The 72,089-nt window shown below is 38.0% G+C and overlaps 1 protein-coding gene across 6 annotated transcripts; it reads left to right on the top strand.

The window, feature by feature from the left end:
- Window positions 1-32,091: 32,091 nt before the first annotated feature.
- Window positions 32,092-68,114, top strand: RAB18 (RAB18, member RAS oncogene family). 6 transcript variants are annotated; one of them, XM_011949224.1, is made up of 8 exons: window positions 32,161-32,424; window positions 37,928-37,983; window positions 54,808-54,869; window positions 59,485-59,571; window positions 60,468-60,540; window positions 61,704-61,822; window positions 61,897-61,963; window positions 65,824-68,111. In XM_011949224.1, exons 1-8 carry the CDS (start codon window positions 32,357-32,359, stop codon window positions 65,997-65,999), a joined length of 708 nt encoding a protein of 235 aa, XP_011804614.1. In that variant the 5' UTR covers window positions 32,161-32,356; the 3' UTR covers window positions 66,000-68,111. The 6 variants fall into 6 exon arrangements, with proteins under 6 accessions (XP_011804616.1, XP_011804614.1, XP_011804618.1 ...); XM_011949226.1 differs by lacking the exon at window positions 59,485-59,571 and having other exon boundaries at window positions 32,092-32,424; window positions 65,824-68,114; XM_011949225.1 differs by lacking the exon at window positions 59,485-59,571 and having other exon boundaries at window positions 32,243-32,424; window positions 60,468-60,546.
- The last annotated feature ends 3,975 nt before the right edge of the window (window positions 68,115-72,089 follow it).

The following is a 72,089-nucleotide window of genomic DNA, read 5'->3' as shown; positions in this document are numbered from 1 at the left end:
TTTATGTAAACTAGGAAAAAAAAAAACCCTTCTCTTTCAGCACCGTGGGTGATACCAGAATATAATGAGCTATAAATACTCAGAGATGTTGTTAATATTTAGTAAAGTCATATTGAATGTCTGAAATTTCTCCTGTTATTTGGCCAAAGGAACAATAAAATAATTGCCTATGATGTCAGCGGGCATATTGTGAATTTGAAAGCTTGTGAGCTGGGTTCCCCTGTGGCTCTGAATGTCTGCACAAGGATCAGAATCCAAACTATGCATTACATCATCTTCCAAATGGCAGTGAAATGAAGACTCTTTTCATGTTTCTCTGGAGATAGAAGCAAGAAACTAATTACATTCTTCTTACAGAAAAAAAGAAAGCAGGAAAAGCGAAAATTAAAATTTCCAAGAATCTGGATCTCCTTCACTGAAGCTAATTTCTTAATATCCAATGATCTTGTTTACTGTCACTGGGTATACAGGTCTCTATCTTGAAAATGTACTTGGCAAAATTGTGAAAGCAATAAAAACCACCATTTGGGGACAGAAACCACATTTTGTAATTTCATTTATTGCTAATTTATTTGAAATGAAATTGCAGCTCGGTGTCATATGGACACCAATGAGATTAAAAGCATGCTCAAGTTGTGCCTATTTGAGTCAACATTTTGGGTTATTTCAAGGATCTCTTCATAAATATAAATACTGTGTAAGTAGCCATGCATTAGTGAAGTCTCCATAATATTTTTTACATCCATAATTTGATTTTTGATGGATTTCTTTTTGTGGATTTATGACATGTGTTCTCAAAGCAAAGCTTTGTATATTTGTTGAGGAACATTAGAAAAACACACAAAGCCTGCTCCAAAGAGGCCTCCCAAAGGTGCCTGGTCTGATAAAATCACCTTGAGTGGTTATGGGATCTGAAAAAGACATTGGGAGTGACAATTCCCAGGGATTTCGTTCTTCCTCTGCTGCTTTTTTTTTTTTTTTTTTTTTTGAGATGAAGTCTTGCTCTGTCACCCAAGCTAGAGTACAGTGATATGTTCTTGGCTCACTGCAACCTCTGCCTCCCGGGTTCAAGCAATTCTCCTGCAGCCTCCTGAGTAACTTGTACTACAGGTGTCCGCCACCACGCCTGGCTAATTTTTGTATTTTTAGTAGAGATGGAGTTTCACCATGTTGCCCAGGCTGGTCTCCAACTCCTGACCTCAAGTGATCTGCCTGCCTTGGCCTCCCACAGTGCTGGGATTACAAACATGAGCCACTGTGCCTGGCCAGTTCGCTGCTTCTTTTTTTGTGATCTTTTCACAATCATGAGAGAAGTTTAAAAACATGATTTTCCTGACTCAAGCTGGCAATGAAATCCTGCTGGCAAAAGAAAAATAGGTCTTAATGGAGTTACATGAGTCATATACAGACACACAGACGTGCGCACACACGTCTGATAAAAATGGCTGACATATGTTTAGCATTTACTTTGCTCTCTTTATTTTTAGCATTTAATCCTACAAATGGCTCTATGATATAGGCATTACTATTAGCCCCATTTTGCAGATGAGGAAATGGGCCTTAGAGATTAAGTAACTTGTCCCAATCTATCCAGCCACTAAGTGGGGCAGGTGGAAACTCTGTCGTAGTTCTCCCAATAGTCACATCTATAAAACCTCCCAAGAGCAGCCAACATAGTCTCCCAGGCTTCTGGGTTCATGAGTCAACCCAGAAAGGTGTACAACACCAACACCTCCTCTTCATCAACTTTAGGAGACCTACCACCGTGCTAGGCCCTTGGGTAGAGAATAATTAATATCTGTTCTTAATAAGCAGTATCCCAGAGGCTTTAGAGTTAAAGATAATTAAAGCTAGAAAGACTCAGCCAACTAACACCATTTACTTACTTGGCAAAATCTAGTCGATGGGAAAAAGGAAAGAACAATAATTGTCTAATAAAACTACTCTTCCTTTTACTGAAAATTAATTTGGAAAATGATTGAACCTACATTTGAAAGGGCTCTCTAGAATCAACAACAGATCAATTCTGGTTTCTTTTTGTTTTAAGTACATTCTTGAACCCGAGTCTATGTTTTAACATTTTACATATTGTCAAGTTTCATCATAGCAAAATCTGGCTTGCTTTCAGGTCTTAAGCTTCTCCAGTAGGAAAAGTGTTGTCTTGAAAGCATTTCTAGCTAAAAGACTTCAGCAAGCTTTGGCAACAGTTTGGAATCATGAGCAACCTTGTTCTTTCTCAAACTGTTCCAATCAAAAGTCATTTCTGCTACTCCTTGCCAAATGGCTGGGCTACTCTAAACGCTGCTGCCTCCCAGAATTCATCTCCAGTCAAATTTGCCTTGTCACCTCTCCCGATTAATCTCGGTTCTCTACACCTGAGAAGGGGACAGATCCAGAGGCTGGTAATATGCTTAGGCAGTATTTTCCCTTTGGACTGCCAGCCTGAGGCAGGCCCAGGTGGGTGGTGATTCAAGTTGAAACTCACTTTGGCTTGGTCCAAGCTTTTGGTTTTGATTTGTAGGAAAACTTCTTTGTAATGCGTGCCAGGGAAATGCAATTAAAAAATAATAATAATAACAATATGCGGGGAATTGTCGTATAGAAGTAAGATTGCTTTGTGGTCCTTTGGCTGGGATGTTTCAAACGCTATTATAAGGGAAATAATGTAAAGTTTAGGAACATTACATCCAAGGCTTTGCTAACACATACCCTTCTTAAGAAGGCCGGGAATTAAGCAGGCCTTTTAAAGAACTTTGAGGCCATCCTTGGGCTTCGCAAGAAGTAAGTCCATTTGCTGCTGCTACTGTTGTTTTCTCTCAGGTCATGAAAGGACTGGAAAATGACGAATCACAAACCAAGAAGAATCTTCTGATTGTTGTCTTCATCATCTGCCATGAGACTATGTGACTATATAGTATTCTTAAAAATTATCAGCCGGGTGCGGTGGTTCAAGCCTATAATCCTAGCACTTTGGGAGGCCGAGATGGGTGGATTGCCTGAGCTCAGGAGTTTGAGACCAGCCTGGGCAACATGGTGAAACCCCGTATCTACTAAAATTAAAAAAAAAAAAAAATTAGCCAGGCATGGTGGTGTGCACCTATAATCCCAGTTACTTGGGAAGCTGACACAGGAAAATCACTTGAACCTGGAAGGCAGAGGATGCAGTGAGCCGAGATTGTGCCATTGCACTCCAGCCTGGGTGACAGGATGAGACTGTCTGTAAAAAAAAGAAAAAAAAAAAAAATCTACAAAAGAAGATTCCGTGAATTTCAAGATTGATTTATATTTTACCTTTTTTTTGTCTTTTTTTTGAGATGGGGTCTTGCTCTGTCACCCAGGCTGGAGTGCAGTGTCATGATCACAGCTCATTGCAGCCTCGACCTCCTGGGATCAATCAATCCTTCCACCACAGCCTCCTGAGAAGCTGGGATCACAGGTGCATGCCACCACGCCTGACTAATTTTTGTATTTTTTTTAGATACAAGGTTTCGCCATGTTGCCCAGGCTGGGTTGGTCTCAAACTCTTGGGCTCAAGCAGTCCTCTTGCCTTGGCCTCCCAAAGTGCTGGGATTACAGGTGTGAGCCACTACAGCTGGTTGATTTTTAGGTGAATTTTTACATGAAACAATATGTGCCCAAATTGATATTGGGATCACTTTATTTCTCTTTTCAACTCTTATGACCAGTTTTTATCTATGGAACGAGGTGGGTAGTTGTAAAAAATTATTAAACTAACCATCACAAAAATTTTTTAAACAGAAGTTATTGAAATGATTGCTTCAACTCTCTACTTATTAATATAATGCAGACATACCATTTGTAGCGCAATGACATATACTCCAGTTCTTGTTTCTCTAGTTAATTTTTTATAATTAATATTTTAAAGTCTATCTAAGGCTTATAAGTCCTGAGAATGTGCATGATGAGAATCTGCTTGAATTAAACTAAAATTTATTATAAAGCAGGTATACAAGTTAAAATTTATTGTTAATAAGTTAAAATAATACTTTAGGTAGAATTATTTGGTGGGTATATGGATGTTCCCTGTGAAATTCTTCCCATTTCCCTGTCTACATGAAAATTTAAATAATAAAAACTTGTGAAGAAAACCAGGCTAGATGTGCCTGATGGGACCTCTCCAACTTTCGCATTAGCTTACCCAAGAAGATACACAAAAGGGCAAAAACTGGAAACTAAGGGAGAGAAAATTCTGCAAAATTGAAGAGAGTTCCCACATTTTCCACTATGCTATAATTGGAAGGGGGGAAAGGGACATGTTCTGGGACTATATGTGCTGTGAACTATAAACTAGAGCAGCAGGAATAACAGGGATAAAGAAAGAAAAAGGCCTTGACTCACCTCAGCTGGCTGCACAGAACAAGGAGCTCTCTTGACCTATAGCCTCAAAGAGGCATTTGGCCATCTCCTTGCCATATATGGGTCTGTTATAAGCTGGCCAGAGTCATGGCCCCTCTCCACTGATCCAACCCTGGCCTTTCCATAACTGCTCTTCTCTGTGTCTATTCCAATTCTAAAACTCCTGATATGCCCAGGTGCAGTGGCTCACGCCTGTAATCCCAGCACTTTGGGAGGCTGAAGGGGGCAGATCACTTGAGGTCAGGAGTTCAAGAACAGCCTGGCCATGTGTGAAACCCCATCTCTACTAAAAGTACAAGAATTAGCTGGACGTCGTGGCACATACTTATAATCTCAGCTACTTGGAAGGCTGAGGCAGGAGAATTGCTTGAAACGAGGAGACAGAGGTTGCAGTGAGCTGAGATCACACCACTGCGCTCCAGCCTGGGTGACAGAGTGAGACTCTGTCTCAAAAAAAAGAAAAAAGAAAAAGAAAGAAATTTCTCAACCATTATTTCTTCCGATTTTTCCCATGTTCCACTCTCTCTCTTTTCCTCCTGGAACTCTAATGACATGTACAATGTTAGGCCACTATTGTTATTGTCCCACAGAACTCAGACTGTTTTTTTAAACCTTCTTTCCCCACCTCCACTCCTGTTTAGGTTAATCTGGATAATTTCAATTGACTTGTCTGCAAGCTCACCAGCTTTTTTTTCTTCTGTTATGTCCAGTCTGCTAAGACCACTGAATGATTCGCATGTCTGTTGCTGTACTTATTATTTCTACATTTTAATTTTTTTATCATTTCCAGCTCTCTTTGGATATTACTCACCTGTTTTATGTCTGTTGTCCATTTTTACTAACTAGATCCTTTAATACATTTATTATAGTTATTTTAAAGTCCCTGTCTGATAAACTCAGTATCTGAGCCATCTCTAGGTTTGCTTTTACAGACTGTTTCTGTTCAACCATAGGCCACATTTCATTACTTTTTACCTTGAAATTAATAATTTCTAAATACATCATAAAATAAGTGAAAACATAGACTAAGTATTGGAGAAGACATCTTCAACTGTATAACCAACAGAGGAGTGGTATTCAGAACATTTAGAGAACATCTATGATGGAAAAAACATAGAGAATGCTAAAAATGGGCAAAAGACCCTGAACAGGCACTTGTCCCAAAAGGGGAAATCTAAATGACCACTAGACATGAAAGGGACTCATTAGCGATCTCATCAGTGATCAGAGAAATGCAAATTAAAATCACTATGAGATACTCCTACAATATCATCATATAGGTGACTTTTGAATTTCACTGCTTATTAGTTTGGCATCTTTTAAATATCTAGACATTTGGTATGTGGAGCTCCACTTGTTGAAAATGGTAGCAGAGATTGACCATCAAAGAGATTTTGATAAATAATTTTGTATTGACAGAAAAGTTGTAAGAATGCTACCTTTCTTTAAACTATTTGATTACAAAAAATTTAATATCTCACCATATCAAGAGTTGGCCAGAATGTGGAACTGCAAGAACTCACATGTAAAATGGATAAGAGTTTAAATTGGTACAATTACTTTGGGAGATGGTTTAACACTGTATGGTAATGTTCAAGATATGCCTACTCTATGACTCAGAAGCTTCCCTCCAAGGTATACCCTAGATACATGTACAAGCATGTTCACAGTAGTGTTGATAAAATTGCCCCAAACTGGAAACAACCCACATGGTATATCAGCAGAAAGGACAACTTGTGGTATTTTTATAAAGTAGAATCTAATACAGCAATGAACTTGGATGAATTAAATTTGCACACAATATGGATGCATCTTATTAAAAATTTTAGAAAACAGCTGGGCGTGGTGGCTCACGCCTGTAATCCCAGCACTTTGGGAGGCCAAGGTGGGCAGATCATAAGGTCAGGAGATCGAGACCAGCTTGACCAATGTGGTGAAACCCCCTCTCTACTAAAAATACAAAAATTAGCTGGGTGTGGTGGTGCACACCTGTAGTTCCAGCTACTCAGGAGGTTAAGGCAGGAGAATCGCTTGAACCCGGGAGGCGGAAGTTGCAGTGAGCCAAGATCGTGCCACTGCACTGCAGTGTGGTGACAGAGTGAGACTCTATCTCAAAAAAAAATTTTTAGAAAACAAAGTACATATGGTAAAACTATACTTTTAAAAATAAAAGCAGGAAATGATTAGTGTAAGTTGGGATAGCAGTGATCTTGAATGGGTAGATGAGTTGGGAGTAGGAAGGACTACACTGATCAGTTGCTGCAGTGCTAGAAAATTTCCAGTTTGTGACCTACATGGTGGTTGCACCAGTGTATGTTTCTTCAACTAATTGTTGAACTATACATGTACATTTTTGTCCCGACCCGCAGGACGGTCGAACGGGCCCTGGAAGGGGGAGTGGGAATGGAGGAGACAAGAAAACACGAGAAATGGAGACAAGACAAATAGCCTGATCAAGTCTCGTTTAATAATGGTGGTGCGATGCCTTATATAGGCTGGCAGGGGAAGAGGTTGGGCCAGGGCGGTGACGGGGGCCGGTCTTCTCAAATTACAATTGCGCATGCGCCATGGGTTTGTAATTTTCCCGGGCCCCGGATCGCACCTGAGCCATAGGCTGCATATCTTTTTGGGCGCGAAAAGGTCGGCGCGCCTGGGAAAGGTTTGGGCGTGCGCAGGAAAGGTTTAGGTGCGCGCGGGAACAGTTTATAATGAAGAACCCGGAAATGTGCCATTTTGTCTCCGCTTTGCGGAGATCAAGCAACAGAGGTCAGCTAACTCCGGGCCTTATGGCTCCGGACACATTTTATATGTGAATAATATTTGACAATAAAAAATGTATGTTTGTGCGTGATTGAGAGAGACTGATTTTTGGTTTGGCATATGTGGTCTCAGTAAACTTGTTCACTGAAGCAGGAATTGCTAACAACAATAAAGTTTTTACTGCTTAAAGAAAAGGAAGTAGGACTACAGGCACACACCACCACGACCAGCTAATTTTTGTATTTTTAGTAGAGATGGGGTTTCACCATGTTGGCCAGGATGGTCTCGATTTATCGACCTCATGATCCACCCGCCTTGGCCTCCCAAAGTGCTGGGATTACAGCTTGGGAGGCTGAGGCAGGAGAATTGCTTGAACCCAGAAGGCGAAGGTTGCAGTGAGCCAAGATCGTGCCACTGCACCACAGTCTGGGCGACAGAGTGAGACTCCGCCTCAAAAAAAAAGAAAAGAAATTGAAGATGAGAAACTCAACATTCAGTTACAAGAAGAGAAGTCATGATGGTATAGTTCAAAGGTAGACAAGGATTGACATAACAAAGGGGTGGTGAGCTCAAGCACTGTCTGTCTCCTCCAGTGACATCCTCACCCTTCTTTATCTGTGCTGAATTTTCCTACGTTCATAGTGACTTCAAAATATAATTAAAAAGTTTTCTCCTAGAGGTAGAAGATACCAGAACAGAATATTTCTGTTTTCGCAGCTGAAGCCTCCCTCGTTATGGAGAAGTGAATGAATCACATCTGCTCACTCATAGTTTTACTCTGCCTTTGAAGTTATGAATTTTCAAAGTACAGTAGCAAAAAGGAGTAACAGCATAATTTTGGATTATGGTTACAGAAGTTAGAAGGTATGTATTCTGAATTCAGGGCCCACACACTGCTACAGAAATACTACATTCTTGGTTTTGTTCTTCACAGTTCTAGAAACAAGCTACAATTTTGTAGCTATATATAAAAATTTCTAAGTTTTAATAATATTAAGAGCTGGGTGTGAAATTTTTAACTCCTCCAAGAATAAAAAGTAATAATAAAATTATCTCCCTACATACACACACCTAAAACCCTCATTAAAACTTCCTATAACTGGAACAGGATGGCTGTACCTTCTCAGAAAGGAAAAAAAAAATCCTTATGTTCTGTATGAACACAATTACAGTGAGTATTCAAATAAGAGGAAGTTAAGGGAACTGAAAGATCCTTCCAAGGAAGAATGAATAGCTAAGAGAGTTAATGAAGGGAATAAGTACATTCATTCAGGTCGTGACATTGCTAATTTGGAACAAGCCGTCTTCAAATGTTTTAAGTAATAATCCTGAAGAAAAGCACATTAAGTCACAGTAATATGGTTTAAATTACAGTAATAGGTGAAATTAGGCAAGAACAAATAATGGCTAATTTTGAAAAATCTGTCCAGGATGATTAATTACGTTATGAAAATGAGTTTTTAGGAAATGAATGATTTCCCATAGGCATTTTTGCAGGGCAGATACTTTCTGATTTGGAGAATACCACCAGGCTATGTCAAGGATTTCTGCACCTTTTCTGGAGTCTGCAGGCCAGGTTACAACGGGTCAGTGTCTCAGGTTTCTTTTGCACTCCTACAACAGAGAAAAGGGAAGTAAATGCAGACAACTGGAAGGAAAGGAGCACAGACTTTATTTTTGTGTACTCTAAGTGTAAAGAACTCTTAGGAGTTGGAAGGTGTATTAGTCAGGGTTCTCTAAGGGGACAGAACTAATAGGATATATGTATGTATAAAAGGGAGTTTATACAGGAGAGTTGACTCACATGATCACAAGGTAAAGTCCCACGATAGGCCGTCTGTAAGTTGAAGAGCAAGGAAGCCAGTGGTGGATCAGTCCACGTCCCAAAACCTCAAAAGTAGAGAAGCAGACAGTGCAGCCTTCAGTCTGTAGCCAAAACCCCAAGAGCCCCTGGCAAACCACTGGTGTAAGTCCAAGAGTCCGAAAGCTGAAGAACTTGGAGTCTGGTGTTTGAGGGCAGGAAGCATCCAGCATAGGAGAAAGATGAAGGCCAGAAGGCTCAGCAAGAAGTCTGCTCCTCCATCTTCTGTCTGCCTACTTTATTCTAGCCATGCTGGCAGCTGATTAGATGGTGCCCACCCAGATTGAGGGTAGGTTTGCGTCTCCTAGTCCTCTGACTCAAATGTTAGTCTCCTTTGGCAACACCCTCACAGATACACTGAGGAACAATACTTGTTATCATTCGTTCCAAACAAGTTGACACTCAATATTTCACAGATACACTGAGGAACGATACTTGGTATCATTCGTTCCAAACAAGTTGACACTCAATATTAACCATTACAGAAAGCTTGGATCCTAGATGCTTTTTTTTTTGAGACAGAGTCTTGTTCTATTGCCCAACCTGGAGAGCAGTGGTGCAATCATATAGCTCATGGCAGCCTCGAACTCTAGGGCTCAAGCCACATTTCCATCTCGGCCTCTGAGTAGCTGGAACCAGCTAATTAATTTTTTTTTTTTTTTTTTTTAAAGACAGGGTCTTGCTATGTTGCTCAGGCTGGTCTTGAACTCCTGGGCTCAAGTGATCCTCCCACCTCGGCCTCCCAAAGAGCTGAGATTACAGGTATGAGCCACTGTACGTGGCTCTCTAGATACTTAATAGTTGCAGGATTTAAGATAAAACATTTAACCTTTATAGGGTTTTTTTTTCTTTTAATCTGTAAAGTAGGGTTAAAGATACTTATTTTATTTACATCATTGGGTTGTTGGAAAGATCAAATAAGTTATATTTTGAGCTGGATGTGTTGTCTCATGTCTATAATCCCAGCACTTTGGGAGGCTGAGGCAAGGGGATCACCTGAGGTCAGGCGTTCAAGAGCGATCAGCCTGGGCAACGTGGTGAAACCCTGCCTCTACTAAAAATAGAAAAATTAGCCGTTTTGGTGGTGCATGCCTGTAGTCCCAGCTACTAGGGAGGCTGAGGCAGGAGAATTGCTGGAACACGGGAGGCAGAGGTTGCACTGAGCCTAGAACATGTCATTACACTCCAGTCTGGGCCACGGAGTGAGACTCTGTCTCAAAAATAAAAACAAACAAACAAAAAAAGTAATGTGTTGTGAAAATACAAACTAAATTATAGAATAATTATTACTGCATTCTAGAACAACTCCACTGCATGTTGCACACAGCTTTCCCAGCATCCTTTGCCCCTGACCCAGCTCTGACTTCGTTGTAGGACCTCTGGATGCTCTCATGGAGCCAGGGATAAGACGTCAGCAGTAGTAGCAGGGACGGTGGGAGAGGAAGAAGCTGAACAGCACAATATCAATAGCTCCATTTTCCCAGGTTACTAGCTCCACCCTCTGTTAGATTCATAGCTGGGAAGAACATTTACTTAGCAATAACAGAAGTGTTTCTGAACAGTCTTTTCACTAGCTGTGAATTATCTCATTCTGATTTCTAAAATTAAGATTCAGGATTGCTATGAAGTCAGGTTCTTACTCTGAAGCAATCATCTTCGCTACCGGAAAGAGCTCCATCCTCATTGTTGAATCATGAAATGAGCTGAGTATCATGGAATTTGATTTACTAAGTATTGCTTGAGACAGGCAGGACTGTACAGGTTTTTTAAAGTGGTGACACTGTACCAAATGCACCTTTTAATGGGATGTGGAGGAGAGTGTCTAGTGAGAGAGTTCTCTAGACTTTTCTGGGGCAGAACACAAGCTTTGCATTGATATTACAGGCTCATGGTTTATATGCCTGAACGTCTTAAGAACAAGGTCACCTTAGAAGTGAATTTTCTCATTCCTTTTGAGGGTTCACAGGCTAAGAAGGGGATACTTTAAGGTTAAAAGATGTTGATGTGTGTGTGGGCACTCAATACAATTGACATGAAGACAAACCGGACTAACTGGCTTTGCCACCAAAACTGTTTTTCAACAGTGGAGACATTCACATTTTGAGCTGGATAATTCTTTGTTGTGGGAGCCTGTCCTATGCATTGTAAGATATTTAACAGCGTCTCTGGCCTGTCCTCCTTAAATACCAGTAGCATTCCCCAAGCTGTGATGATCGAAAATGTCCCCAGACATTGCCAAATGACCCTCGGGAGGCCAAATTGCTCCCAGTTGAAAATCACTGTATTAAAATCATTCATTGAATTTATGGTATGAAAATACTCTACTTCTTGAAATTAATTGTTAGGAAGGAATATCTTTGCAAATAATCAGTCAACAAATTTTAGTTATCACTAGTTTTTTAAACAATTATTGTATGGTACTTTGTAATTTATAAAATATTTCTATATACCATATTATGGATGAGCAAAAAGGAAAGGAGTTAATATTTATTGAGTATTTACTATATGCTATCTGGTAAGGGATTTGCTTCAAACACATCCTTTCATTTAGGTCTCACAGAATCTCTGCGTGAGTTATTTTCTCCCATTTTATACAAGAGAAAACAAGCTTAGAAATGTTAAGCAACTGGCTGAGCACGGTGGCTCACGCCTGTCATCCCAACACATTGGGAGGCCGAGGTGGACTGATCACTTGAGGTCAGGAGTTCAAGACTAGCCTGGTCAACATGGCGAAACCCTGTCTCTACTAAAAATATTTTAAAAATTAGCCAGATATGGTGGTGGGTACCTGTAATCCCAGCTACTCGGGAGGTTGAGGCAGGAGAATCGCTTTGACCTGGGAGGTAGAGGTTTCAATGAGCCAAGATCGAGCCACTGCACTCCAGTCTGGGCAAGAGAGCGAGACTCCATCTCAAATAATAATAATAATAATAATAATAATAAAAAAAGAAATGTTAAGTAGCTTTCCCGAAGAATACAACTTATCATCTGACTTCAAGTTTTACCACTCTTTAACCCACATCGCAGCTGGGGCAAGTAGCAATTATGATCTGTGTGTCAGAATTAGCTATATCAGAAGGGCCAAGGTCCTTTTTTCATGGGGGTGTCACATATTTTCATTTTACAATTTAAAGGTCTGGCCCCAAATCAGTAAGTTTCAGGCATGTATCATCGTTAAAAGAAAATTGAGCTAAAATAACCAAATTAACTCAGTCTCTTTGGCTCACTAAGCTACAGTATCCTTCCATCTGTCTGGTTTGTACCTAGGAATATTATAAAGCATGTGGGGCTGGGCACAGTGGCTCATGCTTGTAATCCCAGCACTTTGGGAGGCTGAGGTGAGTGGATCACCTGAGGTCAGGAGTTCGAGACCTGCCTGGGCAACACAGTGAAACCCTGTCTGTACTAAAAATGCAAAAATTAGCCTGGTGTGGTGATGTCCTCCTATAATCCCAGCTACTCGGGGGGCTGAGGCAGGAGTATCGCTTGAACCCGGGAGGCAGAGGCTTCAGTGAGCCAAGATCACACCACTGCACTCCAGCCTAGGAGACAGAGTGAGATCCTGTCTCTAAATAAACAAATAAATAAAACAAAACAGGTGGGTAGCAGGGTGGCTAAAGTAGCAGATGTTACCAAGGGTCTGAATCAATGGATGGGGTTTTCATTGCAGCCACATAAACAAATTTGAAATTAAATAATAGATTTCTCTTTTCTTAAGAGTTCTTTAACCATCGCATCTTCAGAATGCATTCCCAGTCTGTATGGGCATCTTTTCCCAAGCTGCAATCTGCCATCACACAGCCTAAGCAATCCTCTCTCTCAGGTATCCCCCCTTATTCCCTGATTCCCCAGGTCCCTTCACCTTTAGCTCTCCCCTAAATTAGAATCTATTTAATAACAGGACAGAGCAATGGGCTCTCTGCTTCTTCCTCGTGTTGAGGTCTGTTCACCTTCTGCATGTTTGAAAACACATTCATCACTTTGCTAAACAAAAGACCACCTGTTCACCCCTGGGTAGCACTGAAGAACCGGCAAACACTTTGCAATTTCTGTCTTTCTTCTGTAACCCTTTCCCTGTGTAACTCCTCCCAAGCTCTGTAAGTGGAAGAATTCAGCGTGGACATTTTTTTCCCATTGATAAGAATTATCTAGCATACTCCATATGCATGCTGAAAGGAAGCAGTGGTTAGTCAGTTTCTAATATTTGCTATATACTGTACTGAAGTGTAAAATACACATTGAAAAGTACACAGTTCGTAAGTGTACATACCTATTTTTATAAACTGAACATACCCGTGTCACCAGCATCCAGAACAAGAAACAGAACAGTACAAGCATTCCAGAGCCCTCTGTTCCCTCTACCCATCAGTATAATATTTTCTAATGAAAAAGAGTTTGTATATGCCAGCCTTTGCTCTCTAAACAAGAGCTTCACAATGAGGGACTGGTTTTATTACTGTGTTGTATCCAATCAGAAGTGCCTACGTGAGGCACAATTGCTTATATTAGTTTGTATACAAGTCATTGAAAATGCAGTGATTGTGCTAATCTTGTGGTGTAAGTTTCACAAGGGAAAGAGAGAAACTTCGCAGGTCCTTGTCCTGGGGTTCCTTAGAGTCCATCAGTCATTCTTAGGTAGGGTTCTCTCCTTATCACCTGAGAACTCCTGATTTTCCTTGGGTTCCATGGATATGATTTATTCTAGTAAGTGATGACAGCTCTGCCAGCAGAGCTCACACTAACTGCATGTGATACTTATTGCTCCCAGAATCACCAACACCACCATTTTATACTGCAGTTGTTCCTGTACATATGGGACCCAAAGTCGTGGAATTCTCTACCCAATGGATCTCATCTCTGGCAGCGTGTTGGAATTATCTGAATAATTTTTTTAAAGCTCATGCCCCACCCTAACCTAAGGCATGGGACTTTCTTGAGGGATGGCATCCAACATCAATAGCTTTAACTTCCAGGTGTTTCTAAAGTGTGACTCAGGTTGAAAGGCAGTGCAACTTCTCACCTTCTCCGTGAAGCTGCCTTCTATCTCAATGTTAGACATATCAGCAACTCTGAGAGAACTACATTCTCAAGATCATCAAATTTAGCTCAAGCTTGATTCTCTACCTCTTAAACATTGGATAGGGCACCATTTTATTTTTTTCACATTAAGAGACTATCCTTAAGTTGTTAGAAACTGGCAGAACCCTTCTATTATATTCCAGTTTACTTCTGTTGAGCACTGGGCAGGAATGATCAGGTCACCTTGGATGGAGATCTGATCATTAGAATCCACTCCCAGTCTTCTCCAGCACTAAATTGTGCCTTTTTTGGGTCGCCTTTGGTAGAAGAAAAAATATATTTTCTGATAAACCTCTTACCTTTAAGCCCTGGCTTTGAACCCAGGTTCTCAAGTCAGCCCTTCATAGTACAACCCCTGGGGGAAATCACTGTCATTGATGTAACTATTATCGATGGGACTGGCTAAATTAATGATAATGATAATAACCATTATTTATTGAAGATGTGCTAGTTTCCAGACATTATGTATTCACTGTGTTAAATAATGCAATGCAATCAACCCTTAAAGGTAGGTATAATTCATTCCGTTTTACACGTGAAGAAATCGAGGCTCAAAAACTGGAATGACTTGCCTCAAGATCATACAGACAGCAAATGACTGAATGAAGCTTTGAAATTAAGTCTGTCCAATTAGATGCTGCTATGTTTAATAAACAAAGCTGATATTTCATGTCTCGCGTCTAAGGCAAAACCATTAACTCTTCTTAAGCGTTTGGTGCTCTTATCTCAACCCTGGATTCCCCAAGTCTTCCCCAGTTACAACAAAGCTGAGGGCTGTCCTCCTCCTTCAAAGTCTCATATGAAAGTAGCAGTGGCTCACGACTGTAATCCCAGCACTTTGGGAGGCTGAGGCAGGCGGATCTCGAGGTCAGGAGTTTGAGACAAGCCTGATCAACATGGCGAAACATCGTCTCTACTAAAAATACAAAAATTAGCCAGATGTGGTGGCACGTGCCTGTAATCCCAACTACTCAGGAGGCTGAGGCAGGAGAATCGCTTGAACCTGGGAGGTGGAGGTTGCAGTGAGCCAAGATCGTGCCACTGCACTCCAGCCTGGGTGACAGAGTGAGACTCTGTCTCCAAAAAAAAAAAGGTAGTTATCTATTGTTCTTCACCCAGGGCCCTGTCTTCTTTTAGGAGATAGCTGCCTGGCTCCTAAATAGCAACAGTTCTATGCTATGTGCAAAATTTGATGAGTTCATCTTTGGTTCTTCCTGGATCATACCTTCACCCTATGAGAGTTTTCCAAATACAGTGCCTCAGCCAGGATTGACTCTAATGTCAAGGATTTTAGGCTCCTTGAAGGGAGAGTAATATTGGGAGTTTTTAGGGATTTTCTGAATGGGCCGGTCAGCACTCTTTGGTTGGCAAGTAAGGGGAACCCAAATGTAATCTGGCTTAAAAGATAAGAGAGTATACTGTCAAAACATTGGAAATGTAGGGGAGGAAGAAAACCTTAATTTTCTTTATCTTCCTACATTCTCTAACTGGGGACCTGTGAATTAGACTGATGAAAGACAGATGACCAAGAGGAAAACATAGTTTATTACCATATGCGGCATGCAAACATGCAAGAGAAACCCAGTGATAAGTAATTCAAAGGGGTGGTTAGAATCTGGGGTTATATAACATCTTAACAAAGGGCAATAAATTTATGGAGAAAACAAAGGAAGAGGCTTTAGGCTTTCAAGGTCTGAAAATTATGGAAAGGTAAATATATGGGGGAAGCAAATGGAACAGGATTTGTTTGTGAAGGTCCGTCTTGACACCCATTTTTGATCTTCATGGCGATAAAACTTCTCTAGGAAAGGGAACTAATGGCAATCTTCATTTCTGAAAAGCTTCTGCTTTTAGCTCTGGGAAGGATTCTTTCTGCATCTGTTGCATCTCAAATACTTTCAGCTCAAAATAATCCATATGCCAAAGTGATATATTTTGGGGTTACATATTTTGATCACCTACAGAAACACCAGAGAGTGAAAGAACTGATGAATACATAGCTTTATGGAATACAGAATACAGCACTTTATTTTTATTATTTTTATTTTTGTATTTTTAAATTTCCCATAGGTTATTGGGGAACAAGTGGTGTTTGGTTACATGAGTAAGTTCTTTAGTGGTGATTTGTGAGATTTTGGTGCGCTCATCACCTGAGCAGTATACGTTGCACCCTACTTGTAGTCTTGCAGTCTTTGATTCCTCAACCCCTTCCCACTCTTTCTCCCTGAGTCCCCAAAGTCATTCTTAAGGCTTTACACCCTCATAGCTTAGCTCCCACTTATGAGTGAGAACATACGATGTTTGATTTTCCATTCCTGAGTTACTCCACTTGGAATAATGGTTTCCAATCTTATCCAGGTCACTGTGAATGCCATTAATTCATTCATTTTTATGACTGAGTAGTATTCCATCATATATATATATTCCATATATATATATATATATGCCACAGTTTTCTTATCCAGTAGTTGATTGATGGGCACTTGGGTTGGTTCCACATTTTTGCAATTGCAAATTGTCCTGCTATAAACATGTGTGTGCAAGTATCTTTTTCATATAATTTCTTTTCCTCTAGGTGGATACCCAGTAGTGAAATTGCTGGATCAAATGGTAGTTCTACTTTTAGTTCTTTAAGGAATCTCCACACTGATTTCCATAGTGGTTGTACTAGTTTACATTCCCACCAGCAGTGTAGAAGTGTTCCCTGTTCACCGCATCCATGCCAACATCTACTATTTTTTTAAATTTTTTTTTATTACGGCCATAGAATACAGCACTTTAAATGAACTACAGCTACATCTCTCAACATAGTTAAACCCCCAAAACATAGTTAAACCCCCTGGATGAAAAGGGCAAATTGCAGAAGTATTTGTATAATTTGATAAAACAATAAAATATTAAATTCTGTTAAGTTTGAGGATGCATAAATAAGTAGGTAAAAAATAACATCCTGTATAGGCATGACAAACACTGAATTTATGACAATAATTATTGTATTAGTCCGTTTTCACACTGAAGACATACCCAAGACTGAGAAGAAAAAGAGGTTTACTTGGACTTACAGCTCCACATGGCTGGGGAGACCTCAGAATCATGGCGAGAGGCTGCCATCGTGACAGCAAGAGAAAATGAGGGATAAGCAAAAGTGGAAACCCCTGATAAACCCGTCAGATCTTGTGAGACTTATTCACTGTTATGAGAATAACATGGGAAAGACCTGACCCCATGATTCAATTACCTCCCCCTGGGTCCCTCCCATGACACTTTGGAATTCTGGGAGATACAATTCAAGTTGAGATTTGAATGGGGACACAGCCAAACCATATCAATTTTCATATCATATCATATTTTCCTCTGGGTGAGAGGAAAATAATAGATTGTATCAGGGAGGAGCACACAGGGAGGTCTTGAAATTGTCTTTTATGTTTAGTGCTTCATGTTAATAACATAATGTTTGATGCTTAATACATTTGGTAAAACTGGTTATTCATATTATTCTCTATAGACGTATATGTTTAAAATATTTCATAATTTTCTTTAAAAAGGGAATCCATTGGCTCCTGTCACAGAAAGATCTATGAGTATCTGGCTGTGAGTCTGACTCAATCCAGAGGATCCAGTGGTGGTACCAGGAGCTGTCTCCAGCTTTTGGAGTTACTTTCTTTTCTCTGGGTGCTATTCTTTTTTAGGTTTTTCATTCTCAGTAGCTAGAGGGCTCCTAATACCTCTGGGCCCTATCTTAACCTGTTGGCATCTCTTGCAAAATGGACTTCTCTTTTCTCAAAGTTTCTGCAAGAGTCCTAGAATTTCACCCCATTGAGTAATGTACCCATCCTTGAATTACATCATTTTCATGCGTGGACTGAGCTGATAAGCTGGACCTTTTTAATGGGCACCCTCTGGAATTGGTGAGATAGGAGATCAGCTTCTTTCAAAGGACATTAAGCGAGAGGTTTCTCAAGGAAAATACGAGTGTGTTAACTGAACCAGGAGAAACAGATCTGGGGTAATAAGAAACAGTAGATATCTAGTCTTCCATAAAGAATTGCGTGTACACTATATCAATGATTATCTTAGAACAGTGCCTGCTGTGCTCTCCCATATCTAAGTGAGAGTAAGTTAAAGGGAAACATGAATTGTTGTTACTTGGGAATATGCCTACATATGCAAACTCATAAATGAAATGTCAGAAAATGTAATTGAACAGTATATAAAGGAATAACTTACCAAGATGAATCAAGATGAATCTTAGGATAAAATAATACAACAAAATCCATTACAAGATCCAACATAATACATTGCATTAATAAGTTATGAGATATGACAAACCATAGGTGAAGCTCTACAGATATTCCCATTAAAATTAGAAATAAGAAAAAAAGTGATGCATGTTATTGTCACTATTATTTTATTTTTTCTAAAATGGTATTCAGTGCATTAAAATAAAAAGCAGATATAAAACGTATAGTAAATAGAAAGTGGGAGAATTGTCCTATCAACAAAAGATCAAAACTAACAGACATGGACAGATTCAGTTCACTTTATCAGCAAGGAGAACCTAATCTAAAAGACAAACACACAAGCATGCTTTGGAACAGTAGCAGTGGGAGCATTAGACACAGAGCCAGGTTGTTCTAAGAATTATCCCAAAACTAGAGAAAAAGAACAGGACACAGCCCCCAGGCAATGGGGCTGGCAGGAATGAGGCCGGAAGCAGATTCTAGCCAGCTGGCCTGATTCATAGATCAGATTCCAGCCAGCTGGCACTGTCAGTAGAGAAGCTCTGACTCTCCAAGTGCTGTAGGTAGGAGAGTTAGGTAGGGGCCTAGACTTTCCATGGTGTGTATTTGCCAACACCTACTGGTGCACTGGAGCTATAGGCATACTTGCCAAGAGTACTCTCACATGAGAACAGCAGGGCAGGAGATTTTGATATGGTGCTGGGCTGGCTCATTGTTCGTTTGGTGGAGGGAGAGGCCGTCTATTTCTAAATGGATACTCCTTTGACAATATAATTGGGTTGATGGCAGAGAGCAGAAGACCACAGTGTTACAGCCTTCTTTGTACCTGTATTTATTGGGTACTGAGTTCTTGTCCCATGTCCAAGAAGAATGAGGCTACTTGGACAATCGAAGGGTGAGGAGGGTGGAGAAGAATTTTATTGAACAATGAAACAGCTCTCAGCAGATGGGGGATGTGAGGGTGATCCTTCACCTGAAGTTTGGCGGTCTCTCAGTGTGACTGGATCTGGGGCTTTTATGGGCTCAGAATGGGGAATGCGTGCTGATTGGTTTGTGAGTATGCAAAAAATAAGGCTAAAACAAAGGCACCACTCAAAAGTGGGCACAACAGTTCAGAAAACCAATTAGGAAAGGGTTGGTATATGTAAAATAGGTGAAGGATGGGAATCAATCAGAGGAAAGCATGCCAAATGGGAAGAGAGGTTCCCAGTCTGGTGCAAGGATTTACACAGGACTGTCTTTGACTTGAAGGTAGGGTTTCACTTGGACCCGCCTCTGTCTGCCATGGATTTGTCTGCCTCCTGCCTCTATCATGACCATGGACATGGGCTCAGTTATGAACATTCATGGCATGGCAAGGGTAACTATCCTGGACTAATTACCAAGATCACAAAATTGGGTCTGATCCTATTCAGCATACCAAAGATGACTGCTCTTATGCCAAATTGGCCATTGGGTAGTGCATACATTGAATAGATCCAATAGCCGTGCAAAATTGTTGGAAATTGAAGAAGGTAGGTTGAAATTTGTTTCCTGACTGAACCCAATCAGGTAGGCTCCTTGCTTAAACAAAATGTAAACATTCTACATAGGATTTAAATAAGATTCAAAGTTTCATAATATAACATGTAAACTGTTCAGAATATAATCCAAAATTATTCAGTTTACAAAGAATCAGTGACAACTCAAAAAGACAATAAGCAGATTCCAGTACTGAGATGATGCAGATTTTGAAATATCAAAGAACAAAAGTAGGACAAGTTTAAATATTTCAATTAGCTTCATTGCAATTATAAAATAGGGCAAAACTTCATTCCATAAAACAGAATAAATGCTCTGATGAGCTGAGCAGAAGAGGTTGACTTTATAGACAGAGAAGAGCTGCAGAAAGCAGAAACAAAGAACACAAAGCGTATTAGTCATTTCAAAGCTATTTTTTTCTTGTAAGGCTGGGACAGGGAGAAAGAACAATAGAAAAATAACTGGTTAGTTAATATCAGTTTACTTCAGGCTACTTTGTGTGTTTTAAATTTTTTATTGATATATAATATTCACATGTATTTATTGGGTATATGTAATATTTTGTTACATGCATAGAATGTGTGATAATTGAATCAGGATATTTCAGGTGTCCATCACTTTGAATAATTATCATTTCTATATTTTGAGAACATTTCAAATTGTCTCTTCTAGCTATTTTGAAATATATGATATGTTGTTAACTATACTCACCCTACTCCACTATCAATCATTAGACCTTATTCCTTCTATTTAAATGTATGTTTGTTCCATTAACCAATCTGTGTTCATTCCCTTACTCCCAGCACATAGCCTTCCCTGCCTCTGGTATCTATCATTCTACTCTCCCTCCTTGGGATCAACTTTGTTAGCTCCCACATATGGGTGAGAACATTTGATATTTGTCTTTCTGTGCCTGGTGTATTTCACTTGACATGATGAGCTCCAGTTCCATCCATGCTGCTGAAAATGACAGGATTTCATTCTTTTTATAGCTGGTAGTATTCTATTGTGTACATGTACCATGTTTCTTTATTCATTTATCTGTCAATGGACACTTAATTTGATTCTGTATCTTTGCTATTGTGAATAGTGCTGCAGTAAATACAAGAGTGAAAGCATCCCTTTGATATACTGATTTCTTTTCCTTTGAATAAATACCCAGTAGTGGGATTTCAGGAGCATAAAGAAGTTCGATTTTTAGTTTTTCCACTCAAAAACTCTGATATCTGACAAAAAAAATTCACTAAAGGTACAGGTTAAAAAATCAACATATACAAATCAGTAGCATTTCTACACACCAATTATGAACTAAGAAAGCAATCAAGAAAACAATCTCATTTCCAATAGCTACAGAATAAAACAAAACAAAATAAAATAAAATACTTAGGAATAAATTTAACCAAGGAAGTGAAAGAGCTCTAAAGACAAACTGCAAAACACTGATGAGAGAAATTTGAGAGGACACAGACAAGACATCCCATGCTCATGGGATCCATCTTGAGTTGATTTTTGTATATGGTGAGAGATGGGTCCAGTTTCATTCCTCTGCATATGGATATACAATTTTCCTAGCACCATTTACTGAAGAGGATGTCTTTTCCATAATGTATGTTTATTTTATTTTATTTTATTTATTTTATTTGATTTTATTTTATTCTGTAGCAATCTACAGATTCAATGCATTCCCTATCAAAATACCAATATCATTTTTCACAGAAATAAAAAAAATCTTAAAGTTCATGTCAAGCCAAAAAAGAGCCTGAATAATCAAAACTTTCTTGAGCAAAAAGAACAAAGCTAAAAGCACACTACCTGACTTCAAAATATATTATAAGGTTATAGTAACCAAAACAGCATGGTATTAGTATAAAAACAGACAGTTAGACCAATGGAACAAAATGGAGAACCCAGAAATAAATCCATGTATTTACAGCCAAACTGAATTTTAACATAAGTGCCAAGAACACACATTTATTGAAAAGACACCATTTTCAATAAATAGTGTTAGGAAAATTGTATATCCATAGCAGAGGAATGAAACTGGACCCATCTCTCACTATATACATAAATCAACTCAAGATGAATTAAAGACTAATGCAAGACCCAAAACTATGAAGCTACTAGAAGAAAACATGGGAGAAATAATGCAGGACACTGGTGTAGGGAAAGATATTATGGCTAAGACCTCAAAAGCACAGGCAAAAAACCAAAAATAAACAAATAGGATGATATTAAACTGAAAAGTTTCTGCACAGCAAAGGAAACAATCAACAGAGCGAAGAGACAACCTGTTGAACGAAAGAAAATATTCACAAACTACTCATCCCATGAGGGACTAATACCCAGAATGTACAAGGAACTCAGATAACTCAATAGTAAAAAATCAAATAAGCAAGTGAGAAAAAGACATGAATGGTATTTCTCAAAAGCAGGCATACAAATGACCAACAGGTACATGAAAAAATGGTCAACATCACAAATCATTAGGGAAATGTAAAGCAAGACCACAATGAGATATTATCTTACCCCGGTTAAATGGCTATTATTAAGACACACACACACACACAAAACAAAAGAAAACAAAACAAACAAACAAAAAACCAGCGACAACAAAACCCAGATGCTGGCAAGGATGTGGAGGAAAGGGAAACTAGCAAGGATGTGGTGAAGAAAAGGGAACTCTTATAGTTGGTGGGAACATAAATTAGCACAGCCACTTTATGGACACAGATATTGTCCACGAAAACACTATCGAGATTTCTTAGGCTACTTCTTTTGTGTAAGGATTTAAGCAGAGGAAACTTCATTATCATATGGATTGAAGGTTGGACTGAAGGTTGCTGTTATGTCTCTCGCGATTTCTCTGAAGGTCAGGTAACAACTTAGTTTGAGTTTGGTGACATGAAACTGTAGCATGGATGACTCCATTTTGATTTTTAGTCTGGTCTTTTGGGGCCTAGAGCAAGAGCTTAGTTCAAAAAAGTGACCTCCTACAGTTTTTATTTAACAGAAATTATTGCTAGGCATGGTGGCAGATGCCTGTAGTCTCAGCTACCCCGGAGGCTGAGGCAGGAGGATTGCTTGGACCCAGGAGTTTGAGGCTGTAGTGTGTGATAATCATGCCTGTGAATAGCTACTGCATTCCAGCCATAAAAACTGAATAGAAATTTAGAACTGAAAAACACAGTAATTGAAACTAAAAAAACCAAAACCAAAACCAAAAACAACTCACTGTATGGGCTTAATGGCAAAATAGAGATGTCAGAGGAAAGACCCAGTATATGTGAACAAAGTTCAGTAGAAATGACCTAATCTGAGTAACAGAGAAAAAGATATGAAAACACCCACATGGACTCAGGGACCTGTGGGACAATAACAAAAGACTTAACCTTTATGTCACCGGAAAGAGAGAAGAAAAAGTGGTGCCAAAATAACTATTTAAAAAATTGGCTAAAAATCCTGAAATCTGGCAGACAACATAAACCTACGGATTTAAGAAAATCAGCAAAGCTTGAATAGGCTAAAACCAAGGAAACCCATTCCAAGACACATATAACCATGAACTAAAGACAAATAAAAAGTCTTGAAAGCCATCAGACACAAATAGCTCATTACTTATATAGAGAGAATGATGCAAATGACTGTGGAGTTCTCCTCGGAAACCACAGGGGCCAGAAAAAAGTGAGACAGTTTTCAAGTGATGAAAGAAATAACTGTTAATTCGTAATTGTATGTCTGGTAAAAAATAATATGTTTAAGGAATAAAAGTGGAAGAAGACATTCTTAGATTAAGTATACTTGGAAAACTATTAATTAAGGACAACCAACAGAAATGATAGGTATATAGGCATATATAATGGGCTATTATTTTTTCTTTAGTTCTTTAAATATGTTTGAAAGCAAAAATTTAAATAATGTTGAAACTGCCTTTGCAAAATTATGACTGAGACAGTGAAACAGAGCTAATCTAACCTACTCTATCTTGGTTCTAACCTTTAAACTGTCCTTGTTACTTTCTGGGCATAGGCTGAACTAACTTTGGGGGATCTTAGTTTACAGTTTATAGTTTAAAACAAAGTCGATAACAGCCCTTTCCCAAAACAAACTTTCTTCTTGCCTAGGGACTACAATTAACCTTTGTAGGACTAACCAATTAACCACAAGATTAGAAATTATGGTTTAGGAGTCATGCAGCTGGAGGCTTCAAGACTCTGACCCTCCCTAAACTGCTGCTAAGATCAGTGCTTGAGATATTTTGCAGACCCTGCACTTGTTGGATCAGCTGGTACCACCCAGATTGATACACCAATCAGCACTCCTGGCTCACTGGCTTCCCCCCACCCACTAAGTTGTCCTTAAAAACTCTGATCCCTGAGTGCTGCTTGGGAAGACTGATTTGATTAATAATAAAACTCTGGTCTCCTGCACAGCTGGCTCTGTGTGAATTACTCTTTCTCTCTTGCAATTCCCCTGTCTTGATAAATTGGATCTGTCTAGGCAGCGGGCAAGGTGAACCCACTGGGTGGTTACAATGTCTGGTGAGGATTTCAATGAATGTAGATGTAATGTACAAGACAGCCATAACAGAAGAGGGGGAAGTTACAGGAATCTATGAAATAAATGAAAATATATCATATTTAAATTTGTAGGATGCAGCTAAATCTGTGCTTAGTGGAAATTTTCTGCCATTAAATACTTTGTTAGAAGAAGGATCTCAAATCAATAACCAAACTTCCTTATGTAAAACTGGAGAAACAAGAACAAAAATCAAGCAGTAAGAAGGAAATAAGAAAGATAAGAATATCAATGAAATTGAAAACAGAAAAATGAGAAAAGTCAATAAAACTAAAAGTTGGTTCTTTGAAAAGATCAATAAATTGGATAAATCTCTAGCAAGAGTGACACACACAAAAAGTGTAAAGTCCAAATTACCAATATCAGGAAAGAAATAGGGGAAATCACTACATACCCTGCATACTTTAAAAAGATAATAAACAACTTCCCTCATATAAATTTGACAGCTTAGTTGAACCAGAGTAATTTCTAAAAAACGCAAACTCCCCAAACTGACCAAAATAAAATAGATAATTTAATAGTCCTGTGACTATTGTAAATCATTAATTCTCCATTGAAAATTTTCTGAAAAAGAAATCTCCAGGCTCAAATAGTTTTGCTGGTAAATTCTACCAAACATATAAATAATATATGGAACAAAGAAATAAAACCAATTCCATGCAACTTCTAAATAAATTAAATCAATAACAAATAACCTTGCAAAAAATAAAGCACCAGACCCAGATGCTTTCACTGGTAAATTTTACAAACACTTAAGGAAGAGTTAAGTTTGAATTTAGGTCAATTTTCCAAAATCTCTTTTAGAAAATAGTGAAGAAAAGACTTCCCAACCAATTTTATGAGGTCAGCATAAAATACCAAAATTAGACAATAGACAGTAGGCCCGGAGCAGTGACTCACCCCTGTAATCCCAGCACTTTGGGAGGCTGAGGTAAGTGGACCACAAGGTCAGGAGATCAAGACCATCGTGGCTAACACGATGAAACCCCGTCTCTACTAAAAATACAAAAAAAGAAAAAAAAAAATTAGCCAGGCGTGGTGGTGGGTGCCTGCAGTCCCAGCTACTCAGGAAGCTGAGGTGGGAGAATGGCGTGAACCCAGGAGTCAGAGCTTGCAGTGAGCCGAGATGGTGCCACTGCACTCCAGCTTGGGCAATAGAGTGAGACTCTGTCTCAAAAAAAAAAAAAAAAAAAAAATCCTTCCCCATCAGAGTGTTATATTTGTTATAATTTATGGAGCTACATTGACACATCATTATCACCCAAAGACCACAGTATATATTAGGGCTTACTCTTGCTGTTGTACATTTTATGGGTTGGAATAAATGTATATGGTATGTATCCACTATTATAGTATCATGGAAAGTAGACCTAAAAAAATCCTTTATTCTGTGCCTATTCATCCCTTCCTCCCTACTAACTTCTACCAACCACTGATCTTTTTACTGTGTCTATAGCTGTATCTTTTCCAGAATGTAATATAGTTGGGATTATATAATACGCAGACTTTTCAGATTGGCTTCTTTCACTGAGTAACATGCATTTAAGTTTCCTCCATGTCTTTTCATGACTTGTTAGTTCATTTCTTTTCCATGCTGAATAATATTCCATTCTCTGGCTCAAACACAGTTAATGTATCCATTTTCCTACTGAAGGATATCTTGGTTGCTTCCAAGTTTTGGCAATTGTGAATAAAACTGCTACAAACATATGAGGGCAGGTTTTTGTGTGGACATAAATTTTTAACTTCTTTGGGTAAATACCAAGGAGCACATTTGCTGAATTTGCATGGTAAGAGTCTGTATATGTAGTAGTATAAGGAACCATCAAACTGACTTCCAAAGTTGCTGTGCCATTTTACATTTCCACCAGCAATGAATCAGAGTTCCTGTTGCTCCATATCCTACTCAGCATGTGGCGTTGTTAGTGTTCTGGATGTTGGCCATCCTAATAGGTGTGTAGTGGTATCTCATTGTTTTCTTAATTTTTATTTCCCCGATGACATATGCTTTAGAGCATCTTTTCATAAACGTATTTGCCATCTGTGCATCTTTTTTGGTGAGGTATCTCGTAAGACTTTGGTCCAGTTTTTGGTTAGATTGTTAGTTTTCATATTATTGAGTTTTAAGGTTTCTTTGTACATTTTGGATAGCAGTCTTTTGGCAGAGGCATCTTTTACAAATATTTTCTCCCAGTCTGTAGCTTGTCTTCTGATTCTTTTAACATTGTCTTTCTCAGAGAAAAATTTTAAAGTTTTAATTATGTCCAGCTTATCGGTTTCTTTCACGGATCATGAAACGTCTTCAGTGTTGTATCTAAAAAGTCATTGCCATACTCAAGGTTATCTAGATTTTCCCCTATGATATCTTCTAGGAGCTTTATAGTTCTGTGTCACACATTAGGTCCGTAATCCATTTTGAGTTAGTTTTTGTGAAAAGTGTAAGGTCTGTTTCTAGATGCGTTTTTTCACATGTGACTCTCCAGTTTTTCCAGCACCATTTGTTGAGAAGATTATTTCCTATCCATTGTATCGCCTTTGCCCCCTTGTCAAATATCAGTTGACTATTTATGTGGATCCCAGGCTTTTATCATATCGACTCTGCCATCTTTTCCTCCTGCTTATGCTATCATGGGTTGATGTCTCTTGCCCACAAAGCCTTTTAAAGTTGCATAATCATAGCTGGGCATGGTGGCATGCACCTATAGTCCCAGCTCCTGGGGAGGCTAAGGCGGGAGGATCCTTTGAGCCTAGGAATTCGAGGTTGCAGTGCTTTATGATCATACCTGTGAAGAGCCACTGCACCCCAGCCTGGGAACATAGCGAGAAACTGCCTCTTCAAAACGTTTCATCAGCCAGGCACGGTGGCTCATGCCTGTAATCCCAGCACTTTGGGAGGATGAGGCGGGCAGATCATGAGGTCAGGAGATCGAGACCATCCTGGCTAACATGATGAAACCCCGTCTCTACTAAAAATACAAAAAATTAGCTGGGCATGGTAGTGGACACCCGTAGTCCCAGCTACTCGGGAGGCTGAGGCAGGGGAATGGCGTGAACCTGGGAGGCGGAGCTTGCAGTAAGCTGAGATCGCGCCACTGCATTCCAGCCTGGGTGACGGAGCGAGACTGTCTCAAAAAAAAAAAAAAAGTTTCATCATCATTGTTGACGGTAACTTTCCTGAAAACACTGTTTGTGCCGAAGATGCTGTCTCTTAATTCTTCCAAGGAAGTGAGCTTTGGGTGCTTAGGTCAATGAGTAAATGAATAGAATGGTTAGTCAGGGTCCCAGCATGAAACAAAATCTAACTCAGATGTCTCAAGAGAGTATAGAGTAAAACCAAAAGACTGTTTACAGCAGCATGGTCAGGTTAGGGCCACCAGGAAGAGAGGAACCCAGAAATTAACTTCGGTAGGTAGCCTTTTCCACCCTAGATCTGAGGAAGCAAAGGCAGAAAATAGTGTTACCATAGCCCACTGAGTGCTGGGGTCAGGGTGGGGAGTAACATAAGAGGAACATGTAATATAGACCCAGGAGGTCAGATACTCCTCATCGACTCTGAATTTTATTAGGAAAACAGCATCATTTGTAGGTTGCAAGTTTAAAGTTTTTACTACATCCTATAGAGCAGCAGTGCAACCTGACAGAATATTATCTCCCTGCTGGCACCTTAACTGAGTGGGCATTGGACCATCCCATTGTCTATCATATTAGCTGCTTCCTGAGGTGGGGTCTGGTTATAACACCAGTGAAGTCCAAGGGCATGCCTGAACCCACAGCCACACTTCTGCTATAAAATAAGTTCCTTGGTAGAAGGTGATATTATACAGATTGTAACAGAGAAGGTTGGAAAAGGGTCTGGGGTCAAACGGAAAAAACAGTGCAATGGCCTTCTTCTCAGCCCCAGCTATCCTATTCCATGGACCTTCAGACAGCACTGCTTGTGTCAGCCTGCAAGCCTAAAGCAGCTACTCCAGCTTTTGACCCTGACCCTTCTAATCATAGGGCTAAAACCCCACCCAAGTGGTCAAAATGACATTTCAGCTACCTCTTCCACAGACTTTACTTCTAACCCCTCTCTCTAATCCCCAAGTCTTCACCCAAATAATTAAACAATGAAATGAACTCCTCTTTAAACCAGGTATGGTGGAATGTGCCTGAAGTCCTAACCACTTGGGTGGCTAAGAAAGAGGATCTTTTGAGCCCAGGAGTTTAGAGTCCAGCCTGGGAAACATAGTGAGACCCTATCTCTAACAACAACAACAACAACAAAAGGTAAACTCTTCCATGACTGCATACCAAAGCTCCTGTGCATACCAACCGAGGCAAGGAGAAGCAGTACCTGGAGAGGGTGAGGGTAGTTTTGGAACCTCAGCTCAGCCAGGGACAATGGAGCTGGGGGTGGAGGTGGCAATGCTGTATGACTTCTCTCACTAAACTCCTAAACTGCAGCCACAGACGCCTGTTACACTTGGACCCAAGCATAAGCCATGAGTCACAGTGCTCATGTTGGTACCTGTTCACAGAATGTGAGTTCTCCAAGCAGCATTTCTCTTCTCTTCATTACTGATGCAATTACTGACTAAGGGTGGAGAAAAGTCAATGGCCTGAATCTGTTTTTACCTGTCATCTGTTGTCTATCTCTGGGGCTGCCCTCTGTAGGAATGTTACTGACAGCAACATGTGATGGACCTTCTCCGTCACATCTCCAAGTGGTATCACCATTTCAATTTCTTCCTACGTACTAGGCTTGCTCATTGCTCATCCCAAACTTCAGGTCTTAAGAATATTGCCATAGACATTCCTTTATGAGGTGATCATATATTTGGAGTATGGTAAAAATAATTAATACTAGACGACGGATCCACAGGGGAAAGGGCAGTCAGGTATGTCTGAAACCTAAGAAAAGATTTGGCTGTGTTTTCCAGGGATATAAAGATAATATTATATAGAACAGAACACCTAGGCCAAATTGTTGGTTAGAAATGCCATCTCCTTGGTTCGTTTTTTTAGTGTCTTGCTATCTGCCCTGAATCTTGGAACCACTGCTCTAAAAGAGTTCTGAAAAATTTTGCCTTCAAGGTTCACCTTTACATAAAATTCACTATGGCTGAAACGAAGCTCATATTCCCTCTTGTTTCTGTCTTGGGTTTTCTCTCGGATTGGTAGTGCTGAGGCTTGAAACATTTGGAGAAATGTTTGATGTTTTTCTTTCCCTTTTTTTCCCCTCTTTTTTTCCCTCTCCTTCACTAAGCATGGGACAATTATTCCTTGTGTCTTTTACATACATCTCTTTATTGCCAGCCCCCATGTAGGGATGTCTTGGCAGTTGTGTATGTTGGCCTGAAACTCAGGAGAAAAATCTCAGCCAGAGATATAAATTTGGGGATGAAGAAGCCAAGAAGGCAACCGGGGACAGTGTAAGTAGAGCAAGAAGATAAAACCAGGCTAAAATCCTAAAGACAAAATTGTTTAAAAAATGAGCAAGAAGATCACAGAAAGAAAAACAAACTGAGAAATAGCCAAGAGGTGGTGCATGCCTGTAATTCCAGTAATTCAGGAGGCCGAGGCAGGGGGATTGCTTGAGCCCAGCAGTTTGAGACCCGCAACATAGCAAGATACCATCACTAAAAATCTTTTTAAAAAATTAGTTAGGCGTGGTGATGCATGCCTGCAGTTCCAGCTACTCAGAGGCTGAGACAGGAGGATTACTTCTTGAGCCCAGAAGTTAGAGACCACCCTGGGCAGCATAGCACTATCCCATCTCTTAAAAAAAAAAAAGAAAAGAAAAGAAAAGAAAAGTAAAAGAAAGAGAGAAAATAGCCAAGAGATAGAGGAAATCCAAGAGAAAATGATATTGCCAAAGTCTGTCAACAGTATTACAGGTTGCAAGAGATCGCCCTGGATTTATTGATGAAGTTTTTGTTTTTGTATTTATCTTGGTGTGAATAGTACCATGCAATGGTTCTCAAACTTTTTGGTTGTATAGATTATTGTATATCTTACAAACTATTGAGGACCTGAAAGAGCTTTTGATTATAAGAACCCCAAAGAGATTACATCTCTTATTTATCCTACTAGAAATTAAAACTGAGAAAATTTTAAACATGTTAATTTATGTAAAACAATAATAAACCTATTACCAGTTAATAGAAATATTTATGAAAATAACTAAAATAAAAAAATTGAGAATAGTGGCAATGTTTTACATTTTAGGAAATCCCTTTAATATCTGGCTTAGTATAATAGAAAACCATTAAGTTCACATACCTTGTTTTGCCTTCAATCTGTTTTGCTATTACATGTTATTAGTATATAGCCTCTGGAAAACTCCATTATATTATTATTAGAGAATGTGCATAAAAAATATTAACTATGAAAATAGTTTGATCTTGCAACCCCCCTGAAAGGTTTTCAGGAATTTCTAGGGATCTGGGGACCCCACAGCAGGAGAGCTTGACAATACTGTGAACCTCATAAATAAGGTCTTTTTGTCATAATGGAAAGTAAGCTAGATAGACTTGACTGAAGTTTCAAGGGCTATTTGATGAGAAGGGGAGGTTGTTTCATTGACATTATTCTCTAAGGTTAGGAATGGACTCTACAACATTCATTCGATTAATTCATTCAGGATACATTTATTTAGCACACATTATGTGCCAGGAAGTACTCTAGATACTGAAGACATACCAGTAGACAAAATAAAAAATCCTTGCCTTCATGAGACTTCTGATAAAGTAGTAAAATATATAGTGTATCAGAGAGTGGTTAAGTCCTATGCAGAAAAACAGTGTAAAGAGGTCTAGAGAATGCTGGAGGGATTTGCATATTTCAGTAGAATGGACAGGGAAGGCCTCTTTAAGAATGCAACAGTTGAGCAAAGACCTGAGGGAGGTGAAGCCATTTGGATATCTTTTGAAAGGGCTTTTCCAGCTATTTAACAAATTAATTTCTTAACATTTGAAATTTTATTTATATGTAGTCTTTAATCAAATATCTATTGTATATGACATTAGCTGCAGGTACAAGGAAATCAGACAAGAGAACTGAGGTTTATTGAGCACCTGCCATGTACCAGGCACTGTGCTAAGTATTATGAATGAGGTTTGGTGTCTTCACTAAGATTTACAACTTAATGCAGGAGGCAAGGTGTAGACATACACTTCCTGCAGTGTGGGTGTAGCAGTTCTTATGAGGAGGAAGAGATGGCTTGAAGTTGCACTGCCAGAAGTAATGCACTTGACCAACCTGATGTCTAGGCCTCCATTTCAAGATGAATTAGGGTGTGGAGGGTGCTCTCCACTCTAACAGAGGGAAAGCCAGCAGGTTAATACCTGATCACACCTTTTATAGAGCGCTTTGGTTAACAATATGTCTTCACAAGTTAACTCATTTAACCTTCATAACAATAAGAAGCAGATGTTCTAAGAAGTGTTACTGTGTCTCTCAGAGATAGAGAAAGGCTCAGAAAGCCGGGTAGTATGACAGGCAGTTATAAGGTAGAGGTGGACCTAAATTTAAGATAATCTGCTTCAAGCACAGTGCTTTACCCACCGCAGTGCAGCTGTTATGAGCAGCTGCTGAAATAAAATAGCTTGATATTCTCCTGACTCAGTCCTCCCACTGACTCGATAGGAGGGTTAGGTTGAGGTTGGGGCGGAGCTAGACCTCATGTAGAAGCCAACGAAGTCACACACAGCTCTCCTCACCTGCGCTTGCGCAGGGGAGGAACACGCAGTCCGGAAAAACGCCGGGGATTCTGGGTTGCGCAGCCGTGGAGCTACCTCAAGGCGGAACTGGGGCGTCCAGGGCTTCGGCAGCCTGAACACCCGGTGTGAAAGGAAGGTGGCAGCCGTGGAGCGATGCGCATGCGCAGCAGCTCACTCTGCTGAAGGGCTGAGAGGCGCACCGGGGCGGCCAGCTGGGGTCGGAGCGGAGCGGGGTCAGGATGGACGAGGACGTGCTAACTACCCTGAAGATCCTCATCATCGGCGAGAGTGGGGTGGGCAAGTCCAGGTGAGGCGGGCGTGCGGGTCGTGACGAGGGTGACTGGGCTCTTTTCTGTCCCGGTGGCTGCTGTCTCCTGGGCCGCGACGGGAACTGTAAACTGCGGCGGCGGGCGCGGGCCAGGCTTGGGCCGGCTCCACTTGCGCCCTCCTCGGCCTCTGGGCCGCGCTCTCCCGCGGCTTCTGCTCCCCCTCCCCACCCCCGCCTGCCAGGTTCCCGGCCTCTGCCAGGCCCAAGTTCTCTGGGTCGCTCTCCCTCCTGTGGCGCCGAGAAAACACCATTCCAAGGGCCGCCGCTCCGCCGGCCGGTTTGCTGCGCGGAGCTCAGGGCGTGGCGGGCTGGTTTGGGCCCGAATCTGGCCGGGGGGCGCCTTGCCTCGAGCTCTTCGGGGTTCAGGTTGCCTGTCACCCCGAGACCCGGGAGACGTAACTTTCCCACTTGAGGGTTTCTGTGGGGCCTTCTCTAAATACATAATGTCCTCGGGAAGTTTCGTGACGCCTTAGGTCCCATTCCTGGCCTGTTCGGGCGCAGCTTAATGTCGCTTCTTTTACTTTTTTATTAGTCGGCTGTGAAAGTACTCCTGGATCTTGTGACTGCTGGAAAATTTCGCTTTAGTGTAAGGTCCGAGTGCTTCAGCCGTGGGTCACCTTTGAAAATAAAATGTAATTGTTATTTCTCATTTTGCCACATCCTATGGAGACAGAAGATAAGTGTTGTCTTTTCATTTTTGACTTTTTTCCTTGGGGAAAATAATATTGACAGTGGAGTTGAGTGTAAGGTAAGACATGGATCTAGGGGGATGTTGCTAGAGGGTTGTGATTTCATCCAGGTCTTGGAACAGAGTTCTCCAGGTGAAGACATTCTTGCCGTGTGATTATGAGTAGGTTATGTTCAAGGCCGTCCTGATCCTTAAACCACATTTACACTCCGGGGGCTGTAATAAGTTTCATATTTTAGCTATACTTTCTGATACACATATCTTTCAAATGATTTTTTATATTTCATAAATTGAAGTAGCCTTCATTCTACAAGCTAGAATGAAAGCTCTCCTCAAATAACTTGTAAAAGTCACTTTGTAAAGTCTTACTTTTTAAAAGCTTCTTCAGAATGTGAAAACTTATGTAATATATTCTGATATTATTTATTTATTTATTTATTGAGACGGAGTCTCGCTCAATTGCCAGGCTGGAGTGCAGTGGCGCGATCTCGGGTCACGGCAGCCTCTGCCTCCCGGGTTCAAGTGATTCTCCTGCTTCAGCCTCCCGAGTAGCTGGGACTACAGGCGGGCACCATTATGCCTAGCTAACTTTTGTACTTTTCGTAGAGATGGATTTTCACCATGTTGGCCAGGCTATGGTCTCGATCTTGACCTCGTGATCCGCCCACCTCGGCCTCCCAAAGTGCTAGGATTACCGGCGTGAGCTACCAGTTTGACAACACGTTTTCATAGTGTTCCTCATGTAATGTACTCTGTGTCTACCAGAATGAAGGATTTGCACATACCAAGGAATAGAATAATGAAATACTATGAATTAGCAAACCAGCATGATTTGTCGGTGTGTGTGTAAAAGGGATGAGTAAAATTATTTACATGATCATCTGTTATTGCACATACATATTTGAGGGTTAAAAAGTTAATGTAAACATTGTCTTAATAGGAATTTCATAGCCTTGTGATCTTTCTTTTTCTTTTCTCCTTTTTTCCTTGAGACATGTTTCTCATTTAAGTTCAGTCATATGAAATTAGTTTTTGAAGTCAAGAATGATTGATTGTCATTTCATGTAGTTCAACCCAATACATGGTCTGTTAGCACTTTTTCTAAATGTATTGCATGGATGACAAGTTAGGGTGTGTTAAAATTTTCTGGAAGGTTAACTGGAGTATATAAACAAAACGCCTCTGCTCTACCAGCTGTTTTTTTGAGACAGGATCTTGTTCTGTCACCCAGACTGGAGTGCGGTGGCATGATCATAGCTCACTGCAGTCTCAATCTCCTGGGCTCAAGTGATCCTCCCACCTCAGCCTTCTGAGTAGTTGGACTATAGGCACAAGTCACCATGCCTGACTAGTGTTTTTTATTTTTTATAGAGAGGAGGACTCACTGTGTTGCCCAGGCTGGTCTCGAACTCCTGAACTCAACAGCTTCTCCTGCCTTGACCTCCCAAAGTGCTAGGAACATAGGCATGAGCCACCAAAACCGGCCCTACTTCTAAAATTTTTTTCATAGATGGGATTTTCCTATGTTGCCCAGGCTGGTCTCAAGCACACGGGCTCAAGCCAATCTCCTGCCTCATACTCCTAAATTGCTGGGATTACAGACAAGAGCCGTGACACCCAACCAAGGTTCTCCTTGTAGAGTAAGGCCTGTTAAGTGGATTTATAAGTATCCCTAGTTCATGTCACCGAAACACATTTACCATGGGCCTAATCTGTTTTAAACTTTTTCCTCAATACATGGCAATGGATTATCAACTGCTCACAGCAAGATTTTGACACTTTGTTTCTTTTGTGAAAGGATTACATACAGTGAGAAAGTTGTCTTATTTGTCTAGCTAGATATACATTATTTGCCTATATGATATGCTATGGAAAGCAATCTTGAACACTTATGTTTCTGGATAAGATGAGAATAAATGACTCCACTAAAATAGAAGTTTATGCCTTTTAAAGTGAATTAGCACAAACACGTTTGTCGTGGATATGATCTTAAAGGATTGTTTTAACCAAGTTGGTTTCTATTTCATTACAGAGCTGGAGCTAGTGGAAGTGAGATAGCACTTGTGTTGTTGGGGGAAATCAAAGGATATGTTTAATCCGAATTAGTGGATTACTTTCTAGTGTATTTCATAGTGTGAGAGTCTAAGGGGTATGTGATAGTAGTCAGGAGATCACGATTATGAAACTGGGGTTGCCACTTGTGTGACCTTGTGTGTGATACTTGAATGCTGTAGGCCTTCATTTCAAAAGTGAGGGGGTTGGAATAGAAACCTCTCAGACCCTAAATGTATAAGACTAGGATTCTGTGGCTAGGCCTGGTGTGGTAAAGAGTAGCAGAACGTATCAAGAACTGAAAGGGATTAGAGAGACCTATTATCTAAATTGCTGTCCCTCCTATGCCCCTTGCCTTCACTTTTTTTTTTTTTTTTGGTGAATTTCATTTGTAAATTTAAAAAATACAGATTAGTCGTAATCACACTGTTTATTATAAATTTGGTTGCATCTAAGTGCCGTGGTGATAGTTACTCCTTCCATCTCTACTTCTGCGTGGAAAACATTTTGCTCCTTTAACTTTGAAAATATGAGGGTGTAACTATACAATACTATAAGAATGGTGTTTCTGCCAGGTGCAGTGGCTCATTCTGTAATCCTAGCTACTCAGGAGGCTGAGACAGGAGGATCTCTTGAGGCCAGGAGTTCGAGACCAGCTTGGGCAACATAACGAGACCATGCCTCTAAAAAAATAAAAATGAAAAAATTAGCCAGCAGTGGTGATGCACACCTGTCATGTCAGTTACTTGGGGGTCTAAGGTGGGAGGATTAGTGAGCTGCAGTGGTGCTACTGCATTCCAGCCTGGGTGACAGAGTGAGACCCTGTCTCTAAAAAAAAAAAAAAAAAAGGTGCTTCTTAATTATTTTGAGATTGTTAGTTCCTTTCAATATCTAATAGAGAAATGAACTCTCTTCCCCTTTCAAAGTCTGATAGAGAAATGGACTCTCTGCCTAGAAAAAGACATAAATAGAATTTAGAATACTTTTTGGGCTACCAGGGTACCCCGTCTAAGATCTGATGTGTACCCAGAGCCTGTATTAAAATTTGTTGCTTCACACCATGCCACCAATTCCCTGCCTCTCCTGATAAAGTACTGTTAATAACAAAGGCCTTTTAAGGATTAGCAATTATGAGAGAAAAACCTCTGACTTTGTGTCTGCACATTGCCATATGTTCAGTAAATAGTACCCAATATCATAATTATTGTATTATTATGATATTATTACAACTAGTCTACAAGGTAATGTTAACTTAAGTTTTTGTGGTAATATTTTCTGTGGTGACCACATGTAGATATTATGTATCTTTTCTTAAATTATGGTTAACTGAGTATGTTGGGAGAAAAGAAAAATTTTATAGGTAGTCTTTAAGAGTCTTACTAGTATTGTTACCTACGTTCCAAGTAAGTAAATATAGTCAAGATGTTAGGTGGATAAATCTAGAATTTGACTCTTCTGTTTTACTTTGATTTTGTGATGCTGGTTTTATGGTAAACAGAAGAAAACAAAACCAGTAAAGGAGAGTTAACCCTTCAAATATAATTAATGACAGTGGGTTTGGAAACTACCAGGAGGCCATTATGTTTTGCAAAAACTCTATGGACAAAACATACCTCTACCAGCAATAATCACAACCTATAGAAAAAGTCATAAGATTTTTCTATAATTTAAATACCTGATGGCTGTTTCTTTGATTTTATTCATGCAAACAGGTCAATTAGGATAGTCTTATACTTCAGAAGTTAACATGAGGGAAGGTTGAATGACTTTAAAATCAAGGGCTTTAACAAAAGCTTAGATTTCATTTTTGAAGAGCTTCTAATAACTGACACTTCTGCTTCATAGTAAGTAAAATAATTCTGGAAGATGTAAAATCTTAGAGTACCCTTCTAATCTGGCGTCTTTAGCTTTTTATCCCTTTTTATCCCTTGGCGTCTTTAGCTTTTATCCCTCCTTTCTAGTTTCTTATCATTTCCTAGGTTTAGTCCTTTGTTCCCTCTCGCCATAACCTTGGCAGTTGTCTTCCGTTGATTTTCTTCCATTTTTTGTTAGTATTAACGTTTTAAAACAAAGAGCAGTACTTGTCATAGCTTTCTTTAAAAGCCTCCAGTAGCCTCCAGTTGCCTACTTGTTTTTATACACTCTACCTAGTGTTTGCCTGAGTCTACCTACTCTGTCCTGTGATCTTTCTTTTTACCTCTCTTTTTTACTATATTCTCTGTTAGGTAGTAGCCATACTGCGTGTTACAGAATGCTTGGCTTTGATATGTTTCTGGTTTTGCTGAATTCAGAGTGGATTACACAATCAGATTTTTAAAAGCTAGTTTGTTGCATTCTAAGGGACTTTATTTTTTTCCCTTTTCATCTGTGTCAGTTAAAGCATGACATGCTGCTAGTATCATTTTCTCAGAAGGACATACCAGAACAGTTAAAAAACAACAACAACAACAAAAACCCCCACCTTTTGTACTTGGGGGATTGTGTAGGAGACCATGGGGAATATATTTAATAGTAAACTACTTTGCTCTTGGGATTTTTAAATTGCCTTTCTAGTAATTTAATTTTTCTGTGTATACCTGCTCTAGTTAGTAATTTAATTTTTCTGTGTATACCTGCTCTAAGAGCAGGCCTACATCATTTATTATCTGCATCTAATAATGTGTGACCAAATAGTCATGAACACATTTATCATATGATGAGAAAATTCAAGTTCCCAACCTGTCTTTTTAATATCTCTTTCAGCCTGCTCTTGAGGTTCACAGATGATACATTTGATCCAGAACTTGCAGCAACAATAGGTAAGCCTGTGTTTAAAAATTCTATAGAAATGGCTAGTGTTTTCTTGCCTTTGGCCTGTTTAATCTAAATCTTTCTGCTTTCCTCTCACCACCCCACTGCCTCCATGTCTGTTGAAATCTTATTTGTCCTTCAAGACTTATTTTGGTATCATTAAATCTCTGAAGCCTTTCTAGATCTTACCAAGAGAAAATAACTTCCTTATCTGTTGTCTCATGGCACTTTATTAAAACTGCTAATGTGATTATCGGTACACACATTTCTTTCCTATACTATGGATTGTCTTTTATTTTGTAATATATAACAGTTATATTTGAATACTTACTGTATGCCAGGGACTGCTACTAAGAGGAGGGTTTATAATATTGAATAACAAACTTGGTCTCCGTCATCATGGACCTAACAGAATGTGTTAATTTTGTATGTTCAGCATTTGCTACAGTGTTTGACATGTATTCTTATCTTCACATATGTATTGATACTAGTTATTAAGGATTGTTAGGAGCAATGATACTTAAATGCCTTTTAAGGATAAAATTTAGATCGCCTGAAAGTGGTTAGTCACACTAACTTATGAGAATATATGAGAAGATAGAGGTAAGTATTTTGGTATCATGTGTTTAGACTGGAGACAACGTAAAGGGATGAAGAGACCACTTGGAATAGTTGAAAGGTAGCTGAGCTGAGTCAGAGCTAGGTAATAGTCTTGGTTGGCTTTGCCTTGAATTATGTGTAATCTTGATGAAGTCACTTGACTTACTAACTTCATCTGTAAATTGGGAGGATTTGGGGAGAGAGAATACTTTTTTTTTCAGCTTTAAAATTTCATGATCTGATGAGGAGAATATAGTAAAGATGATTCTAGCATTATTGTCAGGGAAAATAAAGAGTTTTTCTTAACTGCCTTTATTTGTTTTCATTTATTGTGTGTCTATTTTTAAAATTTTATTGTGAAACAATTTCAGACTCACAGGTTTGTAAAAATAGTACAAATAATTCATGTGTATCCTATTAAATTACTCCAAATGTTAATGTTTGTCACATTTGCTGTATCATTCTCTCTCTACATACACACAGCAGCATTCTTTTTTAAAAAAAATGAATTGAGAGTAGTTTGTAGACATGATGTCTTCAATGTCTGCATACTTTAATGTGTATTTCTTAAATGAGCATAGATACATTTTATTGCCTATTCACAGATTTTATCAGTTGTTCCATTAATGTCTCATATACCAAAAGACAAATAATTGTTTCGGGTCCAGGATCACACGTTGAATTTAGTTATTTCTCTTTAGCCTCTTTTATTTCATTTAATTAATGAATTAATTTATTTTTGAGACAGAGTCTTGCTCTGTCGCTCAGGCTGGAGTGCAGTGGCACCATCTCAGCTCAGTGCAACCTCCACTTTCCAGGTTCCAGTGATCCTCCTGCCTCAGCCACCCGAGTAGCTGGGACTACAGGCTCATGCCACCACGCCTGGCTAATTTTTTTTTGTATTTTTGGTGGAGACAGGGTTTGCCATGTTGGCCAGGCTGGTCTCGAGCTCCTGACCTCAAGTGATCTACCCATCTCAGCCTCCCAAAGTACTGTGATTACAGGTTTGAGCCACCGTGTCGAGCCTCTTTAGCCTCTTTTAATCAACAATTCATCAGTCTTTATTTGCCTTTTCAGGGCCTTGACATTTTTGAAGAGTAAATAATTATTTTGTAGAATGTCTCTCAATTTGTGTATGTCCAGTGTGTCCTTACAGTTTGATTCAGATTATGCAGTTTTGGCAGGAATTCCACAGAAGTGTTTTTCAGAGCATAGTGTCAGGAGGCACATTGTGTCTATTTATCCCATTTACTAGTGGTGGGACTTTGGTTACTTAAGGTGATATATGCCAGCTTACTCCTCTGTGAAGTTATTTTTCCCTTCATAACTAATATATATATTTATTGTAGAGAGATACATTGAGACTATATAGGTATCCTCCTTCTTACACTTTTTGCCCTCTTGTTGTAGCGTCCATTGATAATTCTTGCCTGTGACAAGTGATAAGGACAGTATATGATCTTGTCATTCCAACAGTGATTGTTATCAAATGGGGATTTTTAAAGAAATGCCATCACTCTGTCTACATATCTTGCTTGGAATTCTGTAAGTAAGAGCTCTTTTTTTTTTTTTTCTTTTTTTATGAGGCAGTGTCTCGCTGTGTTGCCCAGGCTGGCCTCAGACTCCTGGGCTCAAGCGATCCTCCTGCCTCAGCCTCCCAAGTAGATGGAACTACAGCCATGCACCACCATGCCCAACTCAGGAGGAGCTCATGTTTGTTTGTTTCTTTTTCTTCATATGAACTCATGGTGCCTGTAAATTTTCAATAAATTAGGCATTACTTAGCTTTTGCGTGATCCTAACATTTACAGATTTACTGTTATTTGTGTCATAGGAAAGGGAATCATTTAAAACACTAATTCAAAATCCATTGTAATTTGGCTTTATTATTATTATTTAATTAATTATTATTATTTTTTTTTGAGACAGAGTCTTGCTCTGTTGCCCAGGCTGGAATGAAGTGGCACAACCTTGACTCACTGTAGCCTCTACCTCTCTGTTCAAGTGATTCTGGTGCCTCAGCCTCCTAAGTAGCCGGGACTACAGGCATGCACCACCACACCTGGCTAATTTTTGTATTTTTAGTAGAGATGGGTTTTGCTGTGTTGGCCAGGCTGGTCTTGAACTCCTGGTCTCAAGTGATCCACCCACCTTGGGCCTCCCAAAGTGTTGAGATTATAGGTGTGAGCCACTGTGCCCAGACTGGTATATTATTTACTCCTATAAAAATTACTTAGTAGTAAAACCTTATTTTGGTCAAAACCAGGAGGAGAGTGTGTGTGGTTGCTACGGAGCAGGTGCTACGTAGCAACTGGCAGAAAAATAAACTTGCCTAAAGTTAAAATTTTACTGAAGGAATGAACATACATATAATATTAACTGTCTACATTACAAACTCAAATGGAATTTGGGGACTTGTAGCATGCCAAATCATGGGTTGTCTTTATTACTAAAAAGGCTTTGTCTTCTGCAAAGACACATATTAAGATTATAGTATGCTGGTGAAAATATATATAATTTGTTCCTCAAATATGTTGAACAAAGTATCTTTTACATTGAAGCATCAGATTACTTTCTGCCTTAGGTAATAACATGTATATATATATATGTGTACATATGTAATTTTTGTTTTTGTTTTTTTTGAGACGAGAGTCTCTCTGTGTTGCCCAGGCCGGAGTGCAGTGGTGCATGATCTCAGCTCACTGCAGTCTCCACCTCCCAGGTTCAAGTGATGTTCCTGCTTCAGCCTCCCAAGAAGCTGGGATTACAGGCACGTGCCACCATGCCTTGCTAATTTTTATATTTTTAGTAGAGGTGGGGTTTCAGTATATTGGCCAGGCTGGTCTTGAACTCCTGACCTCAAATGATGCACCTGCCTCAGCCTCCCAAAGTGCTAGGATTACAGGCGTGAGCCACCATGCCCAGCCCACACATGAGTTTTAAAAATAAAAACAATTACTTAATGACCTTGTGAAAATTAGTGTTTTATGGAAAATTGGTGTTTTACCTCACAGTAAAATAGTAGTAAGGAAAGTGTATTGTTACCTTTTAGTAACTTAGTGAGACACTTAAGTTTCCGTCTTGTATAAAATACTCTTTTAAGATAATTGTTGGATTTGCGATTTGCAGATGGTACTATAAAGTTAGCATTTTTCTTTGTTGGCAATTAGCTAAAAACAACAAAGAGAGGGAAAAACTGACACACAAACCCAGCATTCCACTAAACTAGAAAACAGTTAAAAACCCCAAGCCACAAAATAGGTGGAATTGTTGCCAGGAGCAGTGGCGATCAGGCTGGCTGCATGTGGGAAGAAGTAGATAGAATGCCACGGCTGTGGAGCTCAGAGACAACAAGAAACATGAAACTGCAAGGCCCCCCTGAGGTATAAAACCTAAACCCCTTGTTTACAAAAGTGAAATGGGTTTCTTCAGCTCAAGGCAGGAGCTTTCCTGCACCTAGTTTGATTCTAAGAAGTCGGGGAAATGAAGCCAAACAGGGAGTCACATAAACAAACCATTTTTGCAGGAAGTAATATGTGTCTATCTCTACAGCAGTTGGGGAGGAGATGACTGCATTGTGAAAAACCTCCAGACTGCCTGTCTGCACTGGCTGTTGAGAAGTAAAACGCTAAACTGTCTGTTAGGTAAATCTCTGAATCACGAAAAGGTTGTCAGTTCAGAACTGGAGGCACTCTGGCCTTCTGCATGAACCTCCTACAAATATCAGGTTCCGTACAACCAGCACTTTTTCAAAGATGAGTAACCAAAAGGAATTCATTAAGCTTGACTGCCACAAATGTTTGGAAATCAGAAAGGAAGAAAGAAACAGAAAAACAAAGGACAAATGAAGAACAGTAACCTAAAATATTGCCATAAAGAAGATGAACATTGTGACCAAACATTTTGCCATGAGTTTAGAAAGCTTAATGAAGTATTTACTTCATTAGCAGCTCAAAGCAGTTGATATAAGAGGCCAGGGAAGAAATGGAGTGATTGCATGAGAAAATGCAAGGTAAGCTGATTGAGTGGAAAGAAAAATAAATGAAATTAGAAAATAAAACCTTTACTGAAATGAAGATGAAATGGAAGGGATCACATAGATAATAGAGAACTGTGGAAGATACAACAAGAGACAGAGTCTAGAAATGGAAAAAGCAGGTAGAATTTACCAAAATTAATGAAAATGTTAAAATGAATTAGAAAATGATAGATACGGAAATCAGAGAAGGAAATCCAACATATGCATGTTGAGACTCAGAAGGAAACATACCGAAACACAAATATTTAAAAATGTAGTACAAGATAACATTTCTGACGTAAAAATAAACAGTCATACACACAAAATTGCAGGTTTTTGTTTTTTTTTTTTGAGGCAGGGTCTTGTTCTGTCGCCAGGCTGGAATGCAGTGGCACAAACAGCTCACTCCAGCCTCGACCACCTGGGCTCAAGTGATCCATCTGAGCCTCCTGAACTGGAACTACAGGCACGTGCCACCATGCCCGGATGATTTTTGTATTTTTTTGGAGATGGGATCTCACCATTTTGCTTAGGCTGGTCTTGAACTCCTGGGTTCAAGCAGTCCTCCTACCTTGGCCTCCCGAAGTGCTGGGATTGCAGGTGTGAGCCACTGCTCTCAGCCTGCAAAAGTATCTTGACCAGTTTTTTTGTTTGTTTGCTTATTACATAGGAGTGTTTGATAAAAGATAGTATTGGGTTTCTTTTTCTGCTATGACAGGGTCACATGATGGTCCTTAATCAGGTACTTACTAAGTAATTGGTAGCATAGATGGCATTGGTAAGCATGGAAATTCTATCCTGTAGAAATTAGTTATACTAATTTTATATAATCTGATTAGGCACAATTCGCTTTACGTTGTTTTTTATTTTTTATTTACCTCGTTTTATGTAACTTTTGAATATAAAAAGGGTGCCTTAAAAAACTGTTTTCAAATAAAAACCTAGGAAATGAATGTAAAACCATTTTTCTACTTCAGACTGGCTCACACATATTTCTTAATCTATTTTAAGACTTATAATTGTTAAAATATGTGAAAATGTCTTTTGAGGGTTGGCATATTTCAACTACACTTAGACAAATTGTGGTTGTTATGGGTTGATGTTGTTTCCTTAGTGAGCTTTCAAAAATACCTATGACTTCTGCTGGGCGCAGTGGCTCATGCCGATAATCCCAGCACTTTGTGAGGCCAAGACAGGAGGATCACTTGAGCCTGGGAGGTCAAGGCTGCAGTGAGCTGTCATCGTACCACTGTATTCTAGCCTGGGTGATAGAGCAAGACCTGTCTCAAAAAAGAAAAAAAAGAAAAAATTTCATGACAAGCTTAAATAATATTGGAATTATCTGTTCTTTAAGGGTTACATTTTACCTGTTGAATCAATCTGATCCTCCTTCCTTCTTTACCATTCCAACCTCTTCAAGTTTTCTATTCATGGAATAGTCTTGGGAGTGTAACTGGGAAAGTATTCATTTTCTCTTGAGTTAGTTGCACATAGTATTATTTTAAACTTTTCATTATCTGTGATTGTGGCTCTTCATTTCTAAAATTGTCTATTTTTGTTCGTCTCCTAAGGAATGTATCTATTTTATTGTTTTGAGGATTGCTTTAATTTTTTTCCCTTGTTCTTCCTGCTTTTCTTTTGGCTTTTTTTTTTTTTTGGCTTGTTAACATAAATATTAAGTCCCCTTATTTTTAATCCTTATTCTTTGTTAAAGATGTTCTCTAGGAACCAATTCTGTGTTCCATAGGTTTTGGTATGGAGTATTTCTTTGTCATTGCTCTGGATACTTTGAATTTCCAGTTTTGTTTTCCCCTTTGAACATTTGAAATCTTTGGGCCAGGCACAGTGGCTCACGCCTGTACTCTCAGCACTTTGGGAGGCCGAGGCAGGTGGATCACTGAAGGTTAGGAGTTCGAGACCAGCCTGGTCAACATGGTGAAACCTCAGTCTCCCCTAAAAATATAAAAATTAGCCAGGCATGGTGTCAGGTGTGTGTAATCCCAGGTACCTGGGAGGCTGAGGCAGGAGAATCACTTGAACCCAGGAGGTGAAGGTTGCAGTGAGCCAAGATCGCACCACTGCACTCCAGCCTGGGTGACAGAGACTCCATCTCAAAAAGAAAAAAAAAAAAGAAAGAAAGAAATCTTTGATTTCTATACCTTAGTCTATATTCCTTAGGCTATACCTTAGTCAGAAGGCTGGGGCTAACTCCAGCCTCCCAACTTCTAATTTGGAATTCTTTTAATTATTTCACAGGATATCAACCACATATTTGACCTGAATGTCAGAGAATGCTAAATATAATTAAGAGGGAAGCAGTAAAATTTGGGTCCACTTCTCATACTAATTCAGATTATCAGCTAGAGTTGAAAAAGAAGTAAGAAAAGGTTGAAAATAGATGACTCAGGCAAATGCAAAAATGCAAAAGTGATATGGTAAAATAAAGCCTAAGTTAGGTAGAATTTAAGGTTAAGGCACTGGACAGAATCAAGTGGATAGTATGTAATGTTGGCCCAGTAAATTAACTAAGCGGCTATAACAGTCATAAATAAGTAGGCACCAAACTTAGAAGCTCTCTATAAAAACTTCAAAACTCAAGAAAAGAATTCGATGAGGGCCAGGTGCGGTGACTCAGGCCTGTAATCCCAGCACTTTGGGATGCTGAGGAGGGCAGATCATCTGATTTCAGGAGTTCGAGACCAGTCTGTCCAACCCAGTGAAACCCTGTCTCTACTAAAAATACAAAAATTAGCCAGGCATGGTGGCTTACACCTGTAGTCCCAGCCACTCGGGAGGCTGAGGCAGGAGTATCACTTGAATCCAGGAGGCAGAGATTGCAGTGAGCTGAGGTTGCGCCACTGCACTGCAGCCTGGATGACAGAGCGAGACTCTGTCTCAAAGAAAAAAAAAGAATTTGATGAAAACACAGTTGTATTAGATTTGCTGCATTTCTTTTGTAGATAGATAGACCCAAAAGATACAGATAAAGGCATAGGGAATTGGACTAACACAATCAGCAAATCTTTTGAATAAAGATCTCACTACTTTAAAAGCCCGTGGAACAGTTATACAGAATCAGTCTCAGACTTGACAACAACAAAGTAAATCCTAAATTGAAAGGAAGTAGAGGTTTTACAATACACATTCTTGATAATTTATTCTTTCAGAAAATATTTTTGATCTATTGTGTTTCTTACATATGAGTTCATAGCAGTATTTTTTTAAATTATACATTAAAGTTGATTTTTTTGATGTACAGTTTGATTTTTAACATACATATTAAAACAAATGTTTATGGTCATATAATTGCCACCACAGTTGGCATACCAAATAGTTCCATCATCCCCAAAACCACATACATGGTGCTATCGCTTTCTGTTCTATTCTAGTCTGGTCCTCCTGCCTCTAACCTCAGCAGCCACTTATCTGATCTATAGTTTTATCTTTTTTGAGAATGTCACATAAGGGGAGTCATATGGTATGTTACTTTTGAGACTGCTTTCACTTAGCTTGATGCCTTTGAGCTTCATCCAAGTTCCTGTGAATTGTTTGTTCCTTTTTATTGCTGAGCTATATTCCATTGTGTGGATGTACCACAGTTTTAGTTGGTTTATCTGTTCATCTATTTTAAGACATTTGTGTTGTTTCTAGTTTTTAGTGATTATGAATAGTCCTGTTGTAAACATTCAGGTACAGGATTTTGTTTCTTTAGAATACATACCCAATAATGGAATTCCTGGGTCATATGGTAAATGCATATTTAACTTTGGAAAACAGTTTGGCCATATTTTTATAAAGTGGTTGTATCATTTTTACATTCCCACTAGCTTCATATGAGAATTCTTATTCTTCTGTACCCCTCACCTTTTATATTTCTACGAGCGGCCTTTTAAATTTTCATCTTATTTTCAAATCGGTAAGTAGGTATGTGTTCAGATCTCATTGTGGTTTAATTTGAATTTTGCTAATGACTAATGAGGTTGAGTATCTTTTTAATGTCTATATACACATTTATATAGATTGTATATATGTATTTTTTTTGCAGTGTCTGTTCAAGTTTTTCATTAATGTTTAAGTGGGTTTTTTGCTTTTTGTTGGGCTTTGAGAGTTTTTAAAATATATTCTGCATTTAAGTCCCTTATTAGATGATATATGTTTGCAAATGTTTTCCTCCCAGTCTCTGGCTTGTCTTTTCATTCGTGTAAAAGTATATTTCTAACAGCATATGTTTTTTATTTTGATGAAATCTAATTTCTTAATTTTTCCATTTGTGGATGATGATTTCAGTGTTGTATCTTTTGTCTGATAGAAGGTTGCAGTGATTTTCCCCTGTGTTATCTTCCAGAAGTTTTATAGTTTAAAGTGTTACATTAAGTATAATTTTTTGAATTAAGTTTTGAATACAATGTAAGGTATGAAGGTCTTTTTTTTTTCCTGGCATATGGATATCCAGTTGTTCTAACACTATTAGTTGAAAAGACTGTCCTTTCTACACTGAATAGCTTTTGTGCTTTTGAAAAATTATCAATTGATATGAAACATATGAAGAACAACACATAATAAACCAACAAAACAAAGTGGGATTTATCCCACAAAGGAAAAGTTGGTTTAACATTGAACAAAAAAATCAGTGCATACTTCACTACTTTAAACTAAAAAAGAAATATCACATAATCATCTCAATAGATGCAGAAAATGCATTTGAAAAAAATCCAACATGTATTCTTGATAACATCTCTCAGTAAACTGTGAATAGAAACCTGATAAAAGGATATATATAAAAAGCATACAGCTAACATCACACTTAATGATGAAAGAATGTTTTCCCCTTAATATAAGGGATAGAATAAGGATATAAGCTCTCACCACTTCTATTGTACTAGAAATTTTTAGGCAGGGCAGTAAGACGAGAAATGCATCCAGATTGGAAAAGAAGAATGTAAAAATCCACAGAAATACAAAATCCATATTTAAAGTGTCAATTGTATTTCTATATATTAGTAATGAATAAAAGGAAGACGAAAAATTTAAGTAAAATTTTAAATAAAAATCTATGGAATACCTAGGGCTAAATTTGCCAAAATTGTCAAAGATATGTAATACTGAAAATTACAAAATACTTTCAGATTAATTTTTAAAGGCCTAAATGAATGGAAAGATACAACTTTTTCAGTAGCCATAAGATTTAATACTGCTAAGAGGTCAGTTCTCCCCGAAGTGATCTATAGATTCAACATAATCCCTATCAAAATCCCCAGCAGGCTTTTATTTTTAAATCAACAAGCTGATTCTAAAATTCACTAGGAAATGCGAAGGAAGTAGACTAGCCAAAACAACTTGGAAAAAACCCAAAGCTTTATCACCATTGAGTATGACTTAGCCATGGGTTTTTCATATGTGGTGTATATCATGTTGAGGAAATTCCCTTCTATTCCTAGTTTGTTGAGTGTTTTTATCATGAAAGGGAATTGAATTTTGTCAAATGCGTTTTCTGCATCAAGATGATCATCATGTGTTTAAAACCCTTCATTCTCTTAGTGTGATATATTACTTTGATTCATTTTTTTTGAAGTTCAACTGTTCTTGCATTCTGGGAATAAACTTGATTACTGATTCAGTCTTCTTACTGGTTATGGGTCTATTAAAGTTTTCTGTTCATGAGTAAATTTTGGCAGATTGTATATTTGTTAAAATTTACCGGTTTAATTTAGGTTATCCAATTCGTTGACATACAGTTGTTTATAGTATTCTCTTATGATCCTTTTTTTTTCTGTAAAATTGGTAGTAATGGCCCTATTTTCATATCTGAGGTTTGTAATTTGAATCTTTTCTCTCACTCTCTCTTTTTTTTTTTTTTTAAGTTAATCTAGTTTAAAAGTTTGTCTATTTTGGTAATCTTTAAGAAAAAACAACTTTGGTTATCAGTTTTCCTTACTGTGTTTTATTCTCTAATTATCTTTGCTCATATTATTTATTACTTTTGCCCTGCTAGCTTTGCACAGAGTTTACTCTTCTCTTTTAGTTCCTTAAGGTATGAAGTTAGGTTATTGATTTGAAGTTTTATTTCCTTTATAATATATTCATTTACAGCTATAAATTTGTGTGCCGGGCGTGGTGGCTCATGCCTGTAATCCCAGCGCTTTAGGAGTCCAAGGCAGGCAGATTACCTTAGGTCAGGAGGTCGAGGTCTGCCTGGCCAAATGGTGAAACCCTGTCTCTACTAAAAATACAAAAATTAGCCAGGCACAGTTTCGGGCACCTGTAGTCCCAGCTACTAGGGAGGCTGGGATGGGTAAACCACTTGAACCCAAGAGGCAGAGGTTGCAGTGAGCCAGTATCGCACTATTGCATTCCAGCCTGGGTGACAGAGCAAGACTCAATCTCAAAAAAAAAATGTGTGTTAACATTGCTTTCACTGCATTCCCTAAGTTTTAATATATTGTATTTTTATTAGTCTCAAGGCATTCTCTAATTTTTCTCTGTGATTTTTATTGGTTGTTTAAAAGGGTATTGTTTCATTTTCATGTATTTGTGAATTTACCAGTATTCTTTCTGATATTAATTTCTAGGTTTATTCCATTGTAATCAGAAAAGCGGTTTGCATGATTTCATTGTTTTTATATGTATTAAGACTTGTTTTGTAGCCAACATAGGGCCTATCCTGGAGAATGTTTCATGTACACTTGAAAAAAATTTGTTGTTGTATGGAGTATTCTTTTGGCTCTAATTGGCCTTCAAACCCTTTATTTTCTGTTGATAATATATCTCAGTACCCTATTCATAATTGGAAGTGGTGTATTAAAATCTCCGACTGTTTATCATATGAAAGAGACACTTGCACGTGCATGTTTATAGCAACACAATTCACAATTGCAAAAATATGGAACCAGCCCAAATGCCCAGCAATCAACGAATAGATAAAATGTGGCATATGTATACCATGGAATACCACTTAGCCATAAAAAGGAATAAAATAATGACATTTGCAGCAAACTGGCTGGAATTGGAGACCATTATTCTAAGGGAAGTAACTCAGGAATGGAAAACCAAATATTGTATGTTCTCATTTATAAGTGGGAGCTAAGCTATGAAGACACAGAGGCATAAGAATGATACAGTGGACCTTGGGGACTCAGGAAGAGGGATGAGGGATAAAATAACAGCATACTGGGTACGGTGCACACTGCCCGAGTGATGGGTGCACCAAAATCTCGGAAATTACCCTAAAGAACTTATCCATGTAACCACATACCACCTGTTCCTAAAAACCTATTGAAATAAAAAAAAGTAAAATAAAGTATATGGGAGGATTAAAAAAAAAAAAAAAAAGAGGGTGATGTGCTTTGGTTCTGCGGGGAAAGGAGGAGGGAGGCATGAAAGCTCCATGTTTGGGACCCTCCCAGACCTCATCTTTATATGTTTCTCTTTTTGGTTGGTCCTGATATTGTATCCTTTGTAATAAAACTGTAATTTTAAAAATCTAAATAAAATGTAATTTGTGAAAAAAAAAAGGAAAAAAGACGTTTTGGAATTCTGTCAGGCAATAAAAGTAATCAGTATTTTCAGTGGAGGTCTTGTGTTTAGGAAAATAAATAAACAGAATCTCCGACTGTTGTAACACTGTTTTTCCATTTAATTCTATCAGTGTTTGCTTCATATATATTGGACTTCTGTTCAATGGTGTATATGTTTATAATTGTTGTATCTTCTTGAGAATTGGTCTTTTTATCAAAATATTTTGTCTTTGGTCTCCTAACAGTTTTTGACTTAAAAGTCTATTTTGTCTGATTTTAGTATAATTACCTTTGTTTTCTTTTGGTTACTATTTGTTTGGAATATCTTTTCCTGTCCTTTCACTCTCAACGTATTTCTAGACCAAAAGTGAATCTCTGATAGAAAGCATGTAGTTGAATTTTTAAAAAGTATTCTGCCAATCTTTTGATAAGAGAGTTTATTCTATTTGCATTTAATATACCAATAAGGAAGGACTTCTACCATTTTGCTATTTATTTCCTTAAAGAGTTTTTGTTTCTGAATTCTTCCATTACTGCCTTCTTTTATGTTTAGGATTTTTCATAATAATATGCTTTGACTCTCTTCACATTTCCTTTTTTATCTGTATTCTATAAATATTTTCTTTGTGATCTGTTTCAGTAAATTCTGGTAGCTTTTAATCTTTCAAGGAAATTGTCCCTTTTATCTGGGTTGTCAAATTTATTGGCATAAACTTGTTCATAACATTCTGTCATTCCTTTAACCTCTGTACAATCTGTGAATGGTGTGATTTTTTTTTTCATCCTTTATAATGTTTTTTGGCTTCTTTTTCCTGATCAATTTGACTAGAAGTTTATCAGTTTTATTGGTTTTCTTACAGAACCAACTTTTGGATTCATGGATTTTTGTTGTTGTTTTTCTGTTTTTAATTTCTGGTTTGAACTTTATTTTCTTTCTTCTACTTCTTTGGATTTATTTTGCTGCTTTTTCTGTTGTCTTAGTTTAGAAGCCTAGGTCATTGATTTTAGGTTACTTTTCTGATGTGGGCATTTAGTGCTGTAAATGTTCCCAAAAGTATTGCTTTAGTGGCATCATACAAATTTTGATGTTGTGTTTTTCTTTTCATTTAAAGTATTTAATTTAAAATACTTAGAACAATTTCATTATGATGTCTCTGAGTTTTTCTTCTTTTTTTGTTTTTTGCCAGGGGCTTATTGAGCTTTTTTGATCTGTAGATTTATATTTTTCATCAAATTTGAAATTTTTCAGCCATTATTTCTTCAGATATATTTTTCCTCCCTTCTCTCTTGTTTTTCATCAACTCCATTGTTTGCATATTAGGCTGCTTGAAGTTGTCCCACAGATGATTGATGGTCTCTCATTTTCTTTGAATCTTTTCTTTCTGCTTCCTTTTGGGTAGTTTCTATTGCTGTGTCATCACATTCACTGATGTTTTCTTCTGCAGCGTCTAATTTGCTGTTAATCCCATCCAGTGTATTTTTCATCTCAGACATTGCCATTTTTACCTCTTTTTTTTGAGACAGGGTGTTGCTCTGTTATCCAGGCTGGAGTGCAGTAGCACAACCATTGCTCATTTCAGCCTCGACCTTTCAGGCTCAAGCCATCCTCGTACCTCAGCCTCCTGAGAAGCTGGGACTACAGGCACAAGCCACCATGCCTGGCTAACTTTAAAATTTTATTTTTGGCCGGGTGTGGTGGCTCATGCCTGTAATCCACTTTGGGAGGCCTAGGTGGGCGGATCACGAGGTCAGGAGAGTGAGACCATCCTGGCTAACATGGTGAAACCTTGTCTCTACTAAAAATACAAAAAATTAGTCAGGCGTGGTGGCGGGCGCTTGTAGTCCCAGCAGCTGGGAAGGCTGAGGCAGGAGAATGGCGTGACCCTGGGAGGCAGAGCTTGCCGTGAACCGAGATCGCTGCCACTACACTCCAGCCTGGGCAACACAGCAAGACTCTGTCTCAAAAAAGAAAAAAATTTATTTTGTCAAGACAAAGTCTTGCTATTTTGCCAGGGTTGGTCTTGAACTCCTGGCCTCAAGCGATCCTCCCACCTCAGCCTCTCAAAGTGTTGGAATTATAGGCATGAGCCACTGTGCCCAGCCCATTTTCATCTTTAGAAAGTTCTATTTGATCTTTTTTTATGTCACTCATGTCTACTTAACTTTTTGAACATGTGGTGTACAGTTGTAACATCTGTGTCAGTTCTGAGGTAGTTTCTACTGATTGATTTTTCTCCTCTTGGACAAGACATATGCTTCTGCTTCCATTAATATCTTCTGGTCTCTCATTCACATATATCTACTGTTGAGTTCGTATTTTCTTTGTCCTTTTTCATGAAGGTTGTTTTAGTTAAAACTAGATAATATAATTAATGGAACCTTTGAAATAAGCAGTAAGTGCCACATGAAAATTTACCAGTGTGCCCAAAAAAAGATTCTTGCAAAGAAACTGAATTAAAGATCATATTAAAAATGCAAGCACAAATGGACAAGAAAAAGCTGAGATGACAGTTCTTCTGTTTCTGTTGTGAGCTCCATGTTATCCACATGAAGAGATTTGGTAAGAAACTGGCAAAATCAGATCTCTCAAAAAGACTCCCGCTGCTGCTACCAATTAAGGCAAATTATCCACTTACAAAAGAGAAGCATGGTGAAGAAGCAGTTTTAGCATGTGAGATCTGAACAGCTCAGTTGCTGCATGTGAGATTCACTTGCTGCATGTGAGATTCACCAGAGGAACCTAGGGAAGATGACTGGGGACTTTAGGGGTCTGGATTTAGATTAGGTGCCCCTTCAGGCTACCTGTTTCTGTTAGCTTTGATGGCAGGACGACAGTGGGCAGTGTCTCCTGTGGATAGTATTGGTAAGTTTCAGATATAATATGTCAAAAGCATAACTTAGACACATTGTTAGTTATTCACATGCAAATTATTCTTATGTCAGAGACAGTCATTAGACTGTTGACAACAAACATGCAAAACCAGGAAATAAGAAAAGAAAGAGGAGATGGGGTATGGGAAGAAAACACATACATTCTGGAAGTGGTGGGTTTCTTTTCTTGGGTAAACAAATTAGCTGATAGTTAGGAAAGATGTTTGTCTGCTCTTGAACATGTACCTGGGATTATTAAGAAAAAAATTAGTTATTTATATACTTCCTGAAAAACTTTGAGAATTTAACTGTAGAGTGTGCATGACAGAGGCTATCTCTGTGTAATGTCTGCCAGTGGCTATCATTTAGTACCTGCACCAAGTCAGAACCATTTTCCTTTTCTGAATTTTCTCAGGCTTTGTGCTTTTTTTTTTCTTTTCTCTTTTTAAAAGCAATAGGAAGAAAATGTAGATAATTTCATGTTTATGTAGATGGTTCCACTTTTAAAATGGCACAGTAACTTCTTTATGTAGACCTGGTAAATAAAAGATTATTTAGCGTGTGGGATTTTTTGTTTGTTTGGCTGTGAAGAAATTTTATATTCAGGTTTTTCTTGTGCTGTGTAATCAGCACTGTCCTTTTACTAATGGTTGCCCGTCATTCTAGGCTTTATCAACTCCTTTATCACCCCAGCTCAAAACACCAAACTTAAAAAAATACATATTTGGTATACAGAAAGACCTGGCATAATGCACATTTTGAATGTGCATTTTTATTACTGAATTTGTATTTGTAATGGATCACCACAAGTCTTCCAAGAATTACGAATATATTTCCATATTGGTGACAGGTGTTCTATTAAGCATTTAGTATGTGAGGGTGCTGTTCATCTTAGTTGGGGCTGTTCTGAATTAATTGTGACAAGCTAATAAGATCTTTTGAAAGTTTCTTTCCAAGCTTCTTGAGCTAATGTTTTCCCTCTGGCCAGAGGGGTAGACTGAACTCTTTAAAGACCTGTGGGCAGTTGCTGTTCATTTAAGCCAGATGGCATGTGTCAACTCCTTTTCCTGGAAAGGGAGAGGTTTCTTTTTTGGCTGCTGTAGTAAAGCCTTGTGTGACTTCCTATGAAACTCTTTTCTTTACATAAATTAGTACTTATAGAAGCTTTTCATAGAACTTTGGGCACTCCTCTTTCACTTGTGAAGATTCTTAGATGGTTGTATATAAATGTTTTCATGTATAAATTCTTTTATTGAAGTTGTGCTGTAGCAGGTTATCATTGATTAGGTTATCACATAAAAATAGTGTTTTTTAAGGATAAAAACAAAATAAAGAAATTATATGACAGAGAGTGAGGGACTTTTTTATATTTTTACCGGTTCCCCAAGCTGCTTACAGTCAAGATCTGAGTTAGTGGTTGGCTGACAGTGGACAGCACTCTTAACGGTAGCATGTGGATGCTTAGGGAGCCCCTGGAAGCTGCCATGATCCACGGTCAGCCATGCATAGTCTTCTTTATGTGAGCACTGTAATTGCAGCTCTTGACTTTTAACATGCATAGTGAGTTATCACCTTAAACTGAATTTTGTTTTTCCTTTTTGGAAGAATGGAAGGTAGGTGAGTGAGTGAATTCTACTAGCATTTGATTTTTATTTATCCTGATTAAATCCTAAGATCCTGGATTTTATCTCCACATCCAGAATTCTAAGAATTTGGGGTGTGAACTGGGCATGTGATAAAGGTGACTTTTCTGTTTTCTGGTTTTCTTGGTAATGGATTTTAAAAGTCTGTTTTACTGGGAGACTTATCAAAATTTTCATTTCTTTAAGGTGTTGACTTTAAGGTGAAAACAATTTCGGTGGATGGAAATAAGGCTAAACTTGCAATATGGGTAAGAGTTTTTAAAATGTATTTTGAAAATATTAAACTTTACTTTTTAAGGATGCAGAAATTGATTTGTGTAGTGTTCTAGAGGTGGTGAATGAACAATTTGTATTAAATAACTTTTGGGAGATTTGATACTGATTAAAGGATAAACAGAGTAATATAATTGGGTAATTAGGCAGCTATGTTTTGTTTAAATTTTTACAATGCATAATTCTTTATGAATACTTCAAAACAGAACAGAATATCAAAAAATCATCTCATCTGCCAAAGAGAGTCATAATTGGATATATTTCTTTAAGTTTTAAAAAGACCGTCTAGACTGAACTAACACTAAAGGTAATTGTTAAGGGGAGGAGGAATGACGTGATGTTTAGGAAAAATTTTACTTTTCTTGTTTGTTAGTATAGATATTTATAAAATTTGAGGTTTCAAACTTTGGGCTTATTTTTAATGCCTCATTTTTCCTTACTGACTTCTTTTCATTTTCCTGTGAATCCAACCATTCCGATTCCCATTGCTGTACTAGCTAGACCTCCTCATGCTAGTGTCAAATAAGGTAGCATTAACTGTCAAAAATATCCAAGATGCTTAGTGTCTATGTTTGTCTCTCTGTGTGTCTCCCTTTTATTGGTCTATTTACCCATCTACATACCGATCTATCTATATCTGTCTCTCTAAATATGATCGGTACTATATATACATATATTAATTCTAAATATATACTGTTTTATATATCTAATTTCCACATGTGCTGTGATAATTATACATATATGTTTGTAACATAAGAAATCATATTAGAACTGATCAGCAGTCATCAAATCGAGACATATTTCCACATAGTGGTTAAATGGTAAATGTTGTTTGTACATCAGTCACAGATTGAAAACAGCAAGTGTTCATGCATTGTATGATGTCATATTTCTTGGCTTTCTCTGAATGGCACACTGTTTCTAATACACATTTATCCCCAAATAACAAATAACTGTGTAAGTGTGTTTAATGTTTTTATGTCAGTTTTTCCTAACATACACTACTTTAAATTTGTTAACCTGTTTGCCCCTTTCCCGCAAATATATTTAATATCAATCAGAACAGTAATGTCTAACAGAAACAATTTGGAAAATGTTGGACTAGACTATGGTAAAATGTGTTGAACGATGTAAGAATGCTGGCTTTTTCATACTAAAGTGGGGGCCTGATTTCCATATGCTTTTCGTGGTTGATTTATGATCCCTTTCCATCCTTGCTGCTGCTTTGTGAAATATATAGATTAGAGTAGTATCTGAGGTTTGCTGGTTGCAGTGAGATTTTTCTCTCATAGTTTTGTTTTGTTTTAAATTTACTTTCTAGTTCCTGCCTAATAAAAAGGCTGGCAGGTATTATTTAAGAGACATTTTTACCATAGGCCTATAAAGATTCTTTAAAGAAGAGAGATTTTCCCCCTGGCTCTAAGAATAATACAGGGTCATTCTAAAAAGGATAATTGAGACAGTAAGACAGTAGTAGAGAAGAATGTCCATAAAAGTATACCACCGAGTACATTTTAGTGAGCATTCTTTAAAATATCTAGGGATATGTATACATACCACTATACATACGAGTATGTGAGTTTTCCAAAACAAAGGGATTATATCTTACATTTTTAAACCTGTTTGTCCTCCTTTCCTACCACCTCACCCCCACACACAGTATGTGCTGTATCCATTTAGATGGCCACCTAGTATTCCATTTCATAGCTGTACTTTAGTCAACCTTCAGTGAGAAATACTTACATTTTTGCCAGCTTTTCACAAAGATTAGAGCTCTTTGAGCATTCTGATTTATACGTCTGTGTGTACTTGTCCAGTTACTTTAAAATGTGTAGCTGGAAGTAGAAATAAATATGAAGTCTTAACATTAATGTACACCAAAAAGCCTTTTTTTCAGTTTATACTCCCACCAATTATATTCATATTCATTCTGCCACATCCTTGTCTGTACTGTTACCATTCTTTGTTTTTGCCTCTGAGTGTTGCCGTTTTACTTATATTTGCATTTCTTTTGATAAGAGATTTTTGCCTGTTTATTGATCATTTTAAAAAACAAGTTTTCTTTTACATATTTTACCCATTTTATATGTTAGCATTCATCTTTTTTGTCATTAAAATCTTTATATAATAAAAGTATTAGCTCTTTGTCATGTGGTACAATTTTCTAATCTATCATTTGCCTTTAAAATCGTGTTTCAGTTGAGTATATGTTTGTGTTCTTGTGTGTGTGTAATATTAACTGCCATATGCTACAGATTTTTTTTTTTCCAGTTTGTCATTTACCTTCCAATATTGTTAAGGATGAATATGGGGATGGGAGGTGAAGAGGAGGTAAAGGATGTTCTTGTCATACCAAGGTTTTTAATATTTATATGGTTAGATCAGCTATTTTCATCATGGCATTGGGTGTAATGTATTTAGGAAGGCCTTTCCTCTCCATTAGAAATATATGAATCCATATTGCCTAATTCTTCTATAGTTTTATTTATAAAATAAAATGAGTTTCTTTCCTACTTGGAAGCTTTTTCTAGGATGAAATAGAATAGTTAAGCATAGCCCTGCCCCTCCTGCCTCCTGAAAGTGCATACGCATCATGACCTTGTTTTCTTCTACTGCCTTTTTCTATGTCCTTACTTCACTTTTACTCCCTCCATCTATTATTAAGCCTTTCTAGATCTTTCCTAGCCCTGAATTTCCTAGCCCTGAATTTCCTAGCCCTAATCTATATATCTTTCAGTAATTTCTTCTCTTCTTCCCCCATCAGAAAATAAAACCACAGGATAGAGACAAAAAGCTGTACTTCATTTATCTTACAGATGTGATTTTACCTACCACATATTCCTGTTTTGAAAACAAACACAAGCAATAATCTAACTTCTATTTAAGCATATACACTTTATAGTTACTATAAATCCTGATCCAATGCTATTGCACATGGTTCCCTCCACCCTCTAAATTATAACACCTATTTAAACATTTTTATAAGTGAATCCAAAAATGGCAAGGCTCTAAACATCTGGCCTAATTATTAATAAATATTCACAAGCAAAGTTTCAAAGTCAAGTGTAGTATTTCAACATTAAAACTTTCTTGCTATGGTTTTTACTTTTAAAACATCGGGATTTATGGATATTTTAACTGGAATTGCAGTTCTGATTTTTATGTTGTGTTTCATTAAGGCAGTTTTTGAAGTTGATCTCAATGAAGACCAGAGAGAACAAAGTTCATGTTCACTTGTTTTTCTGCCAGCTCTGGAAGTTATGGACACAGTTTCCTTATGCAAATAGAATAAACTTTTTTCCTGTTATCACAAAGTCTTGGGGCTAAAATATTTCATACTTGGTCTTTGCCCCAAACTATTTGTTATGAATATAGAACAGTGTTCCATGTATGGAAAAATAGCTGCTTCTTAAATTTCCAAATTCACTAATTCACTGTTCCAAACCCAAGGCTTGTCTTTTCAATAATGGCTTTTCTTTCCTTTTTTTTTTCTTTCTCTCTAAAAAAGTCTGTACTACTAAAAGTTAAATGCTTAACATGGTGCAATTCTCGAAGTTATAATGTATCTGGATACTGAATAATTTGAATATTGCTAATTTGTCATTTTTTGCATGTAAGCAAATCGCTAGGATGCGTTCCCATAATGATTTGTCATTTTAAAATATACATTTTTTATTGAGTTTTTATGAATCAGATTGTGTGAAATAGGTACTAGTACAAGGCTATAAAGAGCATTTCTAGTTTCTTATTGTATATATTGCCAATTGCTTCCTAAAAGCGGTGACACTTTTACTGATACACATAGTAATCATTTTACTATGATATGCATAGTAGTTATATCTTTTGGCTTCTAGTTGATTACTTTTTTTTCCCCTGCAAATTTGGGTTTTGATTACTTGAGCATAGTGATCAAAAAAGATCACTGGGCATCCATGTGCCATTTCATTAATGATTATTAGACTACAATATTGACTTGTCTTATGTTACCAAAGTTATAATCTGCTTTAGATAGCAAGTTCACTTTGCTTTAAGCAGCTTTTAATTCATATTATTGTTCTTGAAAAGTTGAGTAAATATGCAAATTGAATAATTTTAAAATCCAAAGCAGGTTTTGTAAGAAACTTAAGAGGCAGCAAGAATTTTTGTAAAGAGAAAAATAATTTATTTTATAAACTTATCTGTTTAGAACATTTACTTTAAATCTGTTACTTCTTCACTTAAGCATGGCAGGGTGGGGATTAGTTTCTGTGGTGGTGAGAATCTGGAAGGAAAGGCATTCAAATTTATGTAAGTATGTCTGTGAAAGAGTGGTGAATGTTCAAAGTGGTTTACATTGAAAAGTTACTTTCCTCTTAAGTTTCTCTTCTGGGGTTATAAATGACCACAGATCCTCCCTACTGTGTTGCTGAAGCCCCTCAAGCCCCTGGTTGGAATTCCTCTCCAGTCTTATAAACCTCTTACAGGTTATTCTAACGCTTTTTATATCTAGAGGAGCTTCTGCTTGTCCCATAGAAAACCCTCATTTTACAGCAGTGGGACTGGTAGCTAAGTTGAGGTTTGATACATGTGTTTACTTTTACTTTTCTTTAGGTTACTTTGCATCAGCAGACTGCAAACTTTTTCTTAAAGAGCCAGATAGGAAATAGTCCAATCCTGAAGTGGGCCATGTGGCAATACGTAAGCAAATAGGCCTGCTGTGTTTCAATAAAACTTTATTTAATAAAACAGATGGTGGGCTGAGCTGCTTTGTATAATCTTAGGTACTTTGAATCCATAGTCCAAGGATAGTGGAAAGACAACAGAGAGAAGGAATTGGGCCCGGAAGTAAAGGCTTATTAAATAGGTTCATTCTTTTTCTTTTTCTTTTTTTCCTCAACAAATTCTGAGCAACTGTCTTTTTTCAAGAATTACTCTCAGCACAACAGTTAATCTGGTGATTACACAGATGAGTCCCTGCTTTATGAAATTTACATTTTCTACCTAGTATATATTGTTCATTAACCCTAACATGAGTCAGAAACAACATGTAATAAAGAATGGCTTGGTTATACGCATTCACTCAAAAGGAGATACATAGAAAACACTTAAAAGAGCCCAGCCTAAAAATCTGTTACCTAAAGTAAGACATCCCCATAATTTTCTTCAAATCAGTGGTTCTCAGCCTTGATTCTACATTAAAAGCACCTGGTAAGATTTTTGGAAAAATTCGTGTCATTACCTTAGACCAATTAAGCAGAAGTTTTTTGGAGGTTAGACTCAAGATTCCCAGAAAATTTCATTGTGCAGCTGGAGTTTAGAACCATGGGTTTCATTTCATATATGATAAAAATCTTAAATTCAAAACAGCAGAAAACCTTTACATAGTTTCATTTTTCTAGAGATCAGTAATTATAAGTAAATTTATTTTGTGACATTTGTCAGTAAGTGAACACATCTTATTTAAGTTCCAGTTTTTTAATGAGCTCATGCATTAATACTATTTTTAATAATGCTGTTTGACTTTCTACTCTTAAACTAGTATATTGAAGGTCTATTTATACTTTGTTTAATTTAATAATAATGATCATTTTTAGGATACTGCTGGTCAAGAGAGGTTTAGAACATTAACTCCCAGCTATTATAGAGGTGCACAGGGTGTTATATTAGGTAAGTGTTTACTTTAATGTACTATTTAAAAATATTTATTGGAGTTTCTGATTTTTCTAGTCTGTGAAAGTTAGTGTGTTTTTGTTTTACTTCTCATTAGAGATACTTTTATGTAACTTGTAGTTGTATTAACTTCATGTAATATTAATGAATATTAAAACTTTTGATTTTAGTCTTTTGTCTAGCACTTAAAAAATAAAGACAAGACTATTTGGTTTGAAAACACATGCCAATGAGAACGTAATTGATGATTAATGAGCATATGTTGGACTGTCTTGGAGTTTTGCGGAAACTGGGCTTCAGTCATCAGCATATTAATATTTGCTGCAGTTTATAAAGGATGAAAAGTATTTGTTGATTAGTAGAATCTGCTTTATTAGTCCTAAAAATATCACAAAGCACTTAACACTATTGATTTATAATCAAACAAAATTTAGAAACCAAATGTGGCTTCTCAGTGCAATTTGTTGAAAAGTGCTTGTTCTTGATATTCCTGGGAAACAGTTTAAAATGAATATTGATCAGTTGTATTAATAGGTAGAATTCTCTTTTTTTAAATATGATGACTTGATAGTGACAGCCTTTTGGTTCAGCATCTCTTGAGTTTGTAAAACACTTTAATAAGCTTTTTGTAATGCAGAATGACATAAGATGAAAGTGATAACAGGAAGACCATTAGGAACCCATCCACTAACTGTACTACTATTTTTTCAAAGCTGTAAATTTGGGTTCTTGTAAGAAACAAATTAATGGGGTCATAGATGTTTACATTCATGTGGTTTTTTTTTTTTTTTTTTGATATTTTGCCACAGATTCGAATCTAAACACTCTGGTTTTTGGATAGACCTCATTCATCATTATGAATGGGAACAGCAGTTATTTTGCTTTAATGGGTATTAAATGGGTTTTCACTTATTACACAGGATATAATTTCATTTCTGTGACAGTATATGTTAATAGGATTGAAATGTGTGTGTATGCTTTAAAACAAAACACTTGTTTCTTCCATTTGGATCAGTAGACACTCATTATTAATTGTTGGAGACAATAAAAAACAGACTTGCCTATATTGCTTAGTAATGCTAACTCCTGGCTACGTATCAGAAATACACCATTGCTTCTTTCTTTAATGCTTATTTAACAAATGACTCCTTTTATTTCAGTTTATGATGTCACAAGAAGAGACACATTTGTTAAACTGGATAATTGGTTAAATGAATTGGAAACATACTGTACAAGAAATGACATAGTAAACATGCTAGTTGGAAATAAAATCGATAAGGTAAGAAGGTAGACACTTGGCATTTTGGTTCTGTATTTTGGTAGCCTTTCTTAATCATTGCATTTATGTTTTAGGAAAATCGTGAAGTCGATAGAAATGAAGGCCTGAAATTTGCACGAAAGCATTCCATGTTATTTATAGGTAGGTGTGTGAATGAATATCTATCCTTTCGTTATTAATGAGGAATTTTTAAATGGAATTTTTGCTAAGTTTATTCCTTTATGAACCATAAAATGTATTTAGAGTATTGTTCCTAGTTGCCCTGTGTTACAAAATCTAACTATATAACAAGGTTCTTTATTCTTCTTTCTGTAAAATGTATGATCATATTATGTGAAATCATATTTTAAAAAAGTCAAATCATTCCTCACAGGATATAATGGCATTCAGTAAAGTTTGGCACCCAGTGCTAAAGTTGTGCCTTGCTGATCCATATGCTGATACCATCAGCACCACTTGGGAGCTTGTTAGCAGTGCTTCAGCTCAGGCCTTACCCCAGATTTTCTGAATTGGAATCTGCATTTTAACAAGTTCTTCATATGGTTTGTATGCACATTAATTTTTGAGAAACATGGTCCAGCAAGGGTTGCCAAACTACAGCCTGGTCCAAATCTGGCCCCACCATTTGTGTTGGTACACGGCCATGTCCATGTGTTTACATGTTGTCTGTGGCTGCTTTTGTGCCATATGGCAGATTTTAGTAGTTACAACAGAGGCCATATGGCCCACGAAGCCTAAATATTTACTATCTGGCCCTTTACAGAAAGAGTTTGCCAACCCCTCATCTAGAAAATTGGATGAGCCATATCAGAATCACCTGGGCCCTGTGCCTTTTACAGGTTTGAAAGGCAGTTTATTAAAAAGCACTCTAGTTGATTCTGATGTGAAGCCAGCTTTAGGAATTACTGATTTAACCATTCCATGGTGTTAGAAACTACTAGGAATCTGCAAATGAAGTTGAGAGGACTTCATATATAGATAGAAGAAGAGTGGAATTAGTGGAAAGTATTGAGATTTTCAGAAAGGAATTGAGTACTTTTACTTGCTGTGTATCCCTGATTTCCATACATTAGTTTACCCAATATTTATTGAACACTTGAGATGTAACAGTGGAAAAAACAGACAAACTTTCTGCCCACATGGAGCTTACATTCTACTAAGGGAGACAGACTTAAATAAGTAAGTAGTGCTATGAAGGAAATAAAACATTATAAGGGGAGAGAGAATGACTGGAGTGGGGACTGATTAGGGAAAGTTCTTAGAGACTGTCCCATTTGAGCAGAAATCCCTCAGGTGAGGATCTAGAGCAAGCTTGTCCAGCCCACGGGCTGCATGTGGCCCAGGATGGCTTTGAATGTGACCCAACACAAATTTGTAAACTTTCTTAAAACATGAGATTTTGTGAGTTATTTTTTTAAGTTCCAGCTATCATTAGTGTTAGTATATGTTATGTGTGGCCTAAGACTATTCTTCTAATGTGACCCAGGGAAACCAAAAGACTGGACACCCCTAGTCTAGAGGGTGATCATCTCAGGCTGAGAGAAGAACGAATATTTCCTGAGATAGGAACCAGGCTAGTGTGTTAAAGGAACAGGAAGAAAGCGTGTGTACTGGAGCATAGTGTGTGTTAAGAAGAAGGCAGATGGTGAGAGATGCCATTCAAATGGTAAAGAGATGAATTGTGTTCCAGTTGTGGTGGAAAGCAGGGAAGCAGCGTGTGACCTGATACTCTAAAAGGATCCTGTTGTGTAGAAAATGGACTAGGGGAAACAGAAGCAAGAGACTAGTTCTTCTCTTGCAGTGGCCCAGATGAAGGAAGCAGTGGTTTGACTATGTAGCAGTAGAGGGTGGTGGAAAACTGGCAGTTCTGGGAGGCACAGTGGAGGTACAGCTGACAGGATTTGTGGGTGGATTGGGTATGGAGGATAAGAAAAGAGAGCAATCAGGTGGGCGCGGTGGCTCATGCCTGTAATCCCAGCACTTTGGGAGGCCGAGGCAGGTGGATTACGAGGTCAGGAGATCGAGACCATCCTGGCTAACATGGTGAAACCCAGTCTCTACTAAAAATACAAAAAATTCACCAGGAGTGGTGGCGGGCGCCTGTAGTCCCAGCTACTGGGGAGGCTGAGGCAGGAGAATCGCTTGAACCTGGGAGGCATAGCTTGCAGCTGAGCAAGATTGGGCCACTGCAGTCCAGCCTGGGCAACAGAGTGAGACTTCATCTCAAAAAAGAAAACAAAAAAAAAAAAAAAAGAAAAAGAAAAGAGAGCAATCAGAGATAACTCCTGGGATGTGAAAGATTGAGATAAGAGCAAGTTTAGGGTAGGGAAGTGAGAAATCAAGAATTTCACTTTGACATAAGAATGAGACATTTTTCTGATAACCGGTGGACGTGGTGGTCATTGGCATTTAGGTGGCATTTAAGATCATGTGATTAGATTGGTGACTTCAGGAAAGAATGTGGATAGAAAAAGGCTGAAGAAGCCTGGGCGACATAGTGACACCTCATCTCCAAATAAAATCAGCTGTGTGTGGTGGCATGTGCCTGTGATTCCAGTTGCTCTGGAGGCTGAGGTGGGAGGATCACTTGAGCCTGGGAGTCCAGGGCTATAGTGGAGCTCCCACTGCACTCCAGCCTAGGTGACAGAGTGAGACCCTGTCTCAAAAACGAAACAAAACGAAACAAAGAAAATGGCAGAAGATTGAACCCTGGGGGACTCCAGCAATTAGAGGTCAGCAGAAAGAGGAAGTGCCAGCAAGTAAGTCTGCACATGACCTGCCAGTGAGATAGAGGATTTTCAGGATGTTCAGTGTCCTGGAAGTCAAGGGAACAACTTGTTTAAAAGAAGAGGAAGTGATTAGCAGTATCAAATACCAAAGATGTCAAACAAAATTAGGATGTTGGATTTGACAAGATAAAGGGTGTTGGTGGTCTTGGAAAAGAATGATTTCAGTGGAGTGGTGGGAATGAAAGCCTAATTAGAGTAGTTTGAAGAAAGAATGTGAGATAAGACGGTAGAAACAGCTTATGTGGATAACTCTTTAGAAGAGGTTTCAAAGAGAGTAGAGAAATGGGTGGCTACAAGAAGGGCATGTGGTGTAGAGAGCAAGTTTGCTTTTTAATAGGATGGAAAATAATTTGGCAGACTTTTAGGCTGATTGGTATGATCCAATAGAGAGAGTGTTTGATCCTTCAGTGAATGAGAAGGGGTGGGACTCCAGGAACAAGAGAAGGCGATGGCTTGGATAGCAGCAGGGACAGTTCATCCGTTCTCACAGAAGGGAAGGCAGAGCATGAGGATACATATGCAGGTAACTTGGTAAATTTATTAGTGGGATGATCAGGTAGTTCTTGCCAGATTGCTTCTGATTTTCTCAGCATAATGCAGCTAGATTATTAGCTGTGATAGAGTTTTGAGAGGCAGGAATGAAGTCGTCATCTCAGACAGTGAGAAAGATCACCACTAAGGAAACGCAGGGTTGGAAGCAGTACTGAGTGTCCACTTAAGTTTCATGAGCAAACATTTGCTGTGGGACCAGTTTTCATGGTGGTTTGTCATTTTGTCCAGCTACCTGGAGCTGCCTGATTATTAACAGAATAATCAGGTTAATTGTTTAACTTGTATGAATTTCCTTATTTTAAAATAGGAATAATATCTGCCTTGGGAGCAAGTTGTAAGAAGTAACTGAAAGCTTAAGGAAAAAACTTTCACATGCTAGTTAAGTAGGGCTTTACAAGTTATACTTCTATCACAGTTTTAAGATTATAAACCAGTATTTTTTTGGTATAAATTTATACACTAGTATTCTTATGGATAGAATTTAAGTAACTCGGTTTTGAGATTTGGAAATTCAGTAGTTATTGACTGTGGGGAAAAATTGCTGATTTGGATCTTAATATATTGTAGGCTGCTATTTATGCCCTGATCGTTTCCCAGAAAAACATGAGAATATGGCCAGAAAGGAATATACTATGAATGACCTTTTTCCTTGAATTTCAGAGGCAAGTGCAAAAACCTGTGATGGTGTACAATGTGCCTTTGAAGAACTTGTTGAAAAGATCATTCAGACCCCTGGACTGTGGGAAAGTGAGAACCAGAATAAAGGAGTCAAACTGTCACACAGGGAAGAAGGCCAAGGAGGAGGAGCCTGTGGTGGTTATTGTTCTGTGTTATAAACTCTGGGAAATTCCATCTCTTGCATATTTGATCAGATAGTGACATCTTTCTGTATATAAACTCTTTAACTGCTATTTTAGGGACCTTGCAGTTTGCACATAATTGTTTTATATCATAGCAGTAAATATTTGCAAGAAATCCCACTCATCGACCCCGGGTAAAATGTTATGGTAAGCATGCACAGTTTGCAGTCTACAGTTTTTTTATGTAGCACAAAATAGGTGTACCTTTATAAGTACATTCAATTTTATGATTTACATTTATCATGTAATTTTTTAAAAAATCCAGCTATCTAGTATATGTTGGTACAAAGTCTGCTTTTGCTATTCTTTTTGCTTAAATACTCCTATCATTTTCTGAATTACTTGGTATGTAGAACTCCTAGACCCACAGGGAAGAATAGAGGTATCATCAAACGTGGCAAATTTTCTTTCAGGAATAATAAAGAGCATGATTCCACAGCTTTTCTAGGATGTTTGAGATTCTTTTTTAGTACGAAGCAAAATTCTCATTACAGAATGTAGCCCAGGCCAATTTATAACTAAATCTCTATTTGTTCTGATGATGCTTCTAAAACAGCATTGATAGGTTAAAGAAGCTTGGTACTTTTAATTTACTTCAATGATTAGCTCAGTTGCTTAACTGGAGTTTTAATCCTGTGATATGTACATTGGATTCATGACTCTGTGCAGCATTTTTAGTTATGTGGTGTTTGGCAGAATGACAATAAGGTTTTCCCCCATTTTGGTTTCAGGAGGACATGAATAGTGTGTTTATTGTGACTCCTCGTACTAACCACTTTTAAAACCAACATCTTTTTTCATAAATGTTGGTAGTATTTGTCCAGGTACCTCAATTGTAGCTTGTGTAATGTTGATGAATAACTGTATCTTATGGCTTCCATAATGGCTAGTTGACATTCAAAAACCTATTTCTGTGTTTTGAGGAGTGGGGAAGAAAAACACCAAATGAAAATTTGAGAAAGGCGTATTACTTTCAGATTCTGATGTGTGAGGGAAAATACTGTCACAATGAAAATCTTGACAATTTACCTAACAAGTAACCAATAGTTCATCAAAACCAACTTGTACAGACTAATAAATCTTTTTCATAGTATTCAGTTTTCTCACCTCTTGCTATTGTATGTTGTAGATTTTTTTCACTCATGTGTTATTTAATTTACACTGATCTCTGCTATTTTAACCCCCCATATAAGTTATTTGTCCTTTAAGGTTGGTTACTATAATACCCCTTAGTAAGATTCCAGTATTAATTTCTGGGCAGTTTGTTCTGTGTATACAATTGCAAATGATAAGCATTTTTGTGAGTGACCACCTTTGCAATATGTTTGTTAATTTACTTCATGTTGGGTTCTTTCTGAAATGTACATCTTTACACATAAAAACCTCACATTCTATTTGATTTACACTTCCTAGTCTACATGTGGTTGAAGGTTTTATACATTCTATATGCTTTTACTAAATATACAAGATTTACTACTAGAAATTTGGAGAAAGAACACTAACACAGGTCCTTGTGATTTGTTCATGTTATATTAAAACTTGAGATTTGTGTATTTATGTAGAGTCTGTATTGACAAGACTGTTGTTTTTTGCTCCTTGAGCTATATAATCATCTGTGTATTGGATTGTTGTCTTGATTTGGTCTAAATTTGAATATATACAAGTTACTTGAATATAACAAAAATGAATTTTGTTTGATAGATTTATATTGTAACCTTTTTCTAGTTCTTGAATAAATATAGGCTGCCTTCCCTTGATGCATTTGTGCAGGAAGTATGTACATTTCCCTATTACTCTCATCAGCTGAAGAATATGTACTATGGTGTTACTGAAATTATATTATGTGGCTTTCATTTTATTATTTTGTTGCAAGCTTAGTGTTTTGTAGTGGAGGTTTTGTAAGTGAAACAGTTGTAATATCTAAAGTCAGGCACCTAGTAGCAGGGTTTTGTTAATTCTTTTCAGAATCATTGCAGCAGTCTTAAATGGTCTTTTGCAGATGGTACAAATTAGAACAATTAGAATGTAGTATTTTGAGTTCTAGGAGTACTGAGATTGACCCAGACAAATAAAGAACGATTCAATTTCTGAGTAGCAGTTAACATTTATTGAAAGCTTCCTTGGTGCCAGGTGCCATTCTAAGTGCTGAATTATCTCATTAAACCTCACAGCAACCTTAAGAGATTGTCCTATTCTGCCCATTTTAAAGGTGAGGACAACACTATGTAGGTGTGTTGGGTAACCCCCAAAGATCACATAGCTACTCAGTCATTGAGCTGGATTCCAGTCATGGCATTTTTACTCCTGAGCCCATACTCTTCACCATCACTCCTTTTACAGTGGGTGGTTACCAGCTTTTTGTAACACAACTGAGTTAAGGCAGGTCCACTATTTTGTTATCACTCTTTTGTTATATGTAATAGAAGTATTTCAGACTTTTTGGTTATAGAATAAATCCCATGATGTAAACCTACCTCATAAGTCATGTGACATAAAAGTTAAGGTAGTGGAGTAGGTGGTCTTATTTCTTTCATCTGCTCAGAGTGGAATGAAAATCCTGACTTAGAAAAGGTATAAAATTAGGGGACTTATGGTACATTCACTTTCTATGTGAGAACAGAAAGTATGGAAACAGTAATTTGCTCAAAACTGAAATCTGGGGGTGATGTTTTCATTTCATGTATTTGATGGCCATCCACAAACTCATACTTGGTGTTGACATTCTAGTTGACTTTTGTGGAAATAGACTTGATTTTGATTCATCGTAGTTTGTATAGTCAAGAAATAGACATGATTCTCTACTAAGGGTGGGACTAGCACCATAGCTCATGAAAGAATCCTTCTTACACCAGTACTTGTTCTGCCTGTGAGTTGGCACAGACTTATGTCATATTCATAGTCTATCTTTAAGTACAACTTAATACATATTTTTTCTGTATATTTTTTTCAAATGAACTCAACAATTCTTCAGGTATTAGAGATCAGAGATCCTCTCCATATTCAAGCATTATGCTTCTATTTCTTGGAGGTACATTTCACCAGTAATACTTAGGAAGTTATTTTGTCTTTCCTGTATTTCCCTAGTTAGGTATAGGAGTAAAACCGTTATTCAGTTTTCAGAAGACATTGTTCTGACTCCGACCCTGCCTTGTATACTCGACTATATAGACTTCACCTTGGGTTTTGCCTAAACTATTGAAAGACGAGAATAAATAGACAGAGAGAGGCTAGCTAAGTCAAGACTAGGGGCTAAGGAATATAGGATCGTCCAGGTCTTTTTTAAATTTTTTAAATTTTTCTCTCCCCAAATGGGAACATCTATCATGTTGGAGGACTGCTGTGATGGGTGGTGGGGCTTTGCATTTTAACTGTTTTGTTGCTAGCTTATTGTTTCATATTTAGGAATCAGTCATGTTTCTGATTGTGGTGTAAAGTTTGCTTAAGTGCCCCTTAGTTAAAGCTATTCCATGTACGCAAACACACACACACACATATTTTGAATAGTCGTGTGAGTGCCTGTTCTCAGTCTTGCCCCCTTTACCATTTCTCATACATATACAAGTTATTTCTTGTTTATTTTTTTCCTCTTTTTTAACCGGAGAAGCAACAAATTACATAGTTTTTTTGTGTTTTTTTGATTACTAGTGAGCTTGAGTACTTTTAATATTTTATTGGATATGTTTGTGACTGACTTTAATTTCTTGTTCGTGTGTGCTTGGCTGCCCAATCCAGCACCTACTTCCTTCTCTCACCATACCGCCCCCACCCCCACCCCTGCAAAGAATCATGCATGTGGTTTGGGTGGCATTGTCACACCCTTGGCTTTCTAGATTAAGCCAGTTACCTTTAAGCAGTGCCCCACTTCCCCAGTAGCAATGGTTCAGGGGTAGGCACCTGACCCAGACCAGACTACTGAGATAAAGATGTTTGCCTAGGCTTTTTCAGGAGCTATTGAAGACATCTCCTTGGAGATAGTGTGCTGGGAGGAGTCACATTCTGAACTTGCTGCAGCTCATTTTTCTAATATAAAGGAACCAGCCTGAGGCAGTACCAAGAGAATGAGAGGGAGTCTGTTGGAGCCCCTGGGGACTTCTGTATCAAATTGGACCTGAATTGAGATCTGTTTCTCAACTTTCACTTATGTGAGCCAATAAATTCCTTTTTTGTTGAAGGCAATTTGACTTGGATTTTCTTTTTTCTTGCAACCAAATATATGTTGTGTGAGAATGTGTGTGTTTTTCTTATTTACAGAGGTGCTTGTACATCAAGTTAGTTACATCAATAATAGATTGATTATTAGCATAAGGAAGAAAAAAGTAAACCACTTGAAAAGCCACTACTCTTAAATAACTATTAACATTTTAGTGAGATTACTTTTACATATTTCTTTATGGATATATACATAGAAAACTGTAAATGAATTAACTTTATACATGCTATTTTAAGGACCTCTTGATTTATATGATGTGGTTTCTTTTCATTTCCTCTGTCACCCAAGCACGCCCTCTCATTCCTCTCCTCCCTGAAGTATCTGTTGCATCCTAGCACATGTGCTCTTTCTGCATTTCTCGTTGTTTATATTCATATGCAAATACATATAGATACATATATATTTATATACAGTTACAATTTTCTTTACATTTAAATATATATTATAAATTGGAACCATCTGTATATTCATCTCTGCATGTTGTTTTTCTTTGTTTTTTTCTTTATTTTTTAGAGACAGGTGTTCGCTCTGTCTCCCAGGCAGGAGTGCAGTGGCATCATCACAGCTTACTGCAGCCACGACCTTCCAGACCCAAATGATCTTCTCACCTCAGCTTCCCAAGTAGCTGGACTACAGGTGTGCACCACCATGCCTGGATAATTTTTTTAAACATCTTTTTGTACAGACAAGGTCTCCCTGTGTTGCCCAGGCTGGTCTCGAGCTCCTGGGCTTAAGCTATCCTGCCTTGGCCTCCTAAAGTGCTGGGATTACAGGCATGAGTCACTGCACCTGGCTGCCTTTCTTTCCTAACAGTAGATTGTGAAAATCCCTCCAAGCCAATTTCTGTACATCTAAGATCCATTTCAGTGATGGTACAGTATTAAAATTCTAATGTGTCGGATACCACAATTTGTTCAACTATTCCTCTAGTAATGGGCGATTATCTTGTTTCTATTTTTTTTGCTACTGTAGATAGTACCACGATAAATATCCTTGTACACATTTCCTTTTGTTAGATATCTATGAGTTGGATCCATAGATCAGACAATGCATTTTTTAAGTGTTGACATATTTTGTCAATAGCTTCCCAAAGTCTATAATCTTTTACATTTCCACTAGTGTAATACATATGAACATACCACTTTCCCTCTTTCCTGCATTCCCCATCAGCCCTGAGGTGTTACCACATTTTAGTTACTTTGATACTTATAAGGTGTAATTTTTTTTCAACTTTTATTTTAGAGTCAGGAGTACATATACATGTTTGTTATAAAGGTATATTGTGTGATGCTGAGGTTTGGAATACAAATGAATCTTTCCCAGATAGTGAGTATATATATATTTTTTTGAGATAGAGTCTGACTCTGTCACCCAGGCTGGAGTGCAGTGGCATGATCTCAGCTTACTGCAACCTCTGCATCCCGGGTTCAAATGATTCTTCTGCCTCAGCCTCCCGAGTAGCTGGGATTACAGGCATGTGCCACCATGCCTGACTAATTTTTATATTTTTAGTAGAGATGGGGTTTCACCATGTTGGCCAGGCTGGTCTCGAACTCCTGACCTCAAGTGATCCACTCCCCTCGGCCTCCCAAAGTGCTGGGATTATAGGCAGGTGTAATTTTTGAGGTGTAACTTAGTTTGCATTTTCTGTAGTCATTTTCATGTTTGTGGGCTCTTTTTTGAAATGATTATTTATATCCTTTGCCAGTTTTTCTGTTCAGTTTTTTTGTGGTTTTATTATATGAGTTCTTTGTATACTACAGATATTAATCTAAATGTGTATGTTATAAGCATTTTTTTCTAACAGCCTTTTTAAATTTTGTTTATGCTATATTTTCCTTACAATTTTTTAAAAA

Source organism: Colobus angolensis, unplaced genomic scaffold (assembly GCF_000951035.1).
Source record: "Colobus angolensis palliatus isolate OR3802 unplaced genomic scaffold, Cang.pa_1.0 Scaffold293, whole genome shotgun sequence".
NCBI lineage: Eukaryota > Metazoa > Chordata > Mammalia > Primates > Cercopithecidae > Colobus > Colobus angolensis.
This window is presented reverse-complemented; position numbering and strand designations above follow the sequence as displayed.

What these genes read in the sequence shown, in the direction of transcription:
- RAB18 (XM_011949224.1), top strand. Translation starts at nt 32,357, where the DNA reads ATGGACGAGGACGTGCTAACTACCCTGAAGATCCTCATCATCGGCGAG. An exon ending in AGTGGGCCATGTGGCAATAC is followed by an intron (nt 59,572 to 60,467) that starts GTAAGCAAATAG and finishes GATCATTTTTAG; the next exon opens with GATACTGCTGGTCAAGAGAG. An exon ending in GCATTCCATGTTATTTATAG is followed by an intron (nt 61,964 to 65,823) that starts GTAGGTGTGTGA and finishes CTTGAATTTCAG; the next exon opens with AGGCAAGTGCAAAAACCTGT.